This window comes from Psammomys obesus, unplaced genomic scaffold (assembly GCF_907164565.1).
Source record: "Psammomys obesus unplaced genomic scaffold, mPsaObe1.curated_primary_1811, whole genome shotgun sequence".
In the NCBI taxonomy this organism is placed as follows: domain Eukaryota; kingdom Metazoa; phylum Chordata; class Mammalia; order Rodentia; family Muridae; genus Psammomys; species Psammomys obesus.
In genome coordinates, this window is record NW_026596143.1 from 2578462 (window position 1) to 2650550 (window position 72089).

The 72089-nt window shown below is 44.1% G+C and overlaps 1 pseudogene; it reads right to left on the minus strand.

Moving 5' to 3' along the window:
- Window positions 1-13226: 13226 nt before the first annotated feature.
- Window positions 13227-13932, minus strand: LOC129666404 (centromere protein K-like; annotated as a pseudogene).
- Between the last annotated feature and the right edge of the window lie 58157 nt (window positions 13933-72089).

A 72089-nucleotide genomic window follows, 5' to 3' on the forward strand; every position in this document is an offset into this window, starting at 1 on the left:
ACAGGTTTTGAGGCTAATGCTAGGAATTAAGGAAAGCCAATGAATAAAACCCATTTTTCTTTAAATTCTGCATTGGCCAAGAGCTAAACAAGTTAGGTGAAAATATTACCTTCTGGTCGTCAGCTAGACAGAGGACACAGAATGACAGCTACAATGTGCCTTCTTCCCACAAATCCACAGGATTTGTGTAGCCTTGGCTGTCCTAGACTTGCTTTGTAGGCCAAACTGGTCTTGAATTCACAGAAATCCACCTTCCTGTGCCTCCTCAAGTGCTGGGATTACATGTGTGAGCTACCACACTGGGCTTAAACTTTGTAAGTTACTCAATGCCTTCATCTATGCAACTAGTCAGACTACGGCCTACTGGATAACTTATAAACAACAGAAACTTATTTCTTTGAAAGCTGGGATGCCAGCGATGAAGGTACTAACAGGTTTAGTGTCTATCAGAGGTCAAATTCCTGCTCCTAAACTGTGCTGTCAGCACTCCATTCTCCACAGGGGAGAAACAGTGCTTCTCACTTGGTGGAGGAGCAGAAGTGGGCCGGGGGACCAAGGGTGGGGTGGCTGAGTGAGTGGGGTGGGGGATAGGGTAGGGTGTGGGGCAGGAGGGCACTGATCAGAGAAGAAGGACGAAGAGGAGAAAGGAAAAACTTCTTCCTTTCTGAAAGCATTAAATCCATCCATGAGCGTCTAAACCTCATGGCCTAATCACATCTCAAAGGCTCCATTTCCTAACATAATTATATTTAGCAACGAAGTTTCAGTGAGTTTCAGAGGGGACAAATATTCAACCCACAGGGCCTAGCCTCCCGTAATCTGATAAGAGCAATACAGACTAAGACGTCTTGTGGGGCTTTTCGTTAATATTTATTTTTATTTTATGTGTGTGAGTCATTGTCCATAGTAGGTATGTTGACCACATGTGTGTCTGAAGTGCGTAGAGGCCAGAAGAGAGTATCCTTCAAAACTGGGACTTACAGGCAGTTGTGAGTGATTTTTTTTTCTTTTTTACTTCAGGAAATTTACTTTATAGAAACAAATTACACAACTGTTTGAAAAAAAATCTGTAGGAAAGATATTTATGACAGCATCCTTTTAAGAATGGAAAAACTCAAGATTACTTGCTATTTATAAAAGATGGGTTAAATAAATACAGCTCATATGTAGACTGGAAAGGCCATGCAGATATTAAAAATATAACGAGGGGACTCTTGTAAGCACTGACCCAGAGAGTTGTTTGTGAGAGTGTACTGACTGAAAAGAGCAAGGGTGCCAATGTGTGTTGTACGTAGATTTTTGTGGTGTGCTTGTCCATTACAGGCTTGGAAAACAAAATCAAATACCCCAATCTCTCACCAGTATGTTCCTTGGGAAACTGAATTGCTCACTCTGGAATGAAGGCTGTTAGTAAGTAGAGGGCTTTCATTCTTTGTCTAATGATAAATAATATTCTAACGACAAGCTTTTCTAAACAGCGCCACCTACAAGGAAAGTCCCCTCAATCCTGAGAGCCTTCTCGAGGATGCTGAGCCCCGGGCGGGCACTCCCAGGCAATAGTTTTATAAGCTGAGGCTGCAGCTGCTTCTGGTCATGCAAACCATCTCTAATAAGACACTTGCAGCCTCACTCCTTGACCTTCTGGTTGCTACATGCACAGCCCTCTCTGAACAGTGCTTCTAGCAATCTTAGCATCTAGGGCTGAGATTTCAGTACCCACTGAACTGTGCAAGAAGCTGTGATGGTTCAGTCGTAGGAGCTTCCAACTCCTGAATGACATGTCACTACACTTCATTGACCTACACAATTTCTGTCTCCTTTTTTTTTTTTTTTTTTTCCTTTTTTGAGACAGGGTTTCTCTGTGAAGCCTTGGCTGTCCTGGACTCGCTTTGTATACTAAGCTGGTCTTGAACTCTGCCTCCTTGAGCACTTCATGATTTCTTTATGGAGAGCATATCTTCAGTTCAGTCTGAGGTATCCATTGGGTGTTCCTTCTAGAAGAGACTGATTCCTTAACATTGTCATTGATCTTCCCCTGGGCTTTTGCCTGGCTGTGGCAACCAGTAGCTGGTTTTGCATTTATCTACATATGGAGAGTTTCTTCCTCTACCCTTCTTCCTGGCTGGTACCTCATCCTCCCACATTAGAGGATAAGGAAGGAAGGTTATGGAAGACAGTTTGCAAATGAGTTTCAAGTTATTCAGTTGTGCTATTTAGTAGGAAAATCTGGCTGTAAGCCCAAGAACTTAAAGTGATGTTCCTAGATTTTAAAACATAATGTTAGAGCTGCTTCCATTCTACAGAGAACTGGCCCCTGGTGTTGTCCTATTAAAGTCCAGAGTGAAGAATCCAGCGCTGTGAGACTGGGATGCAGGAAAGAGTCTGAAGGAATCAATAAGGTACCAGAGTTGTGGGTCAGCTCTGCCCTTGTCCAGCCTCCATCTTGAACACATCATTTCCCTCTTTCTGCTTCTCCGAATCCCAAAGTAAAAATGGAAAATCTCTTCCTGCCCCAGCCATTATGAATCTACAGTTGTAACTGCCACCTCTACTTAGGAGCTGATTCCAGGATGAGTTCAACAACATTACTGCCAGGTGTGGTGACACTTGCCTATGATCCCAGCACTCTGAAGCCCGAAGGAGGTGAATCTCTGAGTTTGAGGCTAGCCTGGTCTGCAGAGTGAGCTCCAGGACAGCTAGGGCTACACAGAGAGAGCCTGTCTTGAAAACCTAGACAATTAAAAACAAAAGAAAAGGAAATTAATAACTTGTAGAGGTAAGTAACTAGCACCAAATTTAAAAATGGATCAGAGATTCAAATTCAACAGCCTATTTGACTACTCATCTAAGACAATTCACATGGGAGTTTTGATTTTCATGATAACATGATAAGAATATTTTAAAAATATTTTGATTTGCTTTCCAATGTGCTTTCCCTTACATGATGTTTAATGGAGAGAAATATGTGGCTGGAAAGCTCAGCTCAATTCTCAAACTTTCCCATGATCTTCCTCATTTCAGGAATAGATATCAAGAATTCCTTTTGGGCTTAGAATTCCTCCTCTTGCAGAAAGCAGCAGCTGTGGACAGACCCTGGATGTTTGGGTCTTCTAGGCTGACTATGTGAGATAAGAATCAGACCTGGTGACCTCCTTGTTGTCAGTTCAAGACGCTGACACCCAAAGTCTCATAACTGACTTCCTGTTTCTAATTTCTAGAAAAAAGCAGTCGCTTCTGCTGACACCTAGAAGCAACTGTAGAGTGTCAATGGTCTTCTCTAAGAAGTGTTATCTAGGACATTCTATTCTAGGAAGCAGCGAATGCCAGTCTTATGGACTAGTTAGCAATTATCTTGATGATTGCCACAGTGCCTTCTCTTCTCCATCACTACTATGTGTATGATGGAAATTTCTAATGGATCGCATAGACCCATTTAAGCATCAAACAGTTTGCTTCTCAGCTGGCTACATGCTCAACATCTAGCATCAGGGACAGATTTCTGGCATTCTCAAGACAAGACACCATCTCATCTTCTACATAGAAGAGTGTTTTGGGTTTTTTTGTTTTGTTTTGTTTGTTTGTTTGTTTGTTTGTTTGTTTTTAAAACAAAGATTTTTTTACTCACTGAGCCTATATGCATGAAAAAAAAAATCCAAAATAACCCAGTTATTTGTTTTTGCTTTTCAAGAGTTGCAAGGCGATGCAAGGAAAATCTCATAAGGAAAAGATGAGGTAAAAGTGAGTGCTCGCCTTTAGTTACCATCATTGTCATCACAGATGCTCTGACATCAAGGGACTGCAAGCTGCAGCCACTGCACCTGAAAACAAGGTATCCGCAGAGCTGGTTCCCAAAGGAAGTGAGTGGGGGACTGCTCTGCTCCACCAGGGTGCTGGTGAATTGCTGGCAATCTCTGGCACGTCCCTCTAGAACTTTCAGAACTATCATTCCAGCCTAAGCTTTCATCTTCTGTGTTCTCTCTCTCTCTCAGTCTCTGTTTTTAACACCATTCTCCTCTTTCTCTCTTGTTCCTTTTCCTCCTTCTCCTCTCATCTATCCATCTGTCTATCATCTGTGTCTCCAGGATTTTTTCACAAGCCAAACAAGTGCTTTACCACTAAACCATTTCCCCTAGCCAATTTTTCACTTTCAATAAGGATACTGATCATATTGGATTGGGGTCCACCCTAATGGCCCTGTTTAAACTGGATTCCCTCTTTAAAAAAACCACATTTCCAAATAAAGTCACATCCTAAATGTTAAGACGGCAGTACATGGGGCTGGACAGATGGAACAGTAGTTAGGAGCACTTGTTCCTAAGAATACCCAGGTTCGATTCTCAGAACCAACATGGTGCCTCACAACTCCAGTCGCCCAGGATTCAGTGCCCCTTGGCCTCCAGAGCACTACATGAACTACATGCGTGCACAGGATAACGTGGTGTACACGCATATAAAACATCCACACACAAATTAATAAAAATCAAACCGATCTTTGAGAAAAGACTGCAATATATGAGTTTCTGGCGGACACAACGCAAGCCGTAGCAACACTGAATAATTCAGGCAAATCAGAACTGGGTCTGTTCCTTTACCAGTGAATATACCGATGTTTGGAACAAGTCACATCGCACTCATAGTGCATCCTCAAATTTATGTTGGACTACCCTCATCTGGCTCTACAAGGAGAATTCAGATGGGCTTTACATGCAGGGTTGATTTCCCTTCAAAGATGCTTATCCTCGGCCAAGTGAGAATGGGTGATGGTACAGTTAGTAATCCCCAGTCCTCCAGGCGGCCAATATAATGTCAGCATCTTCTGTCAGCTGCCATCTTTCCAAGGGGTAAAACTGACTGACGCTTTCGTCTGTCCCGGATCCGTGTGTGGTGGGGAGGATGTTGGGCAATAGATTGATTTGACAGCAGGGCAGAGGGAAGGGGGAAGCTGTCAGAGTTGGCAGCCCTCCGTTCCTGCCTTGGAAATCCTGTCCTGCCTTTGATTTCTGAAGAGGCTGGGGTAGAGTGTCACCGGAGCATCTGCCCGCTGCTACCCTCGGGAGCGCTGCCCAGGCCAACCGAGAAGTTCTGGCGAATGTCTTTGGGATTGGGGGATGTGTTCCATCTGCAGGAACTTTGTAGCCCCTTACAAATTGAGCGTGGATTAGCGGCTCAGGCAGTAAATCCTGTGTCAGTCCTTCCTATCTCCCCCTTAGACAGATGGAAGAAAGTAATGAGACATGTTATATTCAGGGAGACGCATGGAGCCTCAAATGCGGCTACCCCGCTCTGTCGGCAGAGCTGAGTGTTCTCACTTAGGCAGAGCACTCTGTGGCTTGGTAAAAAGTGTTTCCCACGGCTGGGCTCTTGTGGCAGCAGAATCCTAGCCAGGAAGCAAGCTCAGTTTAGGCACCTGGACCCTTAGAGCATCCAAATCATACTCCTCCCCCCACCACAAGTTGTTTCAGAAATGGATGACTATACCCCAAACCACGTCACTTGTTTATTTTTATATATTCAGCTCTGCTACATTTGAAGTGGGTGAGCTGGTCTGTGTGTGTGCCCACACAGCCATCTGGGTGAAAACTGGAGAACAGATTTTTGGGCCCCTTGGATCTTGTGTTTGATTGGAAATTAGCTTCCTCCTTGGACTCTAATTTGCAATGTTTAATGGAACAGAAATGCCAAGGAGCTTTGTTGACTGTTCATGTGAGAGAGAAGCTGTGCCTAATGTCACAGATGAGCTCTTTGCCCATTTACTGGTTCACTTCAGTGAGTGTAAATAGATCGCAGCTTGTTGGCACTTAAGCGCGGCTTTCTAGGGTGCAGACCAAGACCCCAGTCTCCAGGGAGTCTGAAAAACCATACACTACCAGTTGAACTGTGTAGCCTGGTGTACCTGGCCACCACCAGGTCAGTCCAAGGTCAGTTCAGCAGGGGACTGACTGGTCAGGCCTGAGGGTGTAGCCGGGGGATCTGTGTCTTGCCTAAAGGCTTCCGCACCTTTCAGCTGGTGATTGCATGAACATTGTTCTTTTCTAGATGAATCTGTGTGGGCAGAGCTGCCCTCCAACTAGATGAGGCTGAGAGCCGGGCGACATTTGTGTCATATCAGGACTCATACTCTTCATGGAATACAAAGTGGCCACTGGCAGGCTGCCACTTTACACGAAGACATTCCTGGAGCTTCTGGCAAGCCCCGTTCTGTCTGATGGCTCAGAGAGCCTGCAACTCCAGGCTAGCCATCGCAGGTACATACCCCATTTCTCCTCAGACCTGCTTGGTGGCTGCTGATGAGCCTGGGCATCTCTTCCAAGTTGGCCATGGGTTTTTGTACCTTCTGAGCTCTCTGGCATCACCTCCCAGGGAATCTGATGCTTGTGGCTTGGAGTGATGGGGTCCCTGACTTATATCAGGTGTCGTATGCCTTAGAAGGCCTTTAAAGTCCCAGAGAGGTCACAAACATTTTCATTAGGAAATGAATATTTTTTTAATATTTAATACCCTACTATCTATCTTCTAGTGCACAAATGATTTTATTTTTCTAGCGTGTGGATCTAGAAATAGAACTGAGGGATACAGTTACTGGATACCCTATTCCTCCCAAGCACCTACATCTTCCGGAGTCAGAGATCACATTCCCCTTGCCTCAGCCGCCCTTGGTGTTGAAGCATCCCTATTTACCAGCAGCCTGAGGGTAACTTTCTGTTATTTTATTTTGCAAATACACTGTACCTTGTCACATCTAACTTTGTGTCTTCGGGCTGAGAAACACATTTTTTATTCAATCAGTACGCTTTGAGGTTTGTCTTTTCTTTTGCTTCACGTCATTTGTTTATTTAAAATCTTATCTCTTATCTAGTGTAAGTGTTCAAGGGTTTAATCCGTGTCTCAGAGATTACACCTCTTGAACCTTCACATATGCTAAAGGAATGATTAAATATCCTTATTTCTAAAGAAGGGAGCCACAAATCCAGATCCAAACCTCATAGTTGCAACCGGCCATTGAGTACCAACATGGTACTGCTGAGTGCTCTGAGAGAAAGGCAGACACTGAACTTGGAAGAAATGCCCACATCACTCAAGTCTCCTCTCCTTTACAACCTTCTGCAGTGCTATCTCAAGCACAAATACTGGAGGGGAAGATGGAAACTACTGTCTTTTTCTTCCTTAATATTCTCTATGTCTTGTTCACTGAGTCTTCCAGATCTCCAAGCTTTCAGTTGTCATCAAGATGTTTTTGGCCACCCAGCCTGCCCAGAACACCCTACAGCTGAGAGGTGTTAGGCATCTTGCATGCTTGCTTGCTTCCTTCTCTCCCCAACCCCTCTCTTCTCTTCCTTTATTTCATGTGTATGCATGTTTTGTCTGATTGTATGTCTGAATACTGTATGCCTATCTGGTACCCATGGAAACCAGAAGAGGTTGTCTGATCCCCTGGAGCTGCAGTTGCAAACAGTCATGAGCTGTGCTGTGGTGTTGGGAATTGAACCTAGGTTCTCTGGAAGAGCAGTCGGTGATCTTAACCACTAAGCAATCTTTCCAGTCCTCCCTTGTACCCTTAATATTCCCAACTGTTTAATGCTTGTTTTTGTTTGTATTCTTAGGGCACTGAAGGTCAAATCCAGGGCCTTGAGTATGCTAGAAAATACTTTTACCATGGAGCTATATATCCTCAGCCCTTCCTGACCACTTTTTTTGTTGTTGTTGAATATTAATATTTATTATTGATTTATCTTTTAGTTAAACAATCCTTATTCCTAAACCAGCTGTATACCCAAATCACCACTCAGAGACTAGGATTTACTTAATTAACTTAGAGCACAATGCTGGGCAATAGTTACTCCATTCTAAACCTCCAAGCCCGCATAGTTTTCTCCCCTTCAGATTTCCCACATTATACTTGCTTTTAGTCATATCTTGGGTCCCATTCATCTCACCTCGAGGTTCCAAGTCCTCTCCTGCCATCTCTCCTCTCTGACTCCCCCTGACCACTTTTTAAATATTCTGTACATAAATGTTAGCAGCTAGGTAGATAAGAGTCCATTCTACAGTTAAAAGGATCAGTTAATAGTGTTGATTTCCTGAAGAGCACCACTCACCTTAGACACACTGGTGTTAGGAGTTGCTCTGAAGCTTTATTTTGTTGCTAATTATTGGCCCTCAAGATCTGGTTACTGCCTGAATACACCTATCCTTGTTTTGTAAACCTGCCTAAGACTTTACCTGATTGGTTGATTAAAGGCCTATACCTGGGCAAGGAAGAGTGGGGTGGGCATGGCTAAGGTTCCTGGGTTTTGGAGTCCAAGAGAGCCATGGAGACAGGTGGACAGGAAGAGAGGAGGCAGAAGGATGCCATGATGGGTTAGCATAGAGAAGGGACCACATGGGCTAGGAGGAAGGACTCCACGGATAGTGTGGATGGAAAAAAATATTAAGATGACAAATACAAGCAAGTATATTGGGATTATGGATGAAAGGTAGACCAGATGAGGATGATTAATGCAAATGGCATTGGATGTGGGCTGGGAGATGGATGGTGAGGCATTTGAGACAGCATAGGTGAAGTATCTACCCTGCCCAAGGTAAATAAGGCAATTATAAAACCTAACAGGAGTCTCTGTCTTATTATTTGTGATAGCGGGTTAGATAATACCACCATGATAACTACAGGGCTAATAATAAACATTATATAGCCCAACACTCATTTTTTATTTACCACCACACTCTGGTGAGCATATAACTCTCCCGCAATGATCCAATTCCACCAGTAGGAATAAATGAAGGGGTTGGTGTAGCCCAGTGAAACCCAGAGCTGAGACAGAGGGCTGAGTTCAAATGCAGCTCTCAGGAGAAGCGTGTCGGCATTCGAGAGAGAAGTGAGTAGGTATCTTGTCACCTCTCCACGTCTGCTTCCATTCTTTTCTTGTTACTGTCCAAAGGAAGCCAGAGGGAAGGATGCCCTGGAGATGTCATTTGGGGGTGGATCTGTGGGGGCTGGGGGTAAAGGGTAGAGAAATGTTCTGCATTGGCAAGACAAGAGGATGGCCTGCTCGCTTCAACCCACCCCCCCATGAGCTCCGGTTTCATTAGTTTTACACTCAGTGTGTGTGACCCCGCTTAAGGTGTTTCAAAAGTCTCTTTGGAAGATTGAGGAGCCATCCCAAGTCCAACTGTCTTCGACTCATACATCCACCTCAGATTTCTTGAGAATTTAGAAGATCTTCTTCCAGAAAAAGTTACCCTTTGCTATCTAGTTGATCATATTTAAATGTAAAGCATCTTAAAAGAGACCGTGAAGGGCTGTGGCTATACTTCCATAGTGGCATGTGTGCCTAGCAGGTGTAAGTCATGAGAACACAAGACAATGGGTGGCGCAGTGGCAGTGGCGGCGGCGCACGCCTGTGATCCTAGTGCTTGGGAGGCAGATGCAGGTAGATCTCTGTAAGTTCAAGGCCAGTCTGGTTTACAAAATGAGTCCAGGACAGCTGAGGCTATACAGAGAAACCTTGTCTTGAAAAACAACAACAAAACAAAAAAGTAAGAAAAAAAAAAAAAAGAAAAGAAAGAAAAGAAAATGGGGGCAGGGTGTTGACTCAACATCTCTCTTGGCTCTAGAACCAAGAGCCAACCTCTGGGTGGGATGGTTATTATTATGAACTGCTCTGTTGTCAGTGTCTTGGTCTTTCCCCTGGGATTATCACATTTCTCAAAGGAGAGTCTTGGGTTTCCCCTTTTAAACCAAATTCTAAATGGCACTCCCTGTCCATCTTTGGAGCAGTACGCCCCTGTTCTATGTCTGGTGGTCCCCAGGCTGGAGGACTCAGTCATCTGCTAGGTATGAGGGATTGGTTATACAGGGTGTCAAGGGGCCTCTAGGGATTAGCTGTTTCCCGTCTGTGCCAACACTCCATAATTTAGGGCTGCCCTCATTCCCACACTGTGTGGCCCTTCTGTCCTGCTGTGCAGTTCTGGGGAGTTAGTGAAGTCTCTAATGGCAGGGAAATCAGGTGCGAGTGTGCCAACATCTAACCAAGAGCTTTTGTTCCCTGTTCTGGCAAGTTCGCTGTTTTGAGCAGTGAATTTACTAACTGACTTTCAGTTTTTCTTGATTTTCAATAATTACATTCATTTACCAGTTTAGGACTGAGTATTCCAAGGTCTCTCAGTCTCTGCACATTGTTCAGTTGTGGGTCTCTGTATTAGTTCCTAACTGCTTAACTGCAGGAGAAAGCTTCTTGGATGTTGGCTGAGTGAGACACTGGTCTGAGTCCAGGTCTGTGAGGCCACTGAGGATCCCAGGTAGAAAGTATCTCTAGGTATAGGTGGCTGACACAAAGGGTATTACTATTTAACTTTCTTTATGTGCATGAGTGCTCATCTGAATGCATGTCTGTGTACCACATATGTGCCTGGCGCTTGTGGAGGTCTGAAAAGGGCATTGGAGCCCTTACAACTGGAGTTAGAAACGACTGTGGGCCACTATGTAGGTGCTGGGAATAGATCCTGGGACTTCTGGTAGAGCAGCTGGTGCTTCTTGACCCTGGAGCCTCCTCTGTAGCCCCATTTCATTATTTTAAATTATGTGTGTGTGTGTGTGTGTGTGTGTGTGTGTGTGTGTGTGTGTGTGTATGTGTAGGGGGAATCTCATGTGTGAGTATACACAGGTAAAAGCCAGAAGTATGGGCGTCATGGAGTCACAGGTGGTTGAGAGCTGCACAGCATGGGTGCTGGGAATTGAACTTGGGTCCTATGCTCTGAACAACTGAGCAATCTCTGCAGCCATAAAGCTTCTTTAGAAGAAAGCGTTTTTTATTTTTTATTTTTTTTAATTTAGTTTGTCATAGTATATACTTTTCTTCCTTCATCTAATTATAAGCTGAAACCTGCATGAGTATGTATTTTGTAAACAATGTAGGGTACATTAAAAAAAAAGTAGCTGCTTTATTTGTAATAGCCAGAAGCTGGAAACAGCCCAGATGCCCCTCAACTGAAGAATGGATGCAGAAATTGTGATACATCTATACAATGGAGTATTACTCAGCAATGAAAAATAAGGAAATCATGAAATTTGCAGGCAAATGGTGGGACCTGGAAAGGATCATCCTGAGTGAGTTGTCCCAGAAGCAAAAAGACACACACGGTATATACTCACTCATATAAACATACAACATAGGATAAACCCACTAAAATCGGTACATCTAAAGAAACTAAGCAAAAGAGAGGACCCTAACTAAAACGCTCAATCCCCATCCTGAAAGGCAAAGAGGATGGACATCAGAAGAAGAAGAAAACAGGAAACAACCTAGGAACCTGCCACAGAGGGCATCTGAAAGCCTCTGCCCTGCAGACTATCAAAACAGATGCTGAGCCTGATGGCCAATTGTTGGGCAGAGAGAATGGAATTTTATGTAAGAAGTGGGAAATTGCAAGAGCTGGAGAGGACAGGAACTCCACAAGGACAGCAACAGAACTAGAAAATTTGAACACAGGGAACTTCCCAGAGACTCATACTCCAGCCAAGGACTATTCATGGAGATAACCTAGAACCCCTGCACAGATGTAGCCCAGGGCAGTTTAGTGTCCAAGTGGCTTACATAGTGATGGGAAGAGGGACTGCCTCTGACATAAACTGATTGGCCTGCTCTTTGATCACCTCCCCCTGAGAGGGGAGCAGCCTTACCAGGCCACAGAAGAAGACAATGCAGCCATTCCTGATGTGATCTGATAGACTAAGATCAGAAGGAAGGAGAGGAGGACCTCCCCTATTAGTGGACGTGGGGAGGAACATGCATGAAGAAAGGGGAGGTAGGAGGGGCTTATGGGGGGATACAAAATGAATAAAGTGTAATTAATAATAATAATATTAATAATAATAATAAAAAGAAAAATTTAAAATGTTTATTTCTTAAGTATGTGACCTTGACATATATACATACACACACACATATATATATACACACATACCATACATTATATATTGTGTATATTTTAATATGAAAACACTAAAGAATAAGCAATGAAAATGTCTCCTTTCTCCTCCTCTCCAGTGTCCAGGGTGACGGTCTGGGTGTCTTATCAGAGGGAGCCATTATGAAGGTGAGTATGTTGTGTGTGTGTATTTATTTATTCTGTGTGTGGTGATGCCTTATTCACTGTTGCACACCCAACTCTTTTCTTAGAGACTGACCCAAAACTGCACACCAAAGCTTCCTCATTCTTTTGAGAGGGTGCATATTGGTTTACTTTATGAATGTGTCTTAAATCTATTTGTCCCAACAACACTGGACTTTTAGGTAGTTTCCAATCGTTTCTTTTACAAACTATGTGGCAGTGGATAATCTTACACCAGCTTTATTGAAACTTGTTCGAATGCACCTAGAGGAGGCCTTTTTAAAAGTTGCTGGGACACAGAGCTTGTGTTTTTCTAGCTCTGACTGATATGTAAATTTCTGGTTTCTAACTTCCTCACCTCCTCTGCCAGGGGCCGTGGAGAAAAAGCCACAGAGGGGATTATTTAAAATACGGAACTAATTAAGGAACTAATGCTGAATAGCTAAGGAAGTCAGTGGAGGATTAGGGGAGATAGCCTGGGGCACTAGGCAGAAGAGCCAAAGGAAGGTGTTATGTGACCTCTGGAGCCAGGGTCAGGGAGGAAGCTAGGCCTCACAGGCCTTTGCATGGAGAGCCAGCACCAGGGAGCAGGGTGGGGCTGCCAGGAGGAAGTTGAAGAGAGTTCAACGGGAAGCTAGCCTGAAGCAGGGAGAAGAAAGACTCTTGGTTCCACCCCCTCTATTTTCTGCAGGAGAATTTTTCCGAAAGTGGCTGGTCTTTGAAGTTTGGGTCCCTCTCTCTGCTTTTCACCAGTGATCAGATTGCCTTCTTTTCATAGGCTGTTTGGTTTTGGTCTTTAACAAAAACTGTCTCTCCCTCCCAACCCCATCCCCTTTGCCCAGCATTCTTAAGCTAAAATAATAGAGATCCTGGAATCCAAACTCTTATTAATCTCTCAGTGTTCTCTTCTTTTCCTCTCCTCACCTCATCTTTCCTCTCTCTCTTCCTCCCCTCTCACCCTCTCTCTTTTCCTCTTTGAGACAAGGTTCCATGTAGCCCAGGCTCTACCCTTTTTCGTTTCTTTTTCTTTACAAACAATATTCTTTATTTAAATAGTCGTGTGTTTTCTTTACCCAAGGATATCAAGATTCCATACAGTGTGAAAACAGACCATCATTTTATTGATGGAAGGTTTCTACTCTTATTTGGGTTGGCTCTTCTAGATGTCTCAAAACAACTCCATAATGTAGAAGCAGCTTAATATATGGTGGCCAAAAGGAATCACTAACTTTAACATATGGGTCATGTGGAACATCAGTTCTATTTATGAGAATCTCTAGCATTTCATTCAGTGTTATCGGCTGAGCATTCGGTTCCTGAATGTTTTCCCTTTTCTTTTTAGTATTTCCCCCAGGCACGGGAAAATGATCTTCTAAAAACTCACCCAAAGTAAGCAAGACCTTCTCCTTTAGTTCTTTTATACTAAGCATCTTGGCTTTTAGCTCGTTAAAGATTCTTGATTCAGAAAATGTCACAACCTGTTTTTTCAGATCACTGTGTAGTGTATTTGCAGTATTTGCTGCTGTTCATCCAACCACTGTTACTCTCTTTGTAAGTCTTCCTTTAGCTTTTCCTTCTTTGACTGAATAGTAGATAGTACCATTTCAAGATCACGTCTCAATTTTCAAAACGCTTCTTTTCCTAATGTTACCAAAACATCTTCAGTCAGGGGTGTTTTGGGGTGTTCCTTTGTCCCATTGACCAAGTTCAGTAGTAAAACATTTCACTTGAATAATGAGTAATGAGAGCTGAGCCTTTGAGTTAGTGAGTGTCTTGGCTCCAATAATGATAATTTATTTGACATTCTTCCGTGCCTTTCCACATTTCTTCACATTGTTTAATAAGTTCTTCCTCAGTATCTATAACAACACCCACATCTGTAGTAATAGCTGGATGTAGTTCTTGTTGATTCTCCAACATACCCTTTATAGTTTTCTTCACCTTACTGGAAAAAGTCAGTTCTCTGTTCTCAGCGCACTCCCTGCCCTTTTTCTTTCCTCTCCCCTTTCACCTCACTTCCCTCCCCTTCTCTTCTCCTGTCTCTGTCTTCCTCCCTCCCTCTTTTCTTTCCCTCCTTCCTTTCTTCCTTTTTTTCCCTTCCTCTTTCCTTCCCTTCCTTCCTCTTTTTCCTTCACTTTTCTGAGAGGGCCTCTTTATGTAGTAGTGCAGGCTATCTTTGAACTCCATCAGAATTTCTAACTTCAGCCCATCTGGTGTTAACATTATGAGTTTACACCACCAGCTCCAGCTTCTTCCTGAGACTTACAGGACCTGTGACAGCTGGGGACCTTCAGATAAGGAGGAAGTGTATCACTAGGGGTGGGCTTTGAGGTTTCAGAAGCTCAAGCCAGATCCAATGTCATTCTCTCTTCCCACTGCCTGGGCATCCAGATGTAGATCTCTCAGCAACCTCTCCAGCACCATGTCTGCCTGCATGCCACCATGCTTCTCGCTATGACGATAATAGACTAAACCTCTGAACCTGTAATCCAGCCCCAATTAAATGTTTTCTTTCATGAGAGTTGTTGCGGCCATAGTGTCTCTTCACAGCAATAGAAAGCCTAATTAAGACACTCTGTATTCGGGTCGGATTTTCATGCTGAGGTCATTATCTTTATATTTTAAAAAAGCTGTGTGAAGAGATGAGGGGATTACGATAGTTCTTCTACAATCAGACAAAGACCGGAGGTCATCAACAGATCCCTGAAGGGAGACAGTCCTCCATGCAGTTCTGAGGACAAGCTAGCTCCAGGAGCATCTTGGACAACTACACTCTAGCACTGTGGTAGACTGTACTTTCTGTTGTTTTCAGCCTCCTGAGGTGGCACTTTGATATGGCCATGCTAGAAGACAAAGTACCTCCACTGCTAGGCAGTCAGGGGGCAGGACAAGCCATGTTCACCCACAGCCTCTTCCTTCATTTTAATCAGTCTCGGCTCTCCTCTAATGTTAGAAATTTTGAGCTAGCCATCTTTTTCTTTGGCCAAAGTAGTCATAGCTGTGGAATAGAAGAGAACAAAGACAACTTAGCTCGCCGGTTGCTATTGTGTGTCCTCAGGATAGTATACCAGCCCTACCTACGTGGGCTCAGTTGCTCCCTCTGTTCAGTGGGAATGGTGGTTTCTGCCTTCTAAATTAGTGATTTGTGGCCCAAGTATGGAAAGCTCTGGGTACAGTCGGAGCTAGCATATCTTTCTCTTTGTGATGGTGTGAGCCAGGGCAGCTGGAGCTCTGCTCGTCCCCATCACATGTTGGCTTCTGTTGACACCAGAGGAATACTTTCTAAATCTGAAAAGTTTCGTAGGTCTTCTTTCTGGGCTACAATTGAAGTACCTTTGGAGTCCACATGCCTCCACATTTTTCCTCTGGTGAATGTCCCATTCTCATTCCGTTGCTTTCTTACCTCTCCCAGCTGTTGTTCCAAGCTTCAACAAGGGCTTCCTTCTGTGCCTTGCTGGCTGTTCTGAGGCTTCCTGGTCTCCTCCCAGATTCACACACTTGATGAGCCTCCATCTTTACAGCTTGAATGAATAGCTAAACAAAGGCAATGCCACAAATCTGTGTGGCATTTCCTGTGGCCAGCACCTTCCTAAGACCTTTAAATGTATTCGCTCACTTACTAGCTCATCTTTTGAACTCTCTTTACTATGTTCTCCTTACTCCACTTATTTCCACACTTATTTTTATTTTAAATTATGTGCTGTCTCTGTATTGGTTTGTACATGTTTGTGAGGTGCCCATGGAGGCCAGAGGTATTAGATCTCTGGAGCTAGAGCTGTAGGCAGTAATGGCAAGCCTGATGTCGGTACAGGGAACTGAACTCAGATCCTTGAGAGAACAGTACATCTATGTGTCCCAGAGTCCTTTTCGTAGTGAGCAAACCTTTTTTATGTGTGCATAACATTTTAATTTTGTTTCCATAATTGTGCTTTATAGATTTTTTATTGACCTTGTCAGTGTTTGCTTTAAGGGTTGCTTAGTGGTTATACTTCAATTGGCACAATCTACTTTGAAAGAATACTAAATTCTGATAAAATATGACCATCTAAAAACAATAAAAATGTGACACCATTCTAGTATATTCCTACCACCCTCTCTCTTGTACCATTTCTGTCACGATATTAGCATAGTAATACACATTGTAATTACTTCCTTGCATAAAGTAATGTTTTTTATTAAAAGAAAAAAAAGGTTAAAAAAAGAAAGCCACTGGTATAGTTTCCTGGCAACTGGCAGAGACAGGAGTCTAACTTGTGACTACTTGTTTCATGGTTTGAGCCCTTTCCAGGCTCTCTCATGGTGCTACCAAAGGGCCGATTTGGTTATTTCGATGAGAAAATTGTGTAAATTTGCTGTGACAAATACCAGAGTGAGTTTGATGCACCTCCCCATCCCCCACTTGACTGTAGCATTTAGAATGTCCACAGTAATAAGATGTCAGGCCCTGCGCTGTCTCTTTCCCTGCCTGTCTCCGTCTTCCCTTCCATTTTCCTGCTTCCTTACATACTCGCCATCTCTGCACTTCTTACCTGTGGACCACACTCAACATCTTTGCTGGCCAAGCATGATTTGGCAGAGTCATCATCTCCAGCCTTCTTCCCATCTGAAATGGCTTTGTGGTGTTGGGATTGTATCTCTCATTTTAGGGTTCACTTTGATCTCATGGAAGGGTTGACAATATGGTCCTCTGTTCAGGGGATATTTCCTCACTTGTCTAAAATTATTACAGCTTAAACAAAGCAGTAAGTCTTGTGGCTTGACTGTGATGATGTGCTTACTCACTTGATCACATGCTCCCAGTCTGTTTAGCGTCAGGTACTGTGCCAGCCATTGGGTGTTAGGTAAATGAAAAATACCATTCACAGGGGCCCTTGGGCTATGATGGGTTGTTACTCTGGCCCCGTCATCTGTGACTGTTCTTTTTCCTCCATGCTCTGGACAAGGACTGATAGTCTCCGACACCCCAGGGAGTCACCCACAGTCAATAAGAACTCCTGGGATGGAGAGTATTGACTCTCCTTGTCTCGTTCCTTATCTTTTAATTGGGAACTGAGGCTCAGTGAAACAGCAGATGTTAGCATATTGGTCTCCGCTGAATCTGCAGCAGCAGATAACGTGGGGGGTTTCCACTGCTTTTTGCTGCTACGAGAACACACCACAGATCAGGCCTTTCTTTCTTTTTAATTGAAAAATAGATTTTTTTCATACTGTGTATTTTTCTTACCCCTTCCCTCCTTCAACTCCTGGATCCTCCCCACCTCCCTGTCCACTCAAATCTACATCTTCTCTTTATTTCATTGGAAAACAAATAAGCATCTTGAAGAATAATAACGTAAAATAAAACAAAATAAGATAAAGTAAAAACAAACAAACTAGAATAGGACAAAACAAACAACAAACAGGGGGAATAAAGAGCCAAAGAAAAAGTAAAGGAAATTCATACAGATCCAGAGACATTCACACACATATTTGCACACACAGAAATACCATGAAAACATAAAATTACTTTCAAGTAGAATTTGATCCCATGGAGACCCATGGAAAATTACCAAACTCTATTCTAGGAATCCGAGGTCAGGTTGTCCCAGCTAATTTCTCTTAGTATCTCTTAACTTGCCTATTTGTTCAAACCGTCCCCTCCAGCTAACCCATTATCTTAGCTTCTGTGAAATTGCTTGCTTACATGAAGGCCCTGCCCCACCCTGCCCCCGAAACTACAGAGCTAGATGTCAGAACATTTTTTTCAAATTGGCTATTCTAACATAATACAACCCAAAGATATACTAATTTGATATGCTCAGTGTAGAACGTGTCTGTGGCAGTCAAAGACAAAGCTGTACTGAGGTCACCTGTTACAGTACTCTCTGCCAGCATAAGTACCCTAGATTAACACAAGGGAATTCTAAATTAATTTAAGCTTTCTCTGTGGCCCCGATTTTCAGGACCCTTCTTCCACATTCAGTGAGTGCCACAACCCACCATTTTAAAAAGCTTGTACTGTATTTTGTGATGTATTTTCCTGGAATCTAAGTTCTGTCCCTGGTGGAATAGGTGAATTGAACTTGTCTGGGGAGAGAAGGGAATGACTTAGTTTTTTGGAACTCTTTGGCTTATGAGGAAGGCTTATGAAATCAATCCTGAGTGCCCTTTGTGTGAGATTTCCTTATCGGCCTCTGATAGCAGGATTAGTTTTCAAGTGAGAAGTCACTGAGATAAAGATGAATGCGAATGGAAGGCCTCTGAGTAGAGGCTGCTGGCTTCTACTAAGGTCCATGATCTGAGCAGGAGTTGAGTCCCTGGCCTTACTTGGTTGGCTGCATTGCTTAACCCTAACCCAACTTTACTCCTACTGAATATAAAGGAGCGATTTCTACAAAGGCTGCCAAAAATCATATCCAGGCTATTATCATAGCATTGTCTTTAACTCAAAGTCCTTTTAAAACTACCATCAATTGGATTTGGGTAAACAAGTCATGGCCTAGCCATGCTACAGATAGCTATTGAAAATCATGCGTTAGGTTGGCATTTGGTGATGAAATTTGCCAAAACATTTAGAGATAATAGTAAGTAGAAAAAAAAATCATTATGCAAGCTATAATGTTGTGCCTTCTAATTAAAAATTACATCGACATGCTGGCAGACACCTGTCCTGGTGTGCTGGAGTCCTTAGTGTGGAAAATTTGGTCTCGATGCCCTGAGGCCAGTTAGGGCCTGCATCAGAAACATGCCCTACATGGAACACAGGGCTTCATTGGTTAGTGTGTCTCCTTTCTCATGCCCACTAGAGAGTTGATATCCGTGAGGCAGATGGTAAACCCTCATCTTTCTGGGGCTACGGCAAAGGTCTAGAAAAGCAAAGTTTTCTAAGCAGCCTGTCATGGGGGAGGTAAAACTCTTAAGAAGAAAGTTGGGCAGATTAAGGGCTGCTCCAGAGGATCCCAGTGTTGGAGGGGCGTGTCCTGGTGACTTGAAGACAAAAGGGGAGATTCATTAAATGTTAAAAAAGTTATTCTCCCCACCACCCTTAAAATTAAAATGCAATTACAGCTGCATATCTAACATATGTCTATAGGCACATGTCTATTGACATAGTCATTTAACATTCAGGAGCTGAACGCCTTTTTTGTGCCTGAGCCAGAGCCTCCGGGATAGGCTACACACAGGAAAAGGCACGAGAACAAATACATTCACTGGGGGTTGGGGATTTAGCTCAGTGGTAGAGCGCTTGCCTAGCAAGTACAAGGCCCTGGGTTCGGTCCTCAGCTCTGGGAAAAACAAAACAAAACAAAACAAAAAACAAACCGCTGTTGTTTCAGTTTGATTAAAAAACAAAACAAAACATGCTTCAATGGATTTTAGCATGGAATTAACATAGAATGTCTAATAATTTCTGAAATGGCCATAAACAAATACATTCACTAACCACAGCTGGTGTTCCTGGCTGCCTGGTGGCTTATGTTTTTTCACCTCCACATACTTCTGTATCTTTCCAATTTTGCATTAAAAGTCAACACTTTTCAGAGAAAAAGATGACTTTTTTTTTTTTTTTCCAGTGTGAACAGTTGAAAACCTAGCCCTGAACAGAAGGGAAAGTTTTCACCGGAAGCTGACTTAACCCATAGTAAAACATGGGCAGGTGACCTTCCTCTGCACGAGCTTAGTTTGGCTCAGGTGATGCCCATGAAGTGAGATGCCCATCATTTCTAATGCTCTGAAGATCTCATGGCAATTGCAGAGGCTTCATGGGGTGACAGGAATTTCAACAGGAGCAGATTTACAAAGGAATGTGTCAGCCACTCTTACCTTTTTCCTAATTCAGAGTTTGAGTGTAGACTCTCCTCACCCATAAATGTTACCTTTCGTTCATGCGTGAATCATTTAAAATTTGATTTATTCACTCACTTACTTATCTTGAGCCTTCTAGATCCTCCTCATCACCCTTTGCTCCTTTCGGCCTTGGCAGGCCTTGGGAGGAAGTAATATGAGATCTTTTCTTTGTTAACTATTCAGTTTCCTGAATCAGGTTTTCATCATTTATTTAGCAGCTTCCTCTACTAGTCCCAGGTAGGATGCACTGGAGGGTGAAAAGTAAAGGGGACATTTTTGTCCTGAATGGCTTGCAGTATGTGGAGAGAGGTCATGGAAGCTTAGAAGCCAATCCTGGAAGGATACCATGGGCCATAGCATCCCAGAGTGGTGTTCTGTTGGCACATGCTATGGGAGTCACAAAAGTGAGATGACAGCCTTGTGAGAGACCTCAAGAGAGGACCTTTAGGGTAAGCAAGATTTAAATAAAGCACGTAAAGGAGGTGGAATTTCTAGCAGGAGAAACAGAGTTGGAGGAAAGACTATTGGTGTTAACATTGCCAGATTGCCAGACAGAGAAGAAAAAAAATAAGTATATGTGATGTTCAGGTAAATTTCAATTTCTCTCTCTCTCTACCCCATGTCCCTCTCCCTAACCCTCTTTCTCTCCCTCAATCTCTCTCTCCGTCTCTGAGACAGTGTCTCACTACTTGCCCAGGTAAATACTTCTGAGTATGAGTGAGTATATCCTGTGCAATACGTGGCGCATATTTGTAGTAAAGGTTATGAATTGTTGATCTGGAAAGCAAGTGGACCTGAGTGTTCTGCAGTTGTACCTGGGAGCCCTATTTAGGGTGTATTCGTGGGATTATGTTAACATCCGAGAAACTCGTGTTTCCAAGGTGGACAACGGAAATCGTTACCTCCCTGTCTGGAGGGATGACTCAGTGCTGAAGATGATGTAATGGTCTTGCAGAGGACCTGAGTTTGGTTCTCAGCAATGATGCTGGGGAGAGGGGGGCTCATAAATGCCTGTAACTCCAGCTCTAGGGACATTAAAAGTATACACTCAAGTATACATAACTGGATGCAGACACACACAGATACTTCTAAAATAAAAAAGGGCATTATTTCTTCACCTCTTAGACATTTAGAAGCTGGCACGGACCCTGGCATTTGAGTTTCTCCTGGGCTACCTTTCATAAATCATTATTGTACCACCTGCAGAACAAAGCTCTTTCTATTTACACGCGTGTGTTTTAAGGTATCGGGATAAGAAAATTCAGTACTGTCAAAGCAATGTGGCCAAGACCACACCTGTCATGCTTTATACTGGAAAGTTGCCCCTCCAGTCAAAACTCACTGCTCACTGGATTCACTGTTGGTTGCCGCCCATGTGCCAGGGGCGGGTCATTCATTCACCTCTCTGATCTTTGTTTCGCCCATCTCAACTCCTTTCCAAATGCTGCTGACCCTGCAACTCCTGAAGAGGTGCTAGAGGGAACCAGAGATGATCAAATCCTCTACTCTGCTTTTGCTCGTGCCCACCCCACCAAAGAAACTAAGAAAAAAAAACCAAGCTCAGGCCAAGAAAAGGTGGTAAGCTTGTGTCTTGGTAGCAGCTTGGAAACAGCCCAGTCTCCTTTTGTGAAGTTATCCATCTTCCCAATGGGAGGGGCTTTTTATTTTTTTTTACCACACACTGTAGGTGAGGGATCACACCTGTCCTCCATAGTACCAGTGTGCGCTGGCACCGCATCGGGTTTAGGCAATAGATGGGAAAGATGTGGAAATGTGTTCCTTGCCATTTATGCTTGCATATGCAAAAGAAATCCCCTTTGTTCAAGGGTGTTGAGAAGAGGTAATTAATTTGTTTCCATTTAGTTGTTCAGTTATACTCTTGACTCCTGCACCAATTATTTCCAACCCCTGGTTGACCTGAGTGGTTGAGTGGGACCACGAATGCCACCGAAGGGTGCCCAGTGACATAGACTACGATGCTCAGCAGAACAGCTCCTTGGATATGAGTCTGTCCCAAATGGACGCTGGATGTAAGTACATTCTGTATATATTACCTGCTCTGGGTCAAAGCTGCTTAAAATAGATGCACAGCCCCCCCTCCCCGCCCCCTGCGGCCTACCTTCAGCCTGCCTGCAGCCCTTTCTGGATCACAAGCTCTTAAATGTTCCTGGAATCATGTGACTCTAACCTGCCTCATTGTGTATCCATCTTTAGATGCGTTAGGGCTGATGCGGGCTTCCGTTTCTCTCCTCAGGAGTAAGCACATTTTTCCTGCTTTGTTCTGAGGCAAGCGCAAAAAAAAAAAAAAAAAAAAAAAAAAAACACAAAACACCACAAAACAGCTTCTTGTAGCCATTGTATAAAGCTTCATCATACCTCAGTTAGACTGTGTGTTTTAATTCTGAAAAAAAAAAAAAAAAAAAAGAGTGTTTTAATTCTGAAAAAAAAAAAAAAAAAAAAAAAAGTACTGGCGAGGATTAACGGAGGCCCAGTGACTCTTTGGAAGAGAAAGCCATCATCTTCTGAGATCTCACCTTCCCAGCTAGCCTCAACCTTTAACCTACCTGATGCCTGGGCCCAGCACACCCAAGTAGGTGATAGGGCAGCTGCCTGAGGGAACACAGCCTCTGGCTTTTAGGTCAGGCCTGGGATTTGGCAGGGTAGAACCTGGCTTGGCAAAGGCCAAGTGTTTCTTTTGTCTGCATGGAAGCCAAGAAGAAGAATTAAGGAACATAAATTCTGAAAGATTAGATTGGATTAGAACAAGGCAGCTGTTGTTTTTGACAGAGTTTAAAGGGCATTGCAAAGTCCACTGGACCCATTTCTGTTTGGTTTAGGGATTTCCCCCTTTCTTATGTGAACACTGTTGCTCTTGTCTTTCCTTTGCTATGTCATGCACATGTGTCCCAAGACAGGGAAAGGGAGTGTCTGGACTTGGAAAAGGACGGGCAGAAACTGTGCACTGCAAGATGGTCCATCCCCAGATCTCACCAAGCCCCTTGCCACCCTCTACTCCAAGTGTTCCCCAGGTCTCAAGCAGACAGTTAGGGCTTTTCTAGAAAAACAGTGAGTGAAACTTTAGCATCTCCTTTTTCTTTTCTTTTAATATACTCATGGACTTAAACTTAGGTTGTTTAAATAGAGACACAAACTAAGTTTCCCAAGTCTGAATGTCTGAAATCTGAAGTTCTTCTAAATTTAAAAGCCTTTGAGTGTCAACATGCTGCCCTGAGTGGAAAATTCTAGATCTCAGCTCAAGTCATGAAAAGTCATAGTCAAAATACAAAGGCACTAGAGATACTGTACAAACCTGCCAATCATGCTCTGTTTGTACAGTGCATATGAATGTGAGTCGTTTCCTGATTAGACAGGTCCTGTTCCCACTATATCCCCTTATGAATATGCAAATATTCAAAATCTGGAGCCACCTGAAATCTAAAACGCTTTTGTTCTTAGAGTTCTGAGTAAGTGATGTTCCACCTGGACTGACTTTTCTGATTTTGACCCCTGAATATTACTGAAATGGTTACTGTCTTGCCTTACTCTTCTTTAAAAAAAAAAAAAAAAAAATCCCATCCCTTGCATTGGCCTCCCCAGGTGTGGCTGTCTTCATCTGCTTTCCAGAATCCTGGGTCCTCAGAGTTCTTTCTGCAGCGTGCTAAGTCTCTCTGAGGATGCCCAGTGGAAGTGTCCAGTTTGGTAGAGGGGCTAGGAAGCTGTACTGCCAGAAGTGGTTGGTTAACTGTTTCCTTCCTTCCTTCCTTCCTTCCTTCCTTCCTTCCTTCCTTCCTTCCTTCCTTCCTTCCCTTCTTCCTTTCTTCCTTTTTTCTTTCTTTTTAGAGACAGGGTTTCTCTGTGTACAGAGACTGTCCTGGACTTGCTTTATACACTAGGCCGTCCTTGAACTCAAAACGATCCACCTGCCTGCCGGCCTCCCTGAGTGCTGGGATTATAGGCATGAACCACCACGCCTGCCTGGTTAAGTGTTTCTTAATGGCTGCTTGAAGAATGTGTTTCAGGGTTTACCTTCATAGAAAGGCAGTTGAGGACAGGAAGTCTACGTAAGGCTGGTGGACGGCTTCCCTTCCTCCAGAGAATATTCTTCCTAACACCTTGCGGTGCTACTTTCCCCGGGGTCTCTCTTCTGCTACAGCTGGCAATTTTTCCCACTGAGTGACACCCATAAAAGTTGCCAGTGCCTCTAAGCAGGTGAATTTGCAGTCAGGCAAAGTTCTTTCACCTCCGTAAAAGGAGGCAAAAGTGGAAAAGGAGGCAAAAGTGGGAGAGATGACACCACAAAGTCAAGAGGCTTGAGAGAATTCTTCAGGAGGTGTGTCAGTCAAAGCATTAAGCTGGGATAAAGTCTACATAAAGAGGGCATTGCTCTTGCCAAGTCAGTAGAGGCCATGGGTCCCTTGGAGCTGGGACTATGGTCAAAGGCAACTGCAGGATTCTTATTTCAGGGTGAGGTAAGCCGGACCCTGTTAGTCTTCTTGTTTGTCCTCCCAGCGGGAGAGCAGCAGAGGAAAGAATGAACTGGAGAGGAAAATCCCCATGGTTCTCTTCCAAGGAGGCATCTAGAGCACCTGTTGTGTTGTAAATGGAGTCCTAAATTCCCTTTGTGAAATTACTGTGTGAGAGGTATATGAGATTAAAGAACTCATAATACTCCAAAGGTCACAGAGTTTTGGGCTACGTGGAAGGGGCTCCCAGAAAGCTAGCCAATGGAGCAGGTGCTGAGAGGGAAAGAGAGGAGAGAAAAAGAGGTGGGGAGGAGGAAGAGAGGAGAATGGGTGAGAGGAAGTGGAGAGGGAGAGGAGAAGACCCTGCTGGCCAAGCTTTTGTTGGAAGTTGGAGACCTCTATATAGTATAAGGCTTGAGGGACCTTCACGGCTTTTACTCTAGACTGCAGCAGTCAGGAGAAAGTAGACAGGGAAACTTGTGGGAAGGGCACAGTCATATTGGGCCCCTGCTTGCTGGAAATCTGAAGGAGGCACTGGAAGCCTATTGTTTGGCCCTTGAGGCATCAGGAAAACAGGAAGCTTCAAAATTGACAAGAGCCTGTGTGTTCTGCATTAGTGAATCTAAGGTAGACTTCTTCTGGCTTCCCCCGGGGGATGGGGGGGCTTCCATTGAACACACTGGCGGGTAGTGACGGAATGAGGTGAGTGAGGCACCACTATGCCAGAACACATACAGAAGAGCGGAAGTGTGAGTCACCTGGCTCTCTCACACCGGAAGAGCAACGCAGTAGAAGGACATCGAAAGTCCTCTAGAATTGACTCCGGGGAGTCCAGAGTTTAGACTTAGTAGCAGGTAGATGCTGTGGTACTTTTTGGAGATTGCTGGCTCTGAGACACCAAGAACACATGGGCCCTGTGTAGGTCAGTTCTTTCTAACCCTTTGTAGATATGGACAAGGCAGTCATGCTCCTTCAAGAATCTGTACAATTAGGCTTAAGCCTCAGAGATGGGCCAAGGATGTGGCTCTGAGGTGGAGCCTGTGCTTTGCATGAGAGAGGTGCTAGGTTCCATCCCCAGCACGACAAAATCAAAATGAAGCTCAGGGCTCTTCCAAGATTCGCAGGGATGCTGATGAGTTTCTGTGTGTGGGACAGAGGCATGATGCATTTGGAATATTACTATTACAGTTGGAAATGGTAACGATGGAGAGCTGATTTGTTTTAAAGGATCAAGCCAGGATTAAAATGAGAGTGGGTCCTGTGTAGTCAGAGCGCAGTTCAACCAAGGAAACAATACAGTGTTTTCTGCAATAGTGGCCAGAGAGAGGTAGGACTGGATTAAGGTAGGATTGCTAGACCTTTCCTCTTCAATGCCACTCGCCATCTGCCACCTCACAACGCCCACACTCTAGTGGTTAAAACAATTTCCAATTGCGATCCCCTAAAATAAAGCTTAATATATTCACATCTGGCAGTTTTTCCTGCCCTAGTTTATGCTTAGCATTGGCCTTCATTTTAGCAAACTATTCTGTGATTGCTTTGTGTTGCTTTGGAAGTGTTTCTAGAAGGGGATTTGTGGCTCTGTTTGATTGCATTGTGATTGTGTTTTCGAGTGACAGAGCAGAGAGGAAGTCTGAAGTCTGTTTTTATCTTGTGTCTGTGTGGGTACCAGCCCTGGCTGCAGATCAAAAATCAGCTGAGCAAATTTTTTAAGTACAGATTTTGTGCCCTGCCCCAGACCCAGGGAGCAGAAGAGCCAGGAGGGGGTAGAGCATTTAGTTGAAAGCGCAGCCCAGGAGGTCAGCGCAATGGCCTTGGTGGATGTTCCGCAGGCCGAGCAAGGAGGATCTTTGCAGCCCAGGAATTTCAGATCAACCTGCACAGCATCTAGAAGGGCCCCACTTTCCAGTTTTCAGCCAGGATGACTAATTGTGTTTTTTTGTTACAAGGCCTATCAGGAACTGGCAGCTCAGCAGCTGGTGAAGAATCCTTCTGTTTGGGCTGGCCACTGAGGATTTTACTCTTAAGGATTAGAATGTTGAAACATCTGAGTTTATTATCATGGAAAAATGGCTCAGTGACACCAGTGTTTAAAAGGAAAATGGAGGAGCTTTGTAGAGCACATAACCAGCATGGGTGAAGCTCTTGAGTCAACTTCAGCCCCCGAAATCCCGGCTCGGAGAGAGAAAGTGGAGTTCGGAAGATTAGACTTCCAGAGTCATGAGTTTGAGTCCAGTTTAGAATACACAAGACTTTTCTCAAATTTAAAAACAAACCAACAAATCAATAAATAAGTAATAGCAAGGAAATAAGTTAAATCAAAGGATAACATTTAAACTGAACACAGTAAAGCATTTAAACTGAACTCCTATCCGCATTGACATCTATTGGTGGACTCAGCGTCTTCCTCCAGAAGACTGTTAAATCAGAGCTCTGTCTTCCCTGGCCCAATCTTTTCAAAGAGTGATAGGACATGAGCTTTGAAATCAGGCTGAGCTTTTAGTCCTGGCTCTACCACGGTCAGTTTCTTGGTTGTAGTGCCTTTATTTCCAGGTAAGGCAGATGTATCATTCTTTCAGGACTGTTATCCATGCTAAACCATGCCTGCCACGTCACGGTTGCTAAGTTGATAATGTTCTCTCCTTGGGCACAGGGAAGATTGCAGAATTCCCATGTAGTTGGATGCTTCAGAGCTAGTAGAGGTCTTATCTCTATTACTTCTGTTTTGAAGTATTATTTGCTCTCACCCTAACCCCAGTCTTTCTTTTTTTGCCCAATTTCTTCATTTGACATCTCCCCTGAGCTTTTAAAGTTGGGATCAAGATAGTTTTGCCCTTCTGGACAGGACAAAATACTGGAATCTTTTCAAGCAAAAAGTATAAAATAGTTTTAGTTTAGGCAAAGCAAGCTTCTGTGAAAAACTTTATTCCCCTTCCCTCTGTATACAAAGACATCATTAGCCCAGCCTTCTATCTCCTCTACCATCTCCTGCAGGCATTTCTTTTAAAGCTATTTTATTTGAGTTTTTATGCCTCTACCTTTCTTCCAACCCTTATTTCATCCCAATCCCTTCTAACACCCTGACATTAGGTAGGAAAGAAAAGAAGGTTATGGGTAAAGGAGTGTAGACCTCTATAAGCTACTTCCTGATGGTTAGGGGCATTGGGTTCTTTGGGGCAAGTCCAATCATTGTCGTCAGAGTATCCAGCAGTCCAGCAAATCAGCAAACCAGCAATAGCAAACACAACAGCAAATGCAGACACAGGATAAACCAGCAGTGGCGGGGGGGGGGGGGGGGGGGCAGAGGGGGGGGTAGGAGCAGGGGGAGTAGCAGCTGCCACAGGCCTTCTTGGGGCTCACCTTTACGCCCTCCCAAGAAGTCCCAGAATTAAACTATCTGCAACTGGCAACAGGTCTGCTAGAGCATGAGCCACATGGTAGTTAGCTGTTGTGGACAATCTGAAGGAGCCCCATAGCCCACACCTGGGATTAAAACAAAAGCATAGTCCCATGACATAGCTGGGTTTTTTAAGAAGCCAGACTTCTCCCTACCATCTCCCTGGCCCTTAACGGTGCTTTCCTTTCATAGCCGTGCGCTTCAGTAGGGAATGCCATCAGCTCTCTCTTCATCTGGTCTTGGCCCTGCTCCACAGCTTATTTTAATAGCTCTTCTGAACCCAGGGCCTTCTCCAGCACAGCTGTAAAGACGGAGCTTCCCTTTTCAAACACTCACAGGAGAGGTATTGCACACCTGGGCAGTCAAGAGAACTGGGAGGACTGAGAAGCTCAAGTAGACCTGTTCTTTTTCTTTGACAGGCAATAGCTTCCTTCCGAGAAGGAGGAACGTCTCCACTGATAATTGGCATATTCCCATTTCCGTTGAATATTACATCCATGAATTATAATGTTAGACTGTTTCTTTCCTTTTTTTTTTTCAGGGAAAGCTGCTACCTGGTATTAATCAAATATCTCAGCACCCCACCGTGATTTGCGAATTATTTCTAAAGCAGCAGTTTTGACAGATGGCAGTTTTAGATGATGAGAGGAGTTGACCAGATGGGAAAGGGTAGGAGGGAAGTGGGTGGGTGTCTGGGGTGAAGAACCTTCCCATGAGAACACTTTGAATACAAAATTTAAAATGTACTTGAAATGAATGAGAAGAAAGAGAAGGACATGGGTAACTGGGTGCTTTTCATGAGGGCCTTGTGACCGCTGATTTGGGCTGTGACTGAGAACAGGAGAGTAGGCTGCATTAGGAAAGGGAATTACACCTGAAGCTTTGGCTAGAATGCCACAGAGCAAAATGAATGAGGTGGGCTAGGAGGAGGCAGCACTCAGGAAGTCCGCTGTGGGATAACCCGTGGCTCTCCCTATCTACAGACACGGATCTGGCTCCCCAGAATGAATGTTTAAAGGGAAAGAACCAATAGTGTGTGATGGCTAGACCAAGAGAGGAAATTGGACTTATGGGTGTCATCCTGGCTTTGTGGGAACTCCAGGCACCCTGACCTACCTAACCGAGGGTAGAGCCTGTGCTGCTTTGTTTCTGGTCAGCTTGATACAGGCCAGGGTCATCTGGGAAGAGGGAACCTCAACTGAAAAGAATGTATCCATCAGATTGGCCTGCGGGGCATTTTCTTGTTTGATGATGGGTATGGGAGGTCCCAGCCCACCTGGGTGCTGCCACCCCTCGGCAGGTGTTTCTGGATAAAGTCTTTTCTCCTCAAATTGTTTATAGTTATAGTCTTAATAACAGCAATAGGAAGCTGACTAGAACAGCGTGCAGTCTCTCTTTAATTTATTTTTTTATTAATTTTTAAAATTGTTTTGTTTTGCTTTTCAAAAAGGGGTTTCTTTGTGCAGCCCTGACTGTCCCTCTGTAGACCAAGCCGGCCTTGAACTCACAGAGGGCCGCTTGCCTCTGCTTCCCAAGTGCTGGGATTAAAGGCATGCATACCACGGACTGGCACAATCTTTTTCCTGAAAGGAGGATGAAATGAGGGTGGACTGAGTGGGTTACTTAAGAGTCAATGGATCTTAATCAGTGTGCAAATATACATTGATACCCCTCAAACGTTTTTCTTATGGATCTGTCTTGTCTACTATAACCCTAGCAGGCATAAGACATATGTTAGATTTTCAAATCCATTTAATACATCGAAGTATAGTTTGCTATATACATATATATGTATATATATATATATATATATATATATATATATATATATATATATTTGTTTTCTTTTTTGTTTGTGGGGGGAAATGGTGTGTTTACTGGTACATATGAGAACTTTGCTTCCTGAGTTGTCAGGGCTGTAAAGAACTCTTTTTAACTGTGACTCAGAAATGGAGAGCGTGGGGGTGAGAATCAGCAGTGTGAAAACCAGGGATAGTTTGAAAGCCAACTGTCTCAATTTGAGATGTCAAAGCAGATGATGGCTTGTTTTGTGTCCCCTTCCCTTGCCGCTCCTTTGAGAAAGGGTCTTACTGTGTATGTAGCCAAGGCTGGCCTCAAACTCATGATTCTTCTGCTGCCTTCTACTGCTTCCCAGCTGGGTTTCTGTTATAGTAGATGACCCCAGAAATAGGGGAGGGACACAGTGGGTTAAGTAGCACGTGATTTCCCAAGGTTCTTTCCAGTTTCTGCAGGTCAATGAAGGTGAACTGCACATAGTGGCACATGCTTGTAGTTCCAGAATTCAGGAGGCGAAGGCAGGAGGATGTTGAGTTAAAAAACAACCTGAGTTATTTATCAAGACCCTGTCTCAAAAAAAAAAAAAAATGGGTGTTAAATTTTGGGTTTGTTCCTTCCTTCTTTGATTTCAAGATATCTTCCCCTGACATGCTGTGAATACCTTAGTTTCTTTGCTTTGGACCTAGTACCAACCACTGAAGGCCTGGTGCTATCAGGATATTTCTATATGTGTTCAAGAGCACAGCTCTTTATCTTAGATCTTTTTAGTCTGCTTTCTTGTGTGGTAGGTTGATAAGAGGCTTCCTCAAAGATGTGCTTGTCCTGATCATCAAAAACTGCTATTACATGGCCAAAGGTTGCATATGAAATAATGATGCAAACCATCTGACCTCAACATGGGTGGGCTCCGTGTCAAGGCAGTGATCCTTAAAACTGTGAGAGAGGGCTGGAGAGATGGCTCAGTGGTTAAGAGCTTTGTCTGCTCTTCCAGAGGTCGTGAGTTCAATTCCCAGCACCCACATGGTGGCTCACAACCATCTCTACTGGGGTCTGATGACATGCAGGCATACATACCATCAGAGCACTCATATACATAAAATCTTTAAAAAAAAAAAAGGTGTGAGGGGAAAAAGAAAAAGCTGTAATCTCAGCTGTTCTGAAGAGGCAAGAGGATTACAAATTCAGGGCCCATCTGGGCACGCTCAGGCCCTGGGTTCCCTGGGTTCCTCTTGTACCACACATAGAGAAGAAAAAGTGGAGGAAACGGGCTGTGGATCCATCAGAGTTCCTCCATATGAGAAAGACCCAGTCTGCTTTGGTTATCTTTGAAAATGGAAGCGGGAACTCTGAGCCTACCCACGAAGGTGGCTTCTGGAAGGTGGAAAGCGCACAGAAACTGATTTCAAGATAACAAATTAAATTATTTTAGTTACTGTGTTAGGACTTCAGGCATGCAAGGCAAGTACTTTGGAATCATACCCTCTTCTTGGGAATTGTAATGTTCAAACCACTACGTTGTGATAATTTGTTGAGAGCAGCTACATAAATCTAGTGTAATTGGCCTTTCCTGCCAGGTAGATGATCCAGCACTGTACAGCACCAGGTAGAGGCCACCAGCCACACAGAGGTCACGGCTAGTGCCATCATGCCAGGGGGTGTGGGTGGGGGCAGGGGGGCGTCACCGCTTAGAGGGGACACCAGGCTGCTTCAGAACTCTATGTAGAGCATCATGAACTGCTTCCCAGAGGAACCTTTCCCATCCTTCCACACCCTCCAGCTCTGTGTTCCACAGTCATTGGCTCACTTCCTGTTTTTAGTCCTTTATGTGTCACAAACCCTTTTCCCCTTCTTAGAAAAAGTTCACTTGTCCAAGTACAGAGAAGAGTTCAGAAAATGTGTGCCAATGTTTCACTCTGGAAACCTTAATTTGAGAGCTGAGTTTGGAGTTCGGCAGCTTTCGGGAACTACTGTGCATGCCACATTTTGGTGACACAAGTAGTGCAAGCGGATTTCAGAAAACAGTGTTTCAATGATCCTTTCTCTCCTTCACTCTGAAACATGGGCAAGGCATTGGGGAACTTTGTGTGGCAAAAAAAGCCACCCTTTCCCAGGACATGTTTTTCAGCATCTTGTATCTGAAGACATCAGCTACAAGTGTACAGGAAAGTGACAGGCCTTGGCCTTGGGCTGATGGAAGTGTAATGCAATGTGAGTTCTCGTTGTCTCTGTTTAGTTACCAGTCACATTTACAAGTGAAATCTGTGGTTAATGGCAATTCTGGGATCATATGTGCATATGTCCCCAACCAAGTGGCGCTGTCTCGTCCTGTGACTTGGCGAGTGCTGAATTGTATTTGGATAGTGCTCAAAGAAGCCACTCAGATGCTCTTCTAGGCTGAATGGCCCTGTAGGATTTACAAAGCAACAGCAGTCTTTTTTATTTTAGATGATATGCATGTGTGTGGCTATGGACGTGTGAGTGCTGGTGCCCATAGAGGACAGAGGTCCAGGCCTTTCTGGAAATGGAGTTACAAGTGGTTGAGAGTCACGTGATACAGGTGCTGGGAGTCGACACAGGGTCCTCTGCAAGACCATCTTAACCACTGAGCCATCTCAGCTCTGTATCCTGGAAAGCACAGCAAGAGAAGCATACTCAGCTGTATAAATGAGTGGGAGCTGTTTTCCCCTTTTCTCTGCCTCTCTGTTCCCGTCATTCTTCTCCTTCTTCCCTGGTCTTGACTTTGCTTCTCTCTCAAAGCATGAAGTTGTTTGTGATTTACTTCTGATTTTTCTTCCCTGAGTCTCAACAACCTCGAAGATAGAGGCAGCTGAATCTCTTTAAGGCCAGCCTGGTTTACAAAGCAAACTCAATTCCAGGACAGCCAGAGCTACACAGAGAAAAAGAAATCCTGTGTTCAAAACCAAAAGAACAAACCCAACAAACCAACTAACCCAAAGACTCGCAACTACTTTATTTTTCTCTCATCTGTGTCATTTTAGAAAGGCATGGTGGTGTACACCTTTAATCTCAGCAGAGGCAGGCAGATCTGTGTTGAGTTCAAGACTAACCTAGTGAGTTCCAGAACATCTAGGGCTACGTAGATTGACCCTATCTCTAAAAACCAAAGGAACAAAAAAGGTGCTTTTGTTATTTTCTGCTTTAGGCCGAAGGTGGGGTGACTGTTTTGTATTTCCGAACACTCTTTTACGCCAGCAGTGTGCCTCTTACTGAAGTCTATACCAGAATGGGAACGTTTAAGATCTCCTATGATGATAAGGCCAAAGCCTATGTGAAAAGCCCCTGGGAGCCATGAAGAAGATGCCAGAAGATGCTCTCTGCTGCTGTGTAGCATATGTCACAGTAGAAAATAAAAAAAAGGAGTGGGGTTTGAGAAAAATGCCATTCCCCGAGTGGAAGACAGTGTTTCTGTTACTGCCGTTGCAGCGACAGGCGTCAGCAGGCCAGCAGCAAACATCCGGGAGCCTGTGGTACGAGGCAGGATGTTAGGATGCCAGAGCCATGAAGGAAAGGAACAATGGCTGTTTAATTTGCTTTTTATAGCAAAGCCCATTTGGGAAGAATGAAGACAGGAGACTCTCAGAAGAGCTTCCTTTCCCTGAGGGCTGGCCCATCTGCTCTGTGGAGAGGAGACTGCTGACTCAGGAAACCCGGCCTGCGGCTGCTGCTCTGAGCTTAGGCTAGGCCCTGCCGGTGAACAAATGGTGTCTCCTGGGTGTGGGGCGGTTGTCAGAGTTCTTTTCTAAGGCGGTACAACTGACTTCTGTCCTTGGATTACTGACACATATGTTCCATGACCACTACAGGCACCCTTTCTCCGACAAAGCCTCTTTCATGGGCTATTGTGAGGAGGATAAAAGATAAATGAAGCTGCTCCCAGGGGATTTAAGCGCTTAAGAAAAATTAGTTTTTCTAAGAGCCACATAGCTGTATGGCTTTTTTCAGAAGAAGACAGAAAATGCAATCTCTCATAAACACCCATGCATGCTTATGAATATTCATCTTTGACATAATGAGCTGTCATAACTCCTATTTTATTTTGGTAAACACTACACCGAAACTTCTAGAGGTCTAGCAACAGCTAAAAGCTGCTGACTTTTTTGTGTTCACGAATCTATTTTTTTAGTATCTTTTCCCACCGTCACTCCCTATGCCCCCAAACCCCCATTTTGCCGTTTCCACATCATTTTGGAATGAGCCTGGAAAAGCGTTCTCTGCTCCTGACCTTCTACTGAAAGCACTCAGTTACTCTGTTACAGTCGCCTGTGAGAGTGAACCAGCTCCAGAAAGAACCCGAGTTTCCCTTAAACCTGACCCTTGAAGATCTGGGTTTCTCTTCTTCCTGCTTAGGAGTTTCTGCCAACCTTGCTGAACCTGCTGCCTAGGCGGCCTCCAGAGGAGGGGACCATCTTAGACTTGGGTGAACAGTGGTCTTTCCTGAATGGCTCAGGCTCAGCGGAGAGTTGGAGGGTGCCAACAAGATGTGTGTGAGAAACCGGCCTCTCTGGAGGAAGCATGGTGCCAGTGCTCAGTGACATTTGCCATCCATACCTGGTGCTGGTTTGAACTTACCACACGGACTTTTCCTCCTCAAGCTGGAGATAAGCCTGGCTGAAAGGCTTATCTTTCCCTTGTATTTTCACTTATTTGCATACGCACATACCCTCGTGAGTCCTGGTGAAAGAGAGGAATCCTTTGGTCCAAATGCCATCATCTGCGGTTTCTTTCATGAATTTCAATCACCGCAACTGTTGTTGAAAAAGAAAGAAGAGCGAAGATGTCTGTCACTGTTTTTATTATCATTACTTTCCTTGGTTATGTATGTTCTGGCATGGCAGTGAGAGTAAAAACTACCCTCACGCCTGCTCAAGACATCAGGGGATGGTTCGTTCTTAGGCCAAGAGTATACCGATATAAGATATGGCTCTCTGCTTGCCTTCTGTTCGCATTTCACCTGGGCACAGGTCCTTCTCTGATACAAAGGGGTGAATGAAAATCTAGGCTGGGGACAGATGTCTTGCCCAAAACTGCCATTTCTATTTTATCGACAACTGTCTTCCTGGGTGAGTCTTGCCCAGGCTGCCAAACACTGATTTGAGTTTGGAGCCTCCCTGGAATGTAGAGCAAGTCACGTGAAGATAGTCTTGGGCCTCAGTGGTCCCTCTTCATCTATATTGTTCATTTGAATTAGAATGTGGGGTGTTGAGGGTCTATGTGTAAATATGTGTGTGTTTTAAAGGTTTCAGAGTTACATTTAAAGAGGGAAAAGGAATCAAACAGAATCCAGAAAAACACTGTGTTTTGCTGCAGACAGACAAATACCATACAGCTTTGATTCATGTAATCTAATGAGTCAAACTAAGACTCAGAATTTTAAAATGGTTAAAAGGGCTTTGGGTGGGAAAATGAGAAGATACTGGCCAAAGGTCATACACTTTAAAGTGTCTGGTAAAGATCTGGAAATCTAATGTCTCACAAAATGAGTGAAATTAATTTGAATATATATTACTTAATCAAATATACTAAAATAAATATTTAAATGTATAATCTATACAATATAAGTGCTATATTTCACAGCCTTGTACTTTGTGCTAAGAGTTCAGCTCTGTGGTACTTGGTAGCTCATATGCTATTAAATAGAGCAGTTCTGAATAATAGAGGAATATCTTGTTAAAAATATTGTATAGTAACTGGAGATCAAGACATACTTTGGCATACACGAGTAAGAAAAAAACTAAATGAACATTTTGTTTTCCTTTCACGAAGGGAGGTTCAGAGAAACTTTAAAAGGCCGCACAGGAATCCAGCTTTTTCTGTTGCTATAACAAAATACCTTAGGTGAATAATTTATAAAGAACAGAGGCTGGTTTGGGGGGAGAGGGCCTTCCTTCCATATCCTGACACCGTGGTGGGCATCACATGATGAGACAGAAGTATGCCAGAGAGAGCCACTTCTTTCCAGAATCTGTGAATTAAACAGTCCGTTCACGTGGGGATGCGAACCAGTCGCCTTGCCATGTCTGCTCCTCCATTAACTGCCATTAACTCATGACTTTGGGGACTAAGTGCTAAGCTCAGGCAGACACACCCAAACCACAGCAGGATGCAGAGATCAGGAGGCGGCAAGGTCAGTGCAGTCAGTCACAAGGCAGTCCTCTCAGGTACCCTGCTTCACCAGATGATGGGGCGGGGAATCAGAAAATGGAAACGTGTTTGTTTACAGTTTGGGTCAGAACCGGGAAGGAAAAAAAAAATTCTCAGCTTCTCTCTTGCCTACAGCAAGCAGTGTTTCAGTTTCTAAGAAGAGGGAAGGGAAAGCCGGGAAACACCCTTGTGGAGATTTGACTGTGAGTTAAGTTGTCTGAATTGTGAGGTCAATTGTGTCCCCGGAGACAGCTCTTCCCCTAGCACCAGGGTTTCCGGCAATTCTCACCCCAACCTGCAATTCCCCCGAGAATTCTGATCTTCTTTAAGGGCCTCTTTAAGGGCCCCCTTACTCTCTTCCGGTCAGAGAAGATAGCTCTGGAGTTATCACGGAGAGGAGATACCTCTCCATGGAGAGCTAGCCCCTTTGGAATTAGCAAGATAAGCTTTCAAAGGCTGTGTAAAACAATAAACCTGCTCCAGGAGGACCCGTTCCACTCCGAGAGGGACTAACCTGAGCATGGTGCGTCCAGGGAGCCCCTCCGTGTCATCGAGTGCTGTTTGTTTTGGTTTTGTTGTTTGCTGAGACAGGGTTTCTCTGTGTAGCCCTGGCTGTTCTGGAACTCTCTCGCAGATCCGACTGGCCTCAAACTCAGCCATCTCCCTGCCTCTGCCTCCCTAGTGCTCGGATTGAAGAGGTGCGCTGCTGTGCCTGCCTCTGCTTCCCTGAGAGCTGGGATTAAGGGCCTGTGTGACCGAGTGTTTATAACAAGGGGCTCCGCTGGGATTTCAAAATAGAGGCCTTGGCACAAAAGACGTTGAAATGGACTGTTTACTCTAAGCGGGATAGAACAGAAAGGCGGTGGCTTGCAGGAGAGTAGGCACAGCAGTCATTATCATTGTAGCCTTGTCCAAGAGAAAGGACCATTTTGCTTGACAGTGCAGTAGTCTAGGCTGTTCTCCGAACCAACCCAAGGTGGAGAAGGCTGCTTGAGAAGTCAGCCTCAGTCCGGCAAAGTTTCTGTCTGTCTAGTTTCTAATCCTCTGCTCGGATGAGAAGACCTTGACAGACCCCTACCATGTGCCAGGCTTTAAGTGATTCTAATGCACAGCAGAGTGTACCAGTTTGCTGTGGCAGCTGTAACGAAAGACCTACCCTGAGCGGCTCCGATAAGAGAAAATGATTTCCTGGTGCTTCTTGATGCACGGAGTCCAGGATCAAGGTGCAGCTCTGGTACCCTCAGAAGCCTCAGGCTTTGACTTGTAGGTGTGACCATCTCCGTGTGCACATGTGCTCTGGTGTCACTTCTCATAGGTGTATTTGATAAGGGCTATGTTGTGCCTTGAATCTGAATGTCCCCCCCTCCCGACTCCCCACAGGCTCAGATTTTGAACATTTGTTCCCCGGTTGGTGCAATCTGGGGGAGGTTATGGGGCCGTTAGGAGACAGGAAGTAGGCCTCTAGGGAGAGGGCTTCAAAGGCTCTCTGCAGCCTCTGGTTCAGCTCCATCTCTCTCCGTTTTTCTGGCCCCATGTGGAGGAACAGCTTCCTTCATGTGCTCTGGCCATCACAGCTGAGTCCTTCCTGCCACAGCACCTTTTCCCATTATGCTGGACTGAGCCATTTGAAACGTAGTAAAAATAAAGTTTTCTGCCCTTCCGAGGCTTCTCTCAGGAACTGTGGTGATGGTAATGTGAAGGTGCCCAATACCAGTTGCAAACCGATGCCTGGATTTAGCGAAAGCACCTCTTTCCCTCCGATAAAACTTCTGGGGGTTAGGAATGCAAAGGGCAGATCTGAGTTGACAAAAATCAGCCCCAAAAGCAGGGATTTCCCTTCCTGTCAGGAGATGGAGGCTCCTGGATGATGAATTTGGGCTGTCAGGCTCATTCACATTTGTGTCTGCATCTCAGCTCAGTGACTTTTACCTCAAGGTTTCTCAAAGTTTTTCCACTCATGACCCTTGTTTGCCTAAGAAAAACCCAGGGTTGCAGACCCAACCCTGGGTTTACAGGTGAGTCAACTGCTTATTGACAATAAACCAGGAAGAAATTTGCATGAAATTTTTGCCACTTATTAAAGATTTATGTGCTATGCATGGGCCGGCCCTAGGCCTCCTACACATATGTAGCAGATATGCAGCTTGTGCTTCTTGTGGGTCCCCTAACAATGGGTGTAGGGGCTGTCTCTGACTCTGTTGCCTGCCTCTGGATCCCTTTCCCCTAGCTGGGCCGCCTTGTCTGGCCTCAGTGGGAAAGGATGTGCCTAGTCCTGCTGTGACTTGATTGCAGAGGTGGGTTGGTACCCCTGGGGGGGGGGGGGGGCTCTTCTTCTCTGTGAATGAGGGAATGGGAGAGTGGGGAAGGGGTGTAAGGGTGGGGCTGGGAGGAGAGGAGGAAGTGGGCTGAGACTGTGAAGTTAAGAAAAAATTAAAATTAAAAAAATTCATGTGTTAATGAGATGGGAGGGCTCATTTTCATATAAAGAATTAAGTTTTGGTTGAATATTTTCATGCTGTGGGACAGGCTATTCCATTTTTTTTCTTTTTTGTGTATCTATCTATCTATCTATCTATCTATCTATCTATCTATCTATCTAATCCATTCTGACTGGAGTGAGATGGCCTCTCAAAGTAACTGCATTTCCCTGAAAACTAAGAACGCTGAACTGTTTTTAAAAGGTTTATTGGCCATTTGTTCAACCAGCAGTTTTCAAAATCATACGTTCTGACAGAATATAATCCAAAGACATACTGACTTGATCCGTGGCTGATAAGGAAGGGCTGCGGGACAACAGTCTTTGTTTTGTACACTTAAGCCATTTGTTTTCACGAGGGCAGGAAAACTTTGTGTCCTCCACGGAAACGCTGCAGCTGAAGAGCACCCGCACTGTCCAGATGAGCGAAGGAGCTTCAGGCTTTGTGCGCTGCTGGTGTGATGGTACAGGTAACGCGGAGCGCACATGTTGTGTGTTCCAAGCAAGGCTGCAGTGGAGTGCGTGGGACAATAGAAATACCTTGGGTTCACTATGCCTTTCGCTTTTGTTTAAGCTTTGGTCATTGTGAGTTCAGGAAACTTTTGCCGTTGCCAAATTTTTAAGATTCCCTCCTTCAGATCCGTGGCATCGTGACCCAGTTTGGGAAGCTAGTGCTGTCCGAGTTACTTGGGAAATGTGGGCTTTTGATCGTTTGCTTGCTTGTCTTTTTTTTTTTTTTTCCACAGCCTGCAAGACTGGCTGAGTAGCTCCTTGGAGGTTTGAGAGGCGTAGATATGGCTAAGGGGACCATACAGCGGAAGTGGCTTGGATATGGGAGTCTCTTAAGCTCTCACGGATCAATAGGACTAAGCACCAGTACTTGGTACTGAGTGTATATCACTGGGTCTGTGCTCACAACCAGCCTGTGGAGTAGATGTTATCACTACTCATACTTTAGTTGAGGAAGTGGCTCAGAGACCTTAAGTGACTTTTCCAAGGTCGCACAGCAAATATGGCCTATTGTCAGGACGCAGATCAGGTCTGTGGATCCTAAAATCTGTACTAAGTCTAAATAAAGCATCATCACCCAAAGAGATAATGGCCTAGGTGAACAAAACCCAGACTGAGGCGTTTAAAGCCTAGCATCTAGGTTTTCCAGGAAAATCTCCATTGCTGTAAATGATTACTGTGTGTTCAAGTGTCTTTGAAGGGGTGTGGGGTACAACTTTGGATCACCTTGCTAGCTCGAATTAGAAAAGGCTGGGGTTTTTGCTTCCCTGAGGGTTTATAAATTTCTGCAGCTATTTGAATCCACAAAACAGATTTTGGTGGCTGTCGTGTGATTAGGTAGCCCGAGACTGCATACAGATCTGTACTTTGACTTAGAACTGTCATACAAGGAGGCAACTCTTCAACTGGTCTGAGTACCAGCTTCCCTGGCGGTGAGTTGGGACTGTACGCATGCACTCGAGTCTTCAGGTGGCGTTCCTAGTGCCCCGGGGCACCTTGGTGACAGCGAGAAGAATGCAGTAGCAAAGTGCCACAGACTGAGTGGAAGTGAGGAATCTGCGCCTGCCTTGTGGCCGAGGCAGGCAGTCAGCAGGCTCTCTGTGGATTTACTCTGTGGGACCACTGAATGCATGCGGACCACAGGGAAGCCTCCTGAGCTAACCTGACCCCCTATCAGTGCCACTTTTCCACTGGACGCTTAGACTAGAGAAGGTAGAACTGCTTCAACCAGATTCCCCGTCGTAGGACCAACGGGCTCATTCTTCATCACTCTAAGGAACAAACACCAATAGGCAGTCATGAAAGAATAGAATAATTTAGAAACAGGCAGTCATGCTCAACATAGGAACATGATGTGTCCCCACCAATCTCCCTGGGCTCTGGGCTCTGGGTATCAGTGACCTAAACAGCCCATCGCACAGAGGTGGGCCCCTCATGGTTTCCTTCCCCGGGACTGTTTGGGCCATAATGGGGACACTGCTGTACGTGTGGGTATGTGGGGCCATCAGCTGCCAGTCATTTCTCTACTCCCCACCCACCAGCCCCTGGGCGGCAGATATGTAGGTATCCCCTCTCTCTTGCTGAGTCAAATCACTCCCAGATGAGAGAGAGAGAGAGAGAGAGAGAGAGAGAGAGAGAGAGAGAGAGAGCGGATGTGGCCCAAAGCAGAAGCCAGTGCCCCGGGTTGTCTGCCTGCTTGCTTCAGAGAAGCGCCCTGTGGCCGCACTTCCTCTGTCGGCTGGAGCGGGGTCGGGGCATTAACAGGTGCTGCCCAGGAGTTTTATTCTGGAAGTATGTAGGGGAGACTCACAGGGGGTCCAGACTCCGCCGTCTCCCCACCCCCGGCAGTGTTCTCTGGAGGGAATGCTGGGTTAGAGGGCTAGAGCTGACTCAAACTTGCCTGGGGCTCTCCTTGCCTTTAGCCTGGTTGACCGCTTGAAGTACTTCAGGGCAAGACCACAAGGCTTTTTTTAGAGATTCGATCAATTTGCATCCTTCCCCACAGGCCCACCCCCAAGCAGGAGGAAGCGCTGGAGGAAATAAGTTATTAAAAGAATGTGGGGGTGGGAGAACGTGAGTGGGTGGTGAAGGGGGAGGTCTGTTCCTTCTTTTCCTGGACTAAATACCTTCCTCATCTTTACAACGTAATTCCTGAAAATGTGGGTCCATTACTCACCTCAGAAAACTCTGACCTTTAGAGCTACATTTTTGTGGGGTGGGGAAAAGACAATTACCCAGAAAATGAAAATAAAAGAATCCCTTGCAATTTGTCCAACAGCCCTAGGGATTCTAGGCAGGTCCCAAGGCCCTGTATCTCACACTGTGAGCATTAAGATCACCCACCCAGCAGCCTACACAGAGGGCTGATGACTGTCTTGGCAGACCCCACCTGTTGTCCCCAGAGGATGGCTGAGTTTGCTTTTGGATTCTCTACTGTTTCTGCACCCTTCTCTCCACTTCATAATCCTCCATCCCCCGCCCCCGCCGCCGTGTGTGTGTGTGTGTGTGTGTGTGTGTGTGTTGAAAGGAGAAAGACAATTAGCAAGACCTTAAAACAGTCTGTAGAACTGACCCAATACAAAGAAAGTGAAGGCTGGTGGGATGGTTCGGGAAATGAAAACGGTTGCCAGCAAGTCTCTTGAACAGACGTGGTGGAAATGGAGAACTTCAGACCTCCGCACGCACACGATAGCACGTGCACCCTCCCCTGACAAGAAAAATAAATGTGAAACGTTAAATATTAAAAAATTGGCACGAAGCATCAGGCCCTAAGAGGGCAGGCTGTCAGAGGGTACCAAAGTGGTTGACGAGCTAAGAGACGTATCTAAAGAGTTCTTCATCAAACATGGAAATCTAAATTTGTGGGTGCTGTAAGATGTTAGATGGTGGCATATCTATCAGGTGTTGGGCCTTTTGCAATGTCGTCTGCCTCTGATCTCTGTCCCTACCCCACCCAGAGCTGCACCTATCTGAGTTCCTACTGTATAGCCAACAGCCCAGAAACTGGGCTCCCAAATAGCTTCCAGAAGCCCACCAAGCACATGGTGGAATAAAGGTGTTTGTTTGTTCATGTTAACACTGTCTTCCTCCTTGTCCGTGTGCTCTAGCATGGCTTGCAGCCCTGTGGCAAAGGTTCCGTCCACACAGCTCATTGGCAGAAGACTGGGCAGAGGAGCCTTCCTCCCACTGTCCCGGAGAGCAGCCAGCTCATTTGTTACTGATGTCTCATCTCCCACCCTTGCCTGCTCGGTCTCCCCCAGATCTGTCCACTTCCTGGCCTGGCACCTCTTGCTCCTCCCTTCAACTGGCCCCACCCCTGAGAAAACAAACACGGTCTTGGGGCAAATTAAAGTGGTTAGCATAGCTTCAGGACCCCCAAGACCAAGAGCTTTATTTGCACAAAGAGCTTTATTTGCCCCAGAGGGACAAAGGGCAGGGAAGAAAAGATAAAGACAGGAAGGAGATAGAGTATGAGGGAGAGGGGAAAGGAGCAAGGGAGAGGGAAAAGGGCTATTTGTTCCTGCGGACAGAGGGCTCCCTCTGGATAAAAGAAAAACGGAGACGTGGCCCATAGGAAAATGGCAGTTTATAAAGGTACAAGGGAAACCCCATGTTCCGATGAGGTGTTTAATTTTAATTGGTCATGTTAATTAGGGTAGCCAAAGGGGGCTTTTAGTTGCTAGACTTCAATACTTTGAGAGCTGGACCTTGGTAGTCAGCCTCAGGAGGAGGAAGTGGCCAAATAAGGGAATGGATGTTAGTGGCTAGCTTCAGAAATGTCCTCTAATGGTTTTCAGCAAGGCGGAGGGAATGGGGGAAGGGAAGGTCTCTCAGAGCCATGTTTGCCCTGCTCAAGCTGGCTAGAGTCCCTTCACAAACCACCCACTTCTGAAGAATATGTGGGGTTTTATTTACTGTCTCAGGCCAAAGCACTGTGTCTAGATTATCCACTCACTTTCTTAAGAACAAACCTCGCTGGGGACCTCCACGTGGTGCCCAGCTTACAATGTAAATGCAGCCACAGCGTTCCCCCTCTTTAGACACATGGAAAGACATGAATGCCCATATGACTTACATGTAAAGGCCAAGGAATTGACAATATTTTATGAGGTTTGACTCTGTGTGTGTACATATGTTAAAAATAAATTACGGACATAAAGATATTTTATCTGTACATACTTCAGCTTGTATTTCATGTGTAGAAAGAGATTTTATAAATTATACCCTTTATACCTAAAAACGTGAATGCTATGAAATACTGAAATAGACAAACTGCTTTTAAAAGAGCATTTTCTCTCGCTAGTACTCTTCCTTCATACTAGTAGTTGTAGGAACTTGGAAATGCCAGGTTCCCCTCTCCAAACACAGGGAAACACTTGCTGGCGTTAAATGTAAGATTAGCTTCTGATCAGAGCAGAGATGTACCGAGTTATCTTAAAAGGGATGAAGGCTGCCAGCTAGAGCTTCAACATACAACTGTGTCCAGATGCTATGTTAACATGTAAAGAGGAAAGAGCCAGAGGCAGGTATTTCAGTGTTTAACATGGTCACCCAAGATGCCCTGCTCTTCAGGGCTGAACGGGAAGGCTGGAAGTATTAGCTCCTACTTGGTAAGACAAACCCCCCACATTTCAAAGACCTGACGGTGTTCATGGAGGTCAGTGTTGTTCTGCACGGAAGCTCAGCATTTCTGGTCCCTGAGAGGTTAGAGGGTGCAAAGTGGCTGTTGGAACTTGCCAGAAGTGTGTGCCTCAATGCTCTTCAGGTTCCAGAAGAGATACTTATTTTCTTGTCACATCTTGTATTTGCTGAGATTTCTTTGTGGCACAGATGTCAGAAATGGGTGTTTGTAGGCAGAGAGGAAGTTGTAGGGGTTGTTGGCCAGGCATCCAGGTGAGAGTATTTTAGATTAGTCTGTTAGAAACACTATGGAAGATCCAGAAAATATATTTCTCCAAGAACCAGACACTCCTACACTTAAGATGAAATGATGTCCCAATAACACCCACTGTAAGTTGAAAGAATTCAGTTTGAAATACTCTTTAGACACCTCACCCACCAAGCATGGCAGCAGAGCCAGCCCTGGGAAGCAGTCAGGACACTTCTCAAAAGCCCACCGCTGGGCAAAATCTTCTAACACGTTGCCTGTGTATACCAAGTGTTGATATCTCATGTAACTTAATGAACACTGGATTGGAGATAAAAAGCAGAATGGTCATCATAGGATTGAAAGATTATAAGCCTTGGTTTTCTTTTTTTTAATAATTTTTTTTATTTTTAAATTTTATTTTATGTACATTGGAGTGAAGGTGTCAGATCCCTTGGAACTGGAGTTACAGACAGTTGTGAGCTGCCATGTGGGTGCTGGGAATTGAACCTCGGTCCCTTTGGAAGAGCAAACAATTCTCTTAACCACTGAGCCATCTCTCCAGCACCCTTGGTTTTCTTAATATGAGGAGATCTGGTAGTTTTCTTAGGAGGTTTAAAAGGCAGTTTTTGAGAGCTCCTGAGTGGAAGAATGCTTTTTGTTTAAAAAATTAGTTTTTAGTTATCCTTCTTCTTCAACCTCTGGAGTACTGGTATGACTAACACACACTACACCTAGCTGGAAATATTTTTTCTGCCTTATTATATATATATGGGCGTTTTGCCTACATATCTATATGTGTACCTCATGAGTAGTTCCTGAAGAAATCAAAAGAGGGTTTCAGATTCCCTGGAACTGGAGTTATAGATGGTTGTGAACCACCATGGGGGTGCTGAGAATTGAACCTGGGTCCTCTTTGCAAGAGCCAACAAGTGCTCTTAACCACTGAGCCATCTCTCACACTCCTCAGCTGGGATTCCTTTACTTCTCATTGTGTCTTACGGGGAACCATTCCCAACTGGGCCCTCTTCAGAAGAAAGCTGGAATAGATTTTATCTGCTTCTGCCATCATTTGGGCTGGGACCCAGGGTAGAGGCTGTGCTCCGTCATCCTAATTGTGGTGCCTGGAGGAGAAGGGAGAGAGTAGTCCAGGACTCTTGGTTTTGTTTTATGGGCTGAGAGTCTGCATGCTTTTGGAAGGGTCGAGCAAGACAGCTGTCCACAGAGCTAGAAGTCAATTGGTGGCCTTCTGCCCAGATGAGATGCTTCTAGAACTTGTGGAAGGCTGGGGAAACTGAAATGGCCGCCAAGGTACCCACTGTATTGTCATTCATTCCTTCTAACCAATCAGGCAACTACAAAATCAGACTAACATGTTGTCCACTCAACATTATCCACGTGATTGAGGTAAAGGGTCAATCCATTTGGTTGTTAGTCTGTTGGTTCCTGAAGAATATTCCCTTGGATAAGAGCTGTAAGGTGAAGCTGGGGGAGATAGTTCTTGGATCTTTCTTACATGTACTGACATACTGTCCAAATGTAGATTTTACTGGCAGGGAACAAAAAACATAAAAACAAACAGAAGTAGAAGATGCCGTGAAGTCAGTTGCCTATGAGTTCCCTGGCTTATTTTAAATCTTGTCCTCTAGGTCTTGTTAGAACTATTTGTTGCTTGGAAACAGGGACAGGTGCCCCCACGTGTAGGGCTAATGTGACCCTGTAAACACTCATCTTTTCATTAGTACTGTCTGCGTGGAAATGAGCCTAGCTCATGGACTTCATATCTGTCAGGGCTCCTTTGGAAGGTCCTTTCTTTGACCAGCAAGATAAATTGGCTTTCATAGCCCATTGCCCTTAGATGTGAGATCCTCATCAATTCCATTCATGCAGAGTCCATTTTGCATCTGCAGCTACTTTAGTGTCTTAGGTCTGCCTTAACCAAATAACATAAGCTGGGTTACTTAAAGAAGAAAGATTCAGTCATTTTTCTGGAGACCACAAGTCTGAAAACGAGATGTGCTTTGGGTTGTCCTCTGAGACCCGTAGAATCCTTCCTTAGCCTTGTGGCTGCTGCTGTGTGCTAGCAGTCTGTGATGGTTGTTGGCTTTCATGTTCCCATTTCCATAATAAGCTAATCATTTGTGAGATAACAACTCAGCTTTCAGTTTACTATCTCACGCTCTATCCTTGAGATTCAGGTAAGAAGCAGCTACCCCACCCCCACGGCCTCCCAAACCACCCACCAGCAAAACTGTATTTTTGAACTTAGAAGAATGAGAAACAGAGTTGTTGCTAATTTATCAAGATATTGACTTTTAGTCTCCAGAAACCAAGGCAATGGACGCTTCTGGGCCTTCCCCAGGCTAGCAGCCCAATTCCGCCATACTATATGGTCAAACATGAGAACCCTTATTTGTCTTAGTTTACATTTCCAACTGGTTATATAATACACAATATATTTCTAGTGTATTATATTTCTAATACACAACTATGTTACTAATCCCAAATAAGACAAACCTGTTATATAAGACAGTAGACACATAAATTATGTAAAGATAACAGCATATAATGTTATATAATTTATTTATATAATAGAGTGGAATATTGAATTTCTAATATGTGAGTTTTACATAAGAATAAGTCTGCCAAACAGAGCTTTTTGTCTTTCTCTTGGTTAGACAAACAAAACTTTGCAACCACAGACAGCAGAAAGAAGTTAGTTAAAACCAAGGATAGTTCAGCTCCTGCCTCTGATAAGAATCACTGGAAAAGAGTTGTAAAGAAAAGTGGGGAGATTGTTGGTTTCACAGTTGAACTTAGATGAACTCATCATGGTCATGTCTTAAGACCCTGAGATGCTGTGATCAAATTTGAGCAAATTCATCAAATCAGTCAGCTACTGAGGATGACAGCTAATGAATCCAGTACCTCCTATGAGATGAAAACATGTACTTTATTCCATGGATGCAGAGGAGGTTGTGATGAGAATTTTAGGGCTCAAGCAAGGACACAATGATGGATGACGGTGCTTCCTATGACGTTGGCTGTGGGAGCCAAGCTGAGAGAAGGGGTGAGTTATTTCACCAGCTACGGTGCAAGAGGCAAGAGGATTGTCCCTAAGGGTACATTGTTTGGGAAAGCTCAACGACACGGACAGTTTAACAATCAATGATGGGTCTCCTAGAATTGATACCCAACTTGAGTGTCCACAAAAACTCAACCCAACCCAACCCAAACAAAACAAAACAACAACAACAACAAAAAAAGCAAAACAAAACTGGCAGAGGATCTTGTCTCACACCGATTCTTATTGTGATTTAGCAAGTCTGAAGCATGACCTGTATTTCTTATTCCTGCCAAGGTGTTAAAAATGGTTCAGAACTGTGGTTTTTCTGGAGTAGTGTGGTGAGATTCCCATTTAGAACCCGAGTGACTGGGAGAATTTTCTGGGAAATAGGGAGACGTGAAGACCTGTATGGGGGGGGGTACTGGTATGTCGTTTAGGGACACCTGAGAGCCCAAGGATGGTGGCAGCCAGCAAGATCTTGGCTTCTAAGGGCTTCCAGGTACTTTCCAAGGTGGGCTGTGCTTCTCAAAAGGAACTCTGGGGCTCAGGAAACAAAGCCTCAAGGTATGGAGCTTGGGCATTGCTGAACTTAAAAAGCTGGCCTCCGGTCTCTTAGTCCACATTTTCGCTGGAAGTATAGAGAGGGACTTTCCATGAAATTCCCCTTTCCTACCTAAAGATCAGGTCAGACTCTGAAAGGAATACAGTTGCCTTCAGCTCTCTTACTGAAGTTTTATTACAAGGAAGATTAAATTCATATCATAGGAGACATCACTGAAACCCGGAGGAATGTTGTTCCACGCCATGCCTGGTCTCCTGGCTTAGTCATCCATCCCACAAATCATTTCCTCCCTCTTCCAAATACCCCACACCTTCCATTTCCCTCTCCCTTGTGAGGAAGGGTGTTCGAGCTTTGTGTCTCTGTGGGTGACAGCATACTTGCTTTTCATCCTCGTGATGCCCCGTGCTCGTGCAGGTAATAAAATGTGTGAGTCTTTTCTGCTGTCAACCCCTCTACTGTCAGCCTATTTCAACACACTCAATTATTAGAATTTTAGAGGGCAGAAAGGAAGTTTCTTTTGCTCCCATGGAGAAATACTAGGCGTTTTTAAATAGCTCTCTAAAAAAGAAAAAAAAAATCTGGGTTACTTTGGCTATACATTGCTAGTCACATGATGAGTTATTTTTATTCCCTGGTTTGCCATTTTCCAGGCAGTTAGTGCTTTCTGATCAAAAAAATGGCAAGAATTGTAACTTCCCTGTTTTACATGCCAGTGAAATAAATATCAGATGTGTGTGTATCAGATGTGTGGGGGGGCTCAGTCTTGATAATGGGGCCATCCATCACAAACCCCCAAAACTATACATATGATGTAGAATCACACCATACCATGCTGCCTCTCCTGAGAGTATAAACGTTATTTGAAATATTTTGAGAAATGTATTTGAGCTGAAATAAACATTCATAGGTTATGACATGTAAGGGAACATTACATGACGTTAAGTACAAAATCATAAGAAATCTGGGAGGTGGGGGTCAGGGCAGTTTTGGTGGGTGCCTTTAGATTTGTGAGGTGCGTGGGTGTCCTTCACCTCTGCTCTGGGTGGTCGTTGGGTGGAACACTTGTGCTGTGTAAGGCCATCGACTACCGTGTGCAGAAATTGGAGCCCTTAGTTCTTCACTTCCTCTGCTTGAGATCCAGTGAAAGAATTGCCACATCTCTGTGTCTAACCTTAACACTGTCGAGAGTATACCATTGCCTCCGTATCTTCTGATTCCATCAGGCTGGCCTCTCTTGTCCCAACATCTGGCTCCTACTGGAAGCCAGCCTTTCGTCTTTATCCCATTCTTTATGTAATGAAACAGTTTGGGATTTCAAGAGTTTTCTTAACATCTGAACACCAAGGAGCCATGCAGGATTTGAGCTAACTGCTAGGGTCACCTTCCGAAGAATGGACTAATCTGGGGCAGTGGGGGTCACAGTTTTGCATGGTGGGAGGCCTCTGAATTAGTTATGTAGCCAAGAGCCAACGAGGTCACATCACAGTCTGTTTTAGATCTTTTCCATTCCTTACCTCCTGTGTCTGCTCTGGTTCTACTGAGCGCTGTAGGTGGACAATCAGACTTTTCCCTCCCTGGACAAAGCTGAGTCCAGTCTTCATCTTTGTCCAGTTTGATAATTGCTGGAGGAGTCATTGTGTCACATACTTCAAATGGTCAGAGTCAGTGGCCAGGGGCTGTGTGACAATCTGTAAATCTAATATATACGGAGGAAGGCTATTTCAACTGAAAGCCTCCGTGAATTTTGCTGTAGAAACTGACAGAGCATTGTGCTGTAAATTGTATATAACTTCTTTATTTATTTATGGCCTCATCATGAAGCCATAAGTTTCCGGATGACTTTTTGTGGTTGTTGTTGTTGATGATGATGATATTATGCTCCAAAGAAATGAGGTGTCCCTCACAGAGTCCAGTAGAGAGGCATGACCCTGGGGTTGTATAGTAATAAAGACAAGTCCCCACCCCACTCCCTGTCATCTTATTTCTCTTCAGCTGGGCACTATTAACTGGAGTTCGCAGGGTCGGAATCTAGACTCTCGAAGTGCCAATCAATAAGCTAGACTTGGCCACCTTGTCTCAAGAGTAAACTGACAAAAAATAGTGAAAAGCATAGAAAGGAGATTTGTTCAGTGTAGCCACTTTGGGAAGAGGAGCAAAGGGGCCCAGTGACCGGGAATCTGTCTCTGAGTGACTACCATGGGGATGGGGGTTCAGTGGGGGAGAGCAGTGTGATTAACCAGCAAGCCTGGCAAGGTGTGGCCCTGGCCGCTGAGGTCCTCCCATTGTTTCAATTCCAGTCTGTCCTGTAAGGTGGTTTCTTGGTCAGAACTACGTAAAGTCTCCTCCTGGGAGATCAGTTCCTCCTACGGTTTACACCAGGTTTCAGCCTTTCCTTTCCCCAGCATGGATTTCTAGGGAAATTTTAGTCCTTCAGAACGCACTGTGTCAACAGTCTGATAGTCAACCACCTCCCTTTAGAATGGCTTCGCTCCTGCCAGGACAGTTAGGGCACCACTGTGAAGCAGAGTTAGAGGGGCATAGTAGACAAGGAAATTGAAAGCTGGGGTTGGGGGCTGGAGGGTAGAAGTGGAGGTGAAGAGGTGCAGGGGTGAGAGTGGGAGGGGCTGTGGGGATGGCAAATACTCATGGATTAGGTATCTAAACAGGACCAGCAGGGGAAAGGGGCTGCCCAGGGGTCCTATAAAATACCCAAGCCAGCATCTGTTCAGCAGACTTCCAGTTTGAGGCCTCTCCCACACCGCAGGGACAAGGCTGCCTCTTTTCCTTTCTCCTCAGATTGGTCTTCTGTCTTTTGTGGTCATTCGATCCTTTATCTGTGCCAGGGAACGAACTGGGTAACCCCCTCACCCCCAGATGACTGACCGCACCCCAGTCACAACTGCCCTGTCTCTCCTTTTGCCCCTGCTGCTTTGTCAGCCTGGCACACTCCTATTCATAGCGCCAGCGCGCCCGCGTGCATGCACGCTCGTGTGTAGAAGCTTCTTGAGGTCAAAAGTAACACTTTTCATGGTCATTATGTACACAGGCCTGGCACACAGCATGCTCTTGGCAGAGAGCCTGGTGTTTGGTGTTTGCAGAGATATTAAAGAGTTCAGTTGGAGAGATGCAGTGACGAAGGACAGGGTGGAACTGAGAGGCACAGGACTGTGTGTGGGGGATGCAGACTTAGATTCAGACTTAGACAGAAGGGGGAAAGGCAATCTGAGTAGGACACATGAAGCCCTCCACTTCCTTTGACAATGGGTAGTTCTCTACCTGGTGAGGCCTTGAGGCACATACTGGGTGAGGAGATGATGGGGGAGGATTTCATTGTGTTTGGTCTATTGTGTTTGACAGAGTTCCCAGGAACTTGTTTATCTGATGTGGTTTTGATACACCCATATGTCTAGGTATTCCTAAGCTTCTCTGATAGAGTCACAAACAGAATGTTTTACTTGCATGAACAACACCCTTATCCATGGGCCTCATGGTCCATGGTACTGGACAGGCGGTGGCGTGTGTGTGTGTGTATGTGTGCACGCGCAATGAAAGAAAGTCATTCTGTCTCTGCATTCATACTCAAAATGGAGCCATTTTACAAAATGGAGGTACACAGAGCAAGGCACAGCCTAAAACCACTATTTCACACAAAGCAGGGGAACTCAAAGCTGAGCACAGCCCTCTCTTCACAAAGTGTGAGTCAGGAAGAAGGTTGGAGGCTTGCAGAAGAAGGAAGGTGTGAGCAGCATGATTTCTTCGGTGGGTAAGCTTACGTACTCTCAAGCGTCCTGAGTCAGCACATGTTGCCTTATGTGAGAAGACAGTCATGAGTTCAGAAACAGACCTTGAGTTGGACCTGGTCCTCACAGCCAGGTCTTATCCTCAATGCTGTCTTCACACATTGTACCCATGAGCCTTCATAGGCAGATGTACGTCAGAGTTTTCCAGAAGAACAGAACTGAGAGAATGTGATCAGCATATGAGGGGACTTATATCAGATTGGCGTCTGTGACCGAAGGGTGGCTAGTCCCACTATGGTCATCTGCAGGGTGGGGAGCTGGGGGAAAGAGGAACTGCTTAGTCAGAAAAATTGGAAATCTCAGGACAAAATTCAGGGCAGTTTTGAGGTTGGAGGCATGGAAGCTTCCTGGCAGGTCACTGGTACAAGTCCTCAGGCAAAATCAGCTGTCTGCAGACAAACAGGGGAACATGCTCAGTCTGAAGAATTGAGCTGACATGTGTGGACCCCCTTCCCTCTTCTGCTTCTGATCTTTTGGTCCTATTCGGGTTGCCGGGTTACTGGATAGTGATGCTTACATTAAGGTAGGCCTTCCCTGCTCAATTCACCTACCCTAATGTCAATCAGACCTAGAAACTCTCTTGTAGACATATCCAGAAGTATGTTCTACCAATTTTCTTGGATGTCCTCAGTCTGGTCAAGCTGAGAACAACATCAACCATCAGCATAGACCAGACTGCAAATATTCTGAATATTCTATCTATCTATCTATCTATCTATCTATCTATCTATCTATCTATCATCTATCTATCATCTATCTATCTATCTACATATCTCATCTATTGTCTGTCAGTCTACCTGTCTTCCTACCTATCCTTCCATCTGTCTATCTTCCCATGACCCTGGTGGTTTTGATTAGATATCTACAGAAATAGTCTTACTGAAAGTGTAGAAACAGAGACAGACCACCTAACCTGTCTCTGCTACCATGCTTTCATCAAAAATTCATCAAAATCTCTTGTCCTGCTTTCTGTCTTTGTAGGACTTAGGCCTCCCTTGAAACAATGCCAACTTGGAGGGTGTAAAGGAAGGAAGAGTAGAATTGGGAATTCCCTCCATCCCCCACTCCCACCCCCATCACTCCCCCACCCTCCCTCCTCCACCTCACACCTCCTCCATAAGCCTGTAACTCATCTCCTCTGACTGTGAACTAAGAATTAAACACGGTGTCTCGGATCCTTTTCAGCTTGCAGATATCATCATCTTTGAATTGAGATTGGGGGTTTTCCTGCTACCACCAACGGATGCTGGGTTAACTGACTTGGGTGTGGCAGCAAGCCTGACAAGAGTCCCCTCAGGAGAGGCCACCTACGGCATTCCACCCCACTCGCCCTTCTGTTGTCTGCATTGGGCTGGGAAAGCAGAAGCCTGCTGTGGTGTAGCAGAAGAAACGTGGTCGGGCAGCGTCCGAAGTCAGGTGGCCCGCCTCTGCTTCCACACCCAGGTCTCTGCCCTTCCTCCCCAAGGTGGAAGGAAGTGGTTTCTCTAACCTTTACAGTTCTTTGTTCGTCATCTTCCTACCCCAAGGTGAGAAGCTGCTGTCTAGAGGGCGGTTAAAGAATATTGCCTTAATGAGTAAAAGTGACTTCTTTGCACGGCGCAGATCTCTCTCAGTAAAATGTAGATATCCAGGCTGTCCTGGTTGCTTCGCGTCCCCGTTCTCCACCAATACACATTGATTAAAGCTCTTGGAATCAACGGTCAATCTAAACTTAGTAAAACATTCTCATCTTGTGTCTGCGCTAAGGAATCTATCCTCATGTTCTGAAATAAAATAATTCTGGCTAGTTAGCATCATTAGTTTTTGCTTTAAAATTCTAACAACTGTATCACTTTTCATTTTCTGAGATTAGGCGGGAGAGAGTCTAGGTTTGCACTTGGTTAGAAATCAAAACAGCTTTGGCCATAACAGCAACAGGCATCTCGCAGAGCTGGCAAACCTCTGAGTGTCCATGTAGAGGCAAGGTCCGAGTCTAATCCTACTGGCTTAGCTGATAATAACAAGTGGAAAGTGTATGGGTCTGTGATGTGAATTCCAGTCAGACAGGGTGATGCTAGGCCTGTACTCAGGGCCTGGGTGGCAGAGTGTCATTAAGTATGTAACATTCAGGTAAAGAGAGTACCAGGCTCCCTGGAGATACCCCTCCTGTTGCTTTGCCATCACAATCTGGTTATAACTGCCTCTGCAAATGAGAAAGCCAGCTTTTCTAGATCAGTACATTGCGCCCAGAAAAAAAAAAAAATCTGCAAATGATCTCACCAGCAACAAGCTACTCACTGGATTGCTTGCTGTCACTCTTCCATCTGAACAGACAGTTTTTGTTTTAAAATTATTTTCTTAACATTTACTTATTGTCTGTGTGGTGTGTGTGTGTGTGTGTGTGTGTGTATGTGTGTGTATGTGTGTGTGTGTGTGTGTGTGTGTGTGTGTGCGCGCGCGCGCGCGCGCGCGCGTGTGCGCGTGTGCATGCACCTTCACTAAGGCTCCACTGCGCTGGAGTGGGGGTCAGAGGACAGCCTGTAAGGCTGGTTCTTTTCTTGTGTCAGTGTGGGTTCTGGAAATATCGGGATCCTTTATATGTTAAGTCATCTTGCTGGCCAAATTCTTTTTGTTTGTTTTTGTTTTGAGACAGGGTTTTTCTGTGTAGCCCTGGCTGTCCTGGAACTCACTCTGCAGACCAGGCTGGCCTCAAACTCAGCCTGCTTCTGCCTCCTGAGAGCTGGTATTAAGGTGTGTGCCATCAGTCACTGCATCGAGGTCTTTCCTGGTTACATGAATTTGAGGTCAACCTAGACTGCCTCAGACTTTTATCTCAAAACCGAAACCAACAAGCAGACCCAAAACAGAAAAACGCATGTACAAAAATAGGCAATAAACGACACTGACATTCTACCTTACCATAGGCAGCCTGGCTGTTAGGGAGCAAACAGCGAACACTTGTTTGGAAGCTGGGATTAGAACCCTGATGCACTGCTGGAGAGAATGTGAACTGTTAGAGCCACGGTGGAAATCAAGATGGCCGTCCTTGGAAAAACTAAAGTAATTACCACATATCCAGCTATACCACTGGTTGGCAAATACCTAAAAGCTAAAACAACTACCACACTTCCAGTTATGCCACTGCTTGGTATTTACCTGAAAGACTCTAACTCAGCATTGCACAGAGATGCATGTTTGACCACGCTGACTGCAGTATTATCCATGACAGCCAAGGTATGGAGTCTACAGATGTACACGGTGGAATTTTATTCAACCGCAAAGAATGAAATCATGGGGAAATGAGTGGAACTGAAGACCATGTTAAGAGAAGTAATCTAGACTCAGAAATGCAAAAATTGCATGTTTCCTTTCATGGGTGGAATCTAGCTTTCTAGCTATCTTATGTATCTGTCTATATATTTATTGATGTTTCTATCTATCAATGTGATATGAAAGCATTAGGGGGACTTTATGGGGAAAGGATGTGGACAAGTGGAAGTGGGCGAGATGGACAGAGAAAGGGTATGGGAAGGTGAATATAAGCAAAGTAATACATATGTAGTATATATGCTCTATTTTCATATATACATACATATATGAAAATGTCACAGCGAAACCCATCATTTTATATGACAATTAAAACTTTGTGTTATTTAAATGCCTTGGTTTATAAGAAAGAAGGAATGTAGCATCAGTCAGAGGCCTGTAGGAAAGTAATGAGCCATGCAAACGGTGATGGAAAACAGATCCATGAAGAAGCTGTTTGCAAAGGTAAAACAGGAGTGAAGACAAGCCCTAAGACTCTCCACTAGGGCCAGAACTAGCCATCCATCAGTGTGAAGATCCATGGGGAGGACAGGGCATAGGGCTGCTGAAAGCAGTGGCTAAGGGTCTGTGCTGACCTTTGGGTAGGAGAAAATGGAGCCTGCTGCACCAGGGCGATGGATGGGCTACCCTATCTCTTCTAGCATCCTCTGATTACTTGCCCAGGATCCCTGCTAGCCCAAACCAACAGGGGGCCAGAGGAAATGGACTGTGTGTTCCAGTGCAGCAAGAAAAATGATTGAGGGAGATCCTGGAGGGATGGAGAATATCCAATAAAAAACCTGTGTGGCAGAGGTCAGGAGAAAGCTTTTGCTGGGCACTGCATCACAGAAGCTATTCCAGGTGACCTCAGATTCTGGAGACCTAAAGTCACTGTCTGCTGTGAGCCAACAGCTCACTCTAGGCTTTCAGCTGAAGCTCTGAAAAACTGGGGGGGGGGGTTGTTCCCATTGTAGTCATTATTCCCTGAAGAACTCAGACAGAAGTACCAGCTGTTTCGCTCCAGCCCTTGCTGGAGAGGTGATAATGGGTCTATTCTTAGCAATCGCATTGTGATGGGTGAGCAGCTTGAGTTCTAGGTAGTGGGCGCCAAGCTGACTATGAATGATGGTGTTGTTTATCGGTTTGAAAGAGGTCTTCCTCATTAACTCATTATCTTGCCAGAGAGGAAGTTGTATTTTGGCTCAAGCTTTTAAATGATAGTGGCTCCACTTCCGACTTGCTTGAGAACTTATTATTAACTATTATTCCAAACAATACACTTGCATATTGGACAACCGTAAAGCCAAATTTAGCTGTGCAAATTATAGACAACTGCTCCCCTATAATGCCACTGCGGCGTCCTAATTTTTAAGAAATGGAAGATTAACAAAGCCAGCCTTAAATGCTTAGCACAATATTTTATGCCGGAAGCCATTTCCTCCCAAGGATGTGTAGACTGTGTGATGCTGTCAGGGCTTGCTGGAAGATAACTAATGTTCTTGCAAAGACAGGGGAAGCTGCGGGCCATCAAATCTACGCAAAAGCCTTCAAGGCTGGAAGTGCCATCAACCTGTAAAGGAATTATGCTGAAACTAAAGAAAACTTAAGGGGCCATTTAAATGATTTAAACACCACGCATTCTCCCTCTTTCCCCTAAATCCCCAAGACAGTGCTTATAATGTTAACATGACCTTTAGGATATGTGATTTTTAATGAAAGGGAAGACTCATCTCAAGCCTTTTTTTTTTCTCTGATCATTTCTTATCAGGACTCTTAGGCCTCTTGTCAATGAAAAAAGACATCTGGCCTTTGAAAAATATTCCACAGGTCTGAATCATCTGACTGTTATATACCTTTGTTCTTGTGGACAATAGAAACCATGAATGTTTGGATACGAGAAAAATCTGTTAATATAAGCAGATTCGAATCACACTGAGTGGATTCCCACTGTTTGATTTTGGGCAAGTTAACTGGCCTCTCTCATCTTCAGGGATAATACTACAACACCGCATGCTTATTATTAAACAGCAGATGAATTTTTATGTAACATAGTGCTCAATAAAGGAGCATTAAGATTTCTTTCCTAAATGCCATTGGAACAGAAAATACAGCAAAATAGCCCATTCACACACTCCCCACAGTTCAGGGATCTGAGCCAATTATGCAGCATTGGTAAGGGACACATGAGACAAAATATCACCAAAAATTCAAATCAGAAATGACCATGGTCTCTGACAATCTGATACGGTTTGTGCTGACCAAGAGGGGCTGTGCATCTATCTACTTTCAAGCTTATCCCTTGGCTTGCCTGGGATTACTTGAGCAACTGGCTCAAGGCTATGAAGAATGGCATGGTTGGGGTCCTGCTTTGCCTGCTCATGCTGACTGGTTAGCACGAAGTGTCTGCTGCCCAAGGATGGGCAAATGATACTTCGATACACAGGAATCATGTGCCTACATTGATAACGATGCTCCAAGATTTAACCAGCTTCAGACTTGCACGTTTTCAAGCTGACAGAAGCTTCATACATATTTTTTAGTAGCCTTCAAACTGCTCTGTCCAGCTCCAGAGAGCTGCTGAATTTGAAATTTGGGGAGGTAGAAGTACACTGTTCTTTGTGTTTTTCTGATTTTCTGATGAATTCTTACACAATGAATAATTATTTTCTAACTTAAACAATGTATACCAAGAAAGATATTGGTCCCCAAATTCTTATAAATAAAATATTATTTTTGAATAAATTAAATAACTGTTTATTTTAATATGATGTTTGTGTGCTAGAGTCACCAGTTAGCCATAAAGCATAAAGCAGAAGGAGAGAAGAGAATTAAAAGAAAATTGTACAAAGCTGAGTCACAGCATGCTCCAGTAATCCCAGCCCTGGGGAGACATAGTGAAACCGTCTCAACACCATAAAGAAAACCAGCTTAATCAAAATCAACAACAAAAGAAATAATTATTTTCTCTAAAGGAGCAATTAGTAGTATACCACTCAGATTCCAGAACGCTGTGCCTCAGTTCAAATATCGCTTTACGTGGTTAGTATTACATGGACTTTGAACAACTTACTTGACTCTCTGCCTCAGTTTCCTCTGCAAAATGAGCTCTTAAGAAGGTTCTGAGGGGTCAGACAGATGGTTTAGTGGTTAACAACGCTTGCTCCTGAGTTCGGTTCCCAGCACCACATCAGGTAGCTCCCCAATGTCCAGCTGCAGGGGCTCTAGGGCATCTGGCCCTCATCTGCACATGCCTGCATACCTGTACATAGTTAAAAATGGTAAAAACAAGTCTTGAAAAGAAAGAAAGAGAGAGAGAGAATATTATGAGGGTTGAGCCAGGTGTGTTGATACACGCCTTTGCTCCTAGTACTTGGGAGGTAGAGGCAGGAAGATTGGATCATGGCAACATGCTGTCAGATTTAATGAAGTGAATGTGTATATTAAGTGCTTCGACAACAACAGCAGACAGCAAGCACGAATGACATCTTTGCTGTCGCTATTACTTCTAGAATTATATTTTAGAAGCTTTCGCTTTCTTTTCTTTTCTCTTTCTTTTTTTAAAGACAGGCTTTCAAACAGCCCAGAATGTCCTTGAACTTACTATGTAGCTGAAGAGGACCTTGAACTCTTGAGCCTCATAAGACTATCTCCCAAGTGCTGGGATTACACGTGTCTGTCATTGTATACAACTCTTAGAGAATTTCTAATGAGAGTATGTTCAGCTTTTCCTTTTTATTTTATTTTTTTAAATTTATTTAGTTTTTTTTTTTTTTTAATTTCATGTGTATTGGTGTGAGGATGTCATAATCCTTGGAACTAGAGTTACAGACAGTTGTGAACTACCATGTGGGTTTTTCTTTTTAGGAATTGAACCCGGATCCTTTGGAAGAATAGCCAGTGCTCTTAACCACTGAGCCATCTCTCCAGCCCCAGCTTTTCCTCTTTATATATGTTTACTTAAAACTATTTTTGTGTAAATACTACACATAATCTGGTTAAAAAAAAATCAAGACTAATAATGAAAACAGCAGTTCCCACCTCCACAATCAATCCGTGGCCTCATTTCTAGTGTGTTCTTTCACTAGATTTTTTTCCCCTCCACATTTACCTTCTTGACTCTAAATGATATCAGGTTGTTCCTTGACTTCTAAGTTCAGACTTGATTGGTTGGCTTTGTGCAGCGGTCATACTGAGCCTTTGTGCATTCCTTATTCCATTCCTATCATTCTGTCAGTGTGATTTTATCAAACTATTGTTACGTTATATTTAGTTTAATATGGGTGTGCCTCTGTTGTTTACCCTGAGCTGAATGGTATGCCATAATCACATTTTATTTATATTAGAAATTACCGTTTTTTACAGCAGATAATAATTATCTTGTTTTTAAATTTTATGGTTTCTTTTCCCACTTCCTCATGATCATTCAGAACTGTTAAATCTCTCCCATTTCACTTTGAAAAGGTGAAATAGCTTGAGAATACTTTTTGTTTATTTTTGCTAATTTCATATATGTAAACAAGGCTTCTTGATCATGTGCAACCCCCGGTTCCTCTTCCTACTCCCCCAAGAACCCTCCAGTTCCTCCCTCCCATCCCCCAGGAGAGGCTTTCAACCTGCTCCCCCTTCTTTGTTAATAGACCACTGAGTGAAATCTGCCCGTCTGAATGCTGACTGACCTTGTTGGTTTGATGTTGCGCAGGTAACCATGTCATGTCCTGACCATAGCCCTTCACAGCACTCCCCCTCATCCTCTAGCTCATCAATTTCTCCCATCCATCATCTCAGATGTTCCCTGAGCCTTGGTGGTGTCTTCGTCCAAGCTTGAGGTCAGCCCTGATCTTGGGTCTGATGATGAATACTTAGAAGGTTGTTTGACAACATGCACTTTAGCAAAACAAGAGTGGCAGCCTCCTCCTGAGCGACTGTGGCTTCCTGACCAGGTTTACAGCACCAGGCCTGAACTCCTCCTATGGAACAGGCCTCAAATCCAATTCAAAAGCAGTTGGTTATCCCCAACCCCTTTGTGCCACTACTCTGCCAGCGGGCACATCTTGCCTGGCATGTTTGTTTTGTGGCACACGGGGTTGACCGTAGAGGTGCCATTAAAGTCTTTTCTTTCCCAGCAGCCTGAATAGCACCTCCCAGGACCATGGAAGCTAGTCAGCAGAGAGGAAGTTGTCAGGTCAGGCCTAGGCTTTGTTCCTCTGTGTCCTGAAACTGAAGTGCGCTGAGCCTTCAGTGATAGGGTCATAGCGTCTAGTTCAAGTAGGCAACCAGGAATGGGGGCAATGGCCTGTGCTGTTTGCCTCCTGGACCAACAACTCATAGGGAGGTATCCCCTGCCTACTGCTGAGATTTTTAATCTAGCACCTCATTCTGGGGCAAGCATTGTCTGCCCGTAGAGATCATCTGTGTTTGAACTCCTTCTATTTTTAAGTTGTATTTGTAACTTAACTTAGAAAGGAGAGGGTTACCATATGGGTAACCGTTTGTCATATATTCTTATTTTGATTTACCTCCCAAACTCCATCTTCTTCCCCTACCTCCCTGTCCCTAACCCTTCTTAAACCTTTAACTCCCAGTATCCCCTTCCCCAGCTTCATATCATGTGATCTTCCCCCCTCCAGACCCTGATCTCCCTAATGCACTGTCTCCCCTCCCTTTCACAGGCCTTTTCTAGCTTCCTGGGCTCCATTTCTACTCCACATTCCATATAGAAATCTCAACATTCCAAGCCAGAGTCCACATGAAGGAGAACATACGGTGCTGTCTTTCTAGGGCTTAGTTACTCCACTTAGTAGGTTTTCCAGACCCATCAGCTGGTGAAATATTTTTCTAATTGGTCAGTCTTTGAGATCCGAAAGACCCCTCCCTGTGAACCCTTCTCTTTACACTTTTGTTCTCATCTACCTTTTATAACCTGGATTTTCCTTATACTTTTCCTGAGTTTTGGATTCTTATCTTTTTACTTGTATGTTTGTTTGAGGCAGGATCTCAGGCAGCCTAGGCTGACCTCTGAATTGCTTTGTAGCTGAGGCTGGCCTGTAACTCCTGATCCTCCTGCCTCTTTATCTTATTTTACTCATTATTTTTCCAGACTGTATCCTCTAGAAACAAGAGAAAGTATGCATGATAGAATTCTAGACTTTTATGTATTTAAAAATAATCTTCATTGTCATTTTTGGTTAATGGTTTGGCTGGTAATACAATTCTAGCTCTTAATAACATTTTCCTCAAGCTTTGAAGTTGGCATTGATTCAGTTTCTTCTGTTTCAGTGTGAGCCTGAGCCTTCTGAGGTGTTCCGGTTTCATTTCTTTTGCACCTTACTCTTCTGTTCTTTGAAAATCCTTTTATCTTCTCTGTTTTTAAAAATGCTTGTTAGGCTTTAGTGTGGATCATTGTTCATTCTTTCAAGCAATATTACATTTGTTTGTTTGTTTATGTGTGCATGTGGAGGTCAGAGGACAACTTGTGAGAACTGGTTCTCTCTTTCCATCAGGTGGAACTTGGGAACTGAACTCAGGTTCTCAGGCTTGGTAGCAAGCACCTTTATTCACTGAGCCACTTTGCCAGCTGGTTTATCCTTCATGCTGAAAATTTTGTAGTTCATTTTGACCTAGGGGCTCATTGCTTAGCGCTATAAGTTTTCTGTAACTTCTCTCATCATTGGCACTCTTCTTTCTTTCCTTAGAACCGCAGCTAGTTGATGCCAGACTTCCGGAAAGAGTTCTTTGAGTTCTGGCATCTGTTCGTTCACTTTTCTTCTCAGTGACATGTTTTCCCTCCCAAAGTTCTGAGGACTGAACCCAGGGCCCTGATCGTGTCTCACAAGTTCTCCACTACTGAGCCAAATGCTCAGCCCAAATGTATTGTATTTTTAAGGATAGTTTCTTCAACTTGTCTGTCAAAACCTTTCTGAGAACTTGGAAGTTCAATGTCTGTTCATTTTTCAATGAAAATACATGATTCTGGCCTAACCTTAAAATTACAAGAGAAACTGTAGGTGGAAGTTTCCAATGACTCACTTCTAAGGCAGCTGGACAGCTGTTCATCTCCTTGGTAGGGAGGTTTGGTTCAACAGAGGGTAACGCTTGGGCAGAAAAGAAGGGGAATTCTGTGAATGTTTGCACATTGGATAACAGAAGTGCCAACTCCCCTTCTCCTTGGCCCACGTAGGCAGACATTCTAGGCAGGATCTGGCTGAGTTCTTTGCTAGGGGATAGAACCCTGGCTATCAGCTCACAGGGGATTTTCTTTTTTTAGTAAGGTTCTCCAGAGCACAACATCATAATTTCTTGCTTGTGGGGGTATAAATCCAGCTGGTGATATTTTAAGAGTCAAGGGTAGGCATGAGCTTATCTCCACCATCAGTTTGACTGTTTCTGCCTTGTTTTCCCATTTTCAATACTGTGCCATTACTCTCAGCTGAGGCATGGTGTCTCAGTCTGTGGTTTACCATCTCTGGAAAATGTCACACCTTTATTCTTCTGCTGGGATAGAGGGACAGATGTCATTGAGCTGAGCTAAGGGCAGGATACCTCTGTCTTTTTTGCTTTCTAGGCAGCATAATTTGAGTTAGTCTGGGTTTTCCTTTGAATATTGACCTTATCCCTATTACTTCCATCCATATCTCCACACAGATCATCTGTTTTACTTAACATTATGATTCTCGGTTCTAGAATTTTTTTTTTTTAATTTCTATATCTTTCCTGGGTTCCCTATCTTTTTTATTCATTGTAAATATATTTTCTTACGCCTCAATGAATGTAGTTAAAACAGCTACTTTAAAATTATTGCTCACTACTGCCGTTTGCCTCATCTCAGGGCCAGTCTCTATCAATCACCTTTCTCTTGAGGATGAGTAACATTCTCCTGATCTGGCCATGTCGAATGATTTTGGATTGTGTCCTGGATATTGGAAATATTCTGCTGTATGAGATTTGGAAGCCTGGAATTAATTTTTACTATTTCTTTTTGTGAGGTTCTTGTTGTTGTTGTTTAGTTTTGTTTTGTTGAGACAGAGTCTCAGTCTGTGGCTGGTACTGTCCTGGAATTCACAACATAGCCGATGTGGCCTTAAGCTTGCAACAGTCCTGTATGGGCGCCTAGATCACAGGCATGAGAGGGTCTCTGCACCTGCTTCTCTCACTTGTTTGTTATAGACAAACAGTCATGGATGAACTCAAGCTGAAACCTCTGATATCACAGCTCAGCTCAAATTTTCTTTTAGTTCTTGCTCATCAGGCTTGGCTGTTGGCACTTTGTTCTGTGCCAATATATGTAGCTCTCTGGGTAGGGTTTATAATTTATAGTTCCCCTTTCCTGGCTTTCCCCTTCCCAATATCATCACTTATTTTTCCCATGGCTGGTTCTTTAAGCCTGAAGGATTTTGTTTCTGGTTTTCCCTGGGAGTTTCGGGAGCATCACCTGTGTCATTTCCCCAGGTTTAAGAAACAAAACAGACAAAAGGAGGAAACACTCTTTTTGTCTTCTTCTAAGCAGCCCCTGCTCTCCAGACAAATCTATTTCTGTTCATCTGTCAATAGTTTTACTTTTGAGACAACTGTTAGAAGTTTATTACTGCTCCATGTCAGGGGGCAAGCCCGGCTGGAACTCTCTCTTGTCTACCAGAACTGGCTGCTCTGTTCCTCATGACCTTTTTAAAAGGTAATTTTTCAGTCCTTGCCTTCACATCTAAAGGACCATGGTACCCACAATTTCTAAGCTCTTTTGAGGTTCTGTGGTACAAATGACAGATGCCACCGCTACTGCATTCGTACCTAAGGATTTTCAGTGAGCATAAATAACATGCAAGTAAAGTGGGAGGCGATGGAAGATTGTGTCACGGAACAGTTTAAGTTAGACTGAGTTCCCCAGGGCTCTCCTCATTGCTTTCAAAGTGGCACAGATGAGGTTCCTTCAGCCTGTGTAGATGTAAGATCACCCCCTTCAGTTGGTATTTTTAAAGATGTCATTAAGAACTTTCAGCATCATGATGGCTCAGGATGCCAGTTGAAAATAGAGATCTCTCAGCCTTCACCTAATCTCTCTGGATTAGACTAAAGGGGTATAATATAAGATGTTACAGACAGCAGGGCCAGAGAGGTAACCCAGTGGGTGAGAATGCTTGCTGTGTGCTAGAGGGCATTGTGCTGTCTGGACACGCATGCACACGCATGCACATGCATTCACACGCATATCACGTCACACATATACACTCTCACACAAACATCACGTATATTCACACACAGTGATAATGACGAAGATAGAAATACGTACAATTTTCAGGCACCAACTGCTCTGTGTGCCCATTATTCCTTCCATCTCAGGCTGCTTAATTAATAAATTGCCTCCTGGTCTGTGCCTGGCTGCTATTACAAATGGATCTGGCACTGTCACGTAAACACATCACCTGCTTTCAAGTCAGCAAACATGCCTTAGGACGACAGACAGGCATATTTTGGAAGATCCTCCCTCCTTTTCTTGGGGTCGGTTTGAAATGTGCTGTTGGCCTAAAACTTCAGCGCTTAAACACAAAGGTTCTCTTAACACCAGTGTATATACACTGTTGATTACTGCACAAGTTACCTGTTTGCTACAGATGGCCTTGTCCCTGTTGCCTATGGTTTCTTGTTGCTTGTGTTTGGCTTTAGTGACACTGATTATTCTGTATGATCACGATCTCACCGAGCCAGCTTCAATAATGCCCTAAGATCAGTCAGGGTAGCATTGTAAAGGTTATCCCATTAACTTCTGGGAGTGAAATTTTGCTATAAACTCAAGAGTAAAAAAATATATAATTGGTCAGTTAGGTTAGTTTAATCAGGAATTAGTTCCATTCTTAATTCATAACAGTCGACTCCAATGGTTCTCAACCTGTGGGTCACAACCCCCATGGGTCCACATATCAGATATTTACATTATGATTCTTAACAGTGTCTAAATTACAGTTAGTTTGAAGTAGCAATGAAAATAATTTTATGGTTAGGGGTCACCTCAACACGAGGGACTACATTAAAGGGTCCCAGCATAAGGAAGTGCAGAGAAACACTGTGCTAGTTAAATCAGCTTAGGTGTCAGCTATCAAGTTATACGCTGTTTTCGTGAAAGAAAAGTCACACCAACCACTCAGCCTGGAACTAGAAACAATTCCTCGTCTATTCAAGGCCTTTTAACTTCTACAGTTTGGCCCCTTAATGAGACTCTAAGGCAATATTGTTTACCCCTTGGGGAACCTGGGCCCTGGGCATCTTTAAAGGTGGCTAGAAAGATTTTTAAAATATTTTTTAGTTTTTCAAAAAGCTCCACAGGCATCACACATTTCTGAAAATAAAACTGCCTTCATTAACTAGAATGTCATGGTATTTTTGCTTTTGATTAGAGTCAAATTAATTCAGTTTGATAACATTGATTACAAGCTGGTCTAAAGCTGTGATTAGAGTTTTATACATCTTAGATGATTAAATGGGGAAATAGGTTAATTATGTCTTAATAAATGTAGTTTATTTGGTAGAAAGAAATTTATAAAACCCTAAATTAGGCAGAGAATTATGACAAAATTTCAGAAGTTCCATATATATATTGTACATACATATTGTACAGACAGAATGGTAAGGCAAATGAAAATTTCAAATGCGTGTATAGAATTCTTCAGGAATCATAAGATTCCATTTATTTATTATTTTTTAGTTATCTTAATATAAAAAATATAAAGTCAAATTGTTTATTATCTCTTCCTCATACACACACAAACACACTGTAATGATCTAATCAGAAAACACAACTGTACAAATATTATATTAAGAAACAAAAGAAAATTTCAATTTTCCAAATGCTCAAAGTCTTCAGATGCCATCTTGTGTGTGAACACTTTGTATGGGCAGCTGAACCAGTTTGGAGGGTATAAATAGAAGCACCCCAGCTTTTCTGATCTCCTATGAATCATTAGTCTTGTTGAAAGCCTTCTCTTTGAGGAAGTGGACAGTCTGCATCCCTGAGCTAATGCTATGGGCGGGGCTGGGGTTTTCACAATCATGCTCTGATCGCTGTGGCTTTGGGCGTCATTTTTGTGACTCACCTGGCTCCGGCTGCTTAGACCCACGGTCCAGAGTTCACGTTGCTGAAGGGCACTGACTGTGGATCATTGTTTCTCCAGGGTATGCCCTTTAAAGGTTACTGGTGAGGAGAAGGGCGAGGCTTTGGGGCTCGGGTAGCATATGACGGAGTTTGAGCCCTATTCCTCTCTGGAACAGTGACTTCAGAGGTGATTGCAGAGTTATCTCTTGGTCCCATGGACGTGTCAATCCTGATTTCCACTTCCGTCTCCACGCAGAAGAACCTGGAGACAAGATTAGAGTGTGCTAAGTATCAGTTGTAGAGGTCTGTGTGGGATCACTGTATGCCCAGTGGCGTACACGCTCAAAAAATAAAGGACAGTGGCAGAGGCTGCTTCATCTACCCAGCCTCCTCACAAGCGAGAGAATGGTGGGATGGATGCCCTTTATGGACCTCATAGGCACTAATTCACTTTCTATAGTTCTAAGTTCCTTCAGTAGGAAACATCGGAATGAGGATTGGCCTGGGTACCACAGGCTGATGAAGTTGACATCAGATGGTTGACAAATTTACAGGTTCAGGGGACTTTCATTTGGGAGTAGGGAAAGCTAGGTCGAGACATATTTCTCCAAGTACATAGTATATAACAAAGGGAAGGAAAGGAAGGGAATGGAAGAGAAGTCTTAGACATGGAAGGCTGTTCTTCTGAGTAGAAGAGTTTTGGTTCTTGTATGCTTCTATGCTGGATCTTTGATCCCAAGGACATGAAGGGTTAATGATCAGAAATTTTTTAGCTGTGTAATTGTTCATGCTCTCAAACATCTTTTCAAGCTCCTAGCTTGTCATTTGTTTCTCATTCTTGGTTTTCTGTCCCACAAGAGACCCGGGGAAACTTGGCTTCTATGAATGCTTTGCTAAGTATTTATCACTAAACTCAGTTGTCAAGTTTTTAGAATTTGCTCAGGGCCAGTTTTTAGAATTTGCTCATGTTTTTAGAATTTGAGTCTATCTTATTAGAACCTCCACAATACCTTCATGATTTACTCTTCCCCTTATTTTACAGACCAACAAGTGGAGATTTTTGAGAGACTGAGGGATTTTCCTGCACTTTCTCTTCCTGCTGTGTTTCCCTTCTGTTTTGCCTTCCAGGGTGGTTACTTTGGGCTTTTTCATCCTGTGCAGAGGGCATGACCGAAGATCTTCATTGGCTTCCAGTCATTCTCAGAGGTGGAAAGGAGAACATGATGATGAAGTGTCCCTGGAGCTTCCCCAGGAAAATAGAAATATGCAACCTGAGGAGAGCCATGGTAGAGATTTAAAACTAAGCACACATGAAGCAGAAATGCACATTTTATAAAAGCACATTCAAACCAAGTGAGGTATGTTTAGGCGGTTGAGTGGATCGTCTTGTGGGGAGGGAATAGGAGTAGTAAGTATAGTGAGAAGATGATAACAAAGGGTTACATAAAACTGAGGAGGTGGCAATGTGAGGTGAACTGGGAAATATAATCAGTACAGCTTTCCCTTGCAAAAGGTAAGAAAAAGAGAAGAAAGAGGAGGTGAAGATGAAGATGAAGAAGAAGAAGAAGAAGAAGAAGAAGAAGAAGAAGAAGAAGAAGAGAAGGAGGAGGAGGAGCAGCAGCAGCAGAAACAACAGCAAAGGCCAGGGCAAAGAAAATCATGTTAATGTGAGAAGTTACAAGGAAACCATGCACGGGTGGGTGTTAAAGTGAGCATCAGCCACACATGGACATGAACTTGACTCCATTAGGCATTTAGTTTTGTCAGAGAATAAAAGGTTTGAGGTCCTGTCATTCACCCAGCAAGTGCATAGAAACAGACTCAAGATTTTATGCAAGAAAAAAAGAACAGTTACCTTGCAGATGGCAAAGCTAAAGTTCTCAGTGGCTAAGGGACTTGCTCAAGGTGGCATGGCAGGTTTGGGGAAGATCTTAGTGGCAGTCTCAGTATCTGCCCCATTGGTCATACTGTGATCCCAGGTTCATATGTTACGTCTGTCCCTATCCAATTTTACTGAGCTTGGGGTACATTTGTTTGATCAACTTTTCTTCCCTTCACCACCTTGCCTCTAGAGAGTATTTGGCCAATGTTAATGATCATGGTAGTCAATATTAAAATGTTCTTTGCTTCTCCAGGTGTTCTAGTAATGAATTCAGCCATGTATCACTGCTTTTCATCCTATTCTAGTTTCAGCCCTGTTGGTCAACCACCTATATGAATGTGAACCTCTAGCTCTTATTGTTGTATTAATACCTCCATCTGACCAAAGCAGGGTGGTTTTATAATATAATTTTTAAGGAGTTGTGTAGAGCCAAAACTTCTATGGAAAAAAGCTCTCTGGGGTCCTGAACTGCTATTCATCCTAAGAAAAGAACTCAGAGAGATAATGTTCACAAGGTGGCCCTCTGGGTAGCTCTTTGGAATTTGAACTCCTCAGCTTTCCGGGACTCTTGTCATCTCACCCAGAAAAGAGCAGAGAGGAAACTTACCAGGACCTGGATATGATGGCTAGTGAGGCAGCCCTTACCTTCCAGGAAGAACGCAGACATACAGGTAATAGTGTATTAAGTTCCCTACAAGGATAAAACTGCTGCATTTGCTTATTTGCTTGGCTCAGACCTGGCCATGAGAGTTTTTCCGGGCAAGAAGGAGTCACACTGCATTGCAAAGGGGGTAGGACGCTGGCAGCGAACGACAAAGCCCCGGTGGAAGGCACAGCTATGCAAAGGCAGCGTCACGGGAATGCCAGCACCACCTGCGAGAAACTGCCTCATCAGAGGGGAAGGAGACGGCGTCCAGATCTCAGCTTCCAGAACAGGACAAATTAGGAAGGTGACTAACGGGGGTTTTATTTATAGAAAATTTGGTCAACAAGCATTTGAGTACATCGCCAAGACTGAGAAGCTGAAAATATGCCCTAGTGAGGATAGCAGCAGGTCTGAGCATCTCCAGGGGGTATTCGGTGGTGATCTGACTCCTTAAATTTGGAGGTGAACTCATCAACACCACAATACAATAAAGACAGAAGGAGAACATCCAACCCAGTCAGGGATAAAGCAAAACATTGAAAAAAATTATTTTTACTGGGAATTATTCAGAGAAGTAGAGAGTTTTGCAAGTCAAGGTAATCTAAAAATGCAGTTTAAAATCCAGCTTTTCTAAACAAGACATAATAGTTCTGGAGGAAGATAAAACCTCTGAGAGCTTTTCCTGCCTCCACACAGAGCATGCAAGTGTGATGGCTGAACATTTTGTTTTGTGTCTGAGCAAATTCATGTGGTTGTCAGAGTCCAAGCTGGGCTGTCTTACCTAGCAGTTAGCTAATCTTTTTTCTTTTTTTAAGAGATAAGCAGAATTACAACCAGACAACTTGAAATTTTCAAATATACCCATCTGGAGACCAATGTATGAATGGTGGACAATGCCTTACTTTTGTGATATATTGGCAGCTTAGAGTATGGTTTCTGATATCTGTTTTTAATCTCACAGTACTGTTCCATGGCCACCAGAGCTCACATTGCAATACCTCCCCCTCCACTTAGAGACAGGAAAATGGAGTCTCTAGGAGCTTATGTGATTGCCTCGGTACAAGGCAGCTCAGAGCCGAGATGCTGTGACTCTTTGTGAACCTTCTGGACAATGTTATCTGAATCCCAGTCTTGCACTCTAAAGGTTATGCCATATAAAACATAAGCAAACAACCAAAAACCTGAACAGCCACAATTTTGGTTTTCTAGTAGTAGTTTATTCAGTGTCCTTGGGTCTTGAGAGGCTTTCAACCCTTGGGCAGACTATAGGCAAAGGCCAAGGCTTGACTCAGTTTCCCTGGATGAGAGTCTCATTCTAGGAGCATGATCCCCATACAAACATTCTTATGCACAGAAGGGATTGCATTACAGGGCCATCTTTGTTCCAGTCCATGCTTCTGGGCTCATTTGCATACAGAGAAAACTGTGTTCAGGGGTTTGCAAAGCCAGTTGCCTGTTTCCTTGTTTTGTCACACATATTTAACCCATGGTATACCAGGTTATAAAACTTGGATGTGAGGGTGGAACTATGAGTCTGAGAAAACTGAAAGACTGAAGGTATAAACAGGATGGGATGTCTCTGATGGGGTAAGACACTGAAAGTTGTCACTGTGTTCCTGAGAATGGATGGTGGGGACAGGTATGCAGGTAGAAAAGGAGAGAGAGAGGGAAGGAGGGAAGGAGAGAGGGAAGAAAGGAGGGAGAGAAAGAGAAAGGGAGAGAGAGATGCTATAACTTAAAGGTGGGGGCCTTAGCTATTTTTGCATCTTGCTCTCATTCCGGTTTCAGCAGCCAGAATGCGACTGATTCACAGAAGTCTCAGTAAAGATATTGTTGTCTGCATCAATGACTAAGAAACTCAGAAACTTGACTGCCTGGCTTCTGCTAACTGGCATTCCTATCTGTGGTTTAGAAGTTTTAAGAAAACAAAACAATTCTAAGTTTGCTTAGACACACCAGGCATTCCAAAGACAGCCAGGACTACTGGGGTGGCTACTCCGAACCAACTCCCGGGGAAGGATAAAAGTTATTCTATTTAGAAACAGAATTAGTAACAGTGTTATTTTTGTGTAAGTATTTTCTGCTCATAAAGAAAAGAAGAGGCTGCCAAGCCTGCATGGTGGCGCAGAAGGTAAAGGCGCTTGTCTGCTCAAGATGCAACTTGAGTTCAACTTGCAGGAACCTTGTACAGGTAGAAGCAGAGAGCTGACGAAGCGGTGTGGTCCAGTGTCCTCCATACATGCGCTGTGGCCCGCGTCCCCTTACCTACATCATCTACACACATTCACAATGATAACAAATAATTTAAAAGAGGATGTTAGTTACGTTACATCCAATGCCGACTCTTTAAGATTTCGGTATGTGGTACCTTCTTCAGCCATCTTATAGACATGATGATGCCCAGAGGAAGTGTGGACCTACGGGGTTGATTTGCAAGATTCCAGTATTCTAAGTGCCTTCATTTCTTCAATTCACACTTGCCCAAACCCTAATCCTGACTCCTCAACTGAGAAGAACCTTGAGTTATCATGTCAATAAAGGCTGTGGCTTCATTTGCCAATGCTCTCATCCTATGATAGACTGACAGTAGGGACCGCAAGGCTGTTTTTACTATAATGTGAAACAGTACATGTGGAGGACCTGCCCAGAGCCTGGCTCTATAATTTGTCAGTCCTGTGCTCATCCCTGCCTTTATAGCCTCACAACAAACGTGGAGGTCTTGTCATGCTTTTTCCATTTCTGCCTTTAGTTGTTTCTGCCTTTAGTACACACACACATGCACACACAGAAATAAGTGACGGAAACCAGAAATGTGAGTCCAGCCCAATTTCTTCAGATGGGACAGAGTTGGCTCTTGGTATCTGTAGATCCAGCACCTGCAGATTCAACCAACCATAGATCAGGTACTATGTCGCTACGACAGTGGTTGGATCAGACATGTGCACTCCTCTAGTTCTTGTCATCTTTCCCTACATAATACAGCATAATAACTTTCTACACAGCATCGCTTTGTATTAGGAAATGTAAGGAATCTAGAGATGATTTAAATATATGCAGGAAGTGGATAAGCTACATGCAAATGCATGCCATTATAGATAAAGGACTTGAACATCCAGGATTTTGGTGTCAGTAGGATGTCCTGGAGCCAATCCTTCACATCCCACTTCTATCCTCTACACCAATACCAAGTCACAACTGTATTTCTGCAGGGAACTGGCCTAGTTCTAGCAGTCTAAACTGGAGGGTACGGATCTTATACACAGTACTAGGATGGTTATATCTGGGGATGGGTTCTAGAGAGACCAGCCTCTGGCCAGTGAGTCCTTTGGGAGAGGGGCAAACCAAGACTCACTCCAGGGCATGAAAGGCTTCCACAGGTAGTGACTAAACAGCAGAGTTCCTCAGGCTCGCCAGCGGATTAGTTTCCGAACAACACAGCAGTCCGATAGCACATCCATTCACTGATGCTGGGTACGCCCTGAGGTGTCTGTGGGTACTTCCTGTTCAGTGCAGCAGACCAATTGGGAGCAGCACTGGTGAGCTCCTGCGCTCTTGCCTGCTGGAGCTTGGGCTGCAGCTACTGGATATTGAAAAGGAACGGGGCAAAAAGAATTTAATATTTATCGAAACTGTCGTATCATTGTACTCTCTCTGTTCTTCATGGTCAAGGCCATGCTCCCATCCCCTACCCTACCTTCTTGCTCTATTTATGATCAGGATGGATTTCTACAGTTAGGAATTGCAGAGAGAGAGGGATTTAGGGTTGTTTTGAGAAACGCTGGTAACAATAACAAATGGCCTCTGAGTGTTTGAGGAGAGCTTTAATTCAAAGTATCTAAGTAAAGGAAGCTAAAGCTCAGATGACAGCTATGTAAGTGTATTAGTCAGCACAGCCACGTTTGCCTGCGGCCTTTTAAAAGGAATGTACACCTCTTAGAGTTATTAAACCCAGTCACACTGACATCAGAGATAATGGATGAAGATCTCATAGTCATTTGAAAAATGCCAAGTATTTCTTTTGATTTTTTTAACCCACTCCTTCCCTGCTTTCTTTCTCTTTCTTTCTCTCTCTCTCTCTTTCTTTCTCTCTTTTTCTTCCTTCTTTCCCTTTCTTTCTTTCTTTCTTTCTTTCTTTCTTTCTTTCTTTCTTTCTTTCTTTCTTT